This window comes from Lynx rufus, unplaced genomic scaffold (assembly GCF_022079265.1).
Source record: "Lynx rufus isolate CCGP_SWC_20201006 ecotype Redwood Valley unplaced genomic scaffold, mLynRuf1.p SCAF_8, whole genome shotgun sequence".
Classification (NCBI taxonomy): Eukaryota; Metazoa; Chordata; class Mammalia; order Carnivora; family Felidae; genus Lynx; species Lynx rufus.
In genome coordinates, this window is record NW_025814896.1 from 43,257,430 (window position 1) to 43,327,810 (window position 70,381).

Here is a 70,381-nt window from a genome sequence, read left to right on the forward strand (position 1 = left end):
TCTTTCCTCTAGCTCACTTTATTGCAAGAATACAGGATAGAATGCATACAACCTACAAAATATGTGTTAATAGGCTGTTTTTATTTTTTTTTTTAATTTTTTTTTTTAATTTTTTTTTTTCTTTCAACGTTTATTTATTTTTGGGACAGAGAGAGACAGAGCATGAACGGGGGAGGGGCAGAGAGAGAGGGAGACACAGAATCGGAAGCAGGCTCCAGGCTCTGAGCCATCAGCCCAGAGCCCGACGCGGGGCTCGAACTCGCGGACCACGAGATCGTGACCTGAGCTGAAGTCGGACGCTCAACCGACTGAGCCACCCAGGCGCCCCTAGACTGTTTTTATTATTGGTAAGGCTTCCCGTCAACAGTAGGCTCTTAGTAGTTAAGTTTTTAGGGAGCCAAAAGTTAATATGTGGGTTTTGACTGTGCAGGGGGTTGGTGCTCCTAATCCCCCACCTTGTTCAAGGACCAACTGTATTGTGAAACGCAGGAGCGAGGAGAAAAGAGCCAAGGAATTCTCTCTCTGAAATATGCCCCTGAGATTAGGAGGAGATAAAAATTGGAAGATCTCATCTGAACAGATTTGGAAAAAATAAATGTTCAGTGACCTGACGGAGGGCTTCGCACATTTATCACAAGTGTCAGTGGCTCCGTGGTCCCGGGTCTTGCTGGCTTCAGCCAACGCAGGGATCTGATTTCACAGAAAGTGATGCTCACATCTGTTTCAAACCACGCAGCCATTCACAACAACCTCTCTGTGGCTCGTTCAGACTTGGAGCAGGAGCCATGCTGCAGCCAGGAGATTTGGGGAACGTTTAGAATGTTCTGAGTACCTCAGTTCTAGGCCTATAGTCCAGACATGACGTGTGTGGAGCCAGAGAACAGGTTCAGGGGGGTCTCCGAGAGGAAGTGGAGTCAAGGGTGATGAGAGAAAGTTCTCCTAAGGCCTCGGGCCCTGTGCTGGAGCCAGGGGCAGAGGCGGGCTGCCCGGTGAGCCTAACGCGCCGAGGACCAGGCAGCCTGCCCAGAAACGCCAGGGAGATGAGTGCAAGGTCTGCCATGTCTGTTCCTGCCCTTTAAGCAAATACCAGGCTGTTGGAGGCAGAGGAAGAAATAAATACTGACCAAGGCGAGGAGCAGCACAAGGCCAGGTGGCTGAGGCCCCAGAGAGAACATGGCCTAGAGAGGATGCCGTGGAGGGAGCTCTGAGGAATCCCCAGGCCACTGGGCTCCCCTCTTCTCCCCCATAGTGGTCCTTGATGCCTTTCAGCTGATGCTCCAAGACCCTGGGGGACTTTGAATCAGACCTCCGGGTTGGTGGCCATGCCAGGGACTCAGCAGCTTGTGTTTGGCAAAGGTGTAGCCCAAAGGGGCCACCTGGAATCTATCACGAGTGCCAGGGCTGGGAGTCCTGGGTAAACAGCAGTCCTGCTTCAGCAGGGTCCAAAGGGCCTGCTGGCAATCTCAGTGAGTCGGGAGGAGCTTCTCAAAGTGAAGGTGCAGGACTCTCATCAGAGGCCTCTGGGGTGCTAGGAAAACACGCACATTCCTGGGCTACATCCACTTGACATCCACCCCTTGAGGTACTCAGGGATACTCAGCCCAGGAACGTGCATTTTTAGCGCCTTCCTTCGTGATTCTGATGCCCATTTAGCTGTGAGGCCCATTAGACCCATTTGACAGAAAGGTAAGATGAGGCCCAGAGGCGGGGTGCAACTTTCTTTGGCCACACGGGGAAGAAGGGGCAGGCAGGGAGGAGAGCCCCAGCATCCTGGTTTCCACTTCCTCCCTCCACAGCCCCACAGAATGGAGCTACCTTTTTGTCGCCTTGCCTGGGAACGTTTGCCCCTCCCTCCCACCCAAATTGCCCAGATAACCACTCTTGAGTCATGGAAGTCTCAGCCCCTTCCTACAGGAAGGCTTCCCTGACCCCCCAGCCTCCAGTCCAGCCCCTGGGCTTCCCTCTCTCCTGGCGCTGGCCGCACTGGAGTATGACAAGCCACTGACCTTTGGATGCCCTTGCAGCACGGTGCCTGGCACGTGGACACGGATGCAGAGGCAAGGTCATCAGCGATCTCTCTGGAGGGCCCCACGGGAAAATCTGGGGTGAAGAGGTTTACTCGGGGTGGTGGGTGTGTAACCCAAAGGGAAGGCAGCTCATGTATCGGCCAAGCCCGCCTCCCCTCCTCCCTTCCCCCCACCTGGGGGCTCATCTATCTTGAGGGCCACGCTGATGATCAAACTCTTCACAATCAAGTCCAGTCCTGTCTCCCTGTCTCTTTTACACCTGCTTCTGCCTTTTGGTACTGCCCAGAACAACCTCTCCTTTTGTTCACCTGACGGCCCTTAAAGGGTTTGCTCACGGCTCTCACATCATCCATCAGCTACCCCAACCCTCACATCAGTGTATCCCTGGCCCTGCATCCCTACTTCCTCTGCCTCAAATTCCAGACCCCTCCTGTGCCAGCTGCCTGCCCAACCCTGGCCACCTGCAGTTTGTCATACATGGACCCCTCTCCTGCTTCAACCCTCAATGGCTCCCCATTACCAACCTTCACTCTAAGATCCATCTAAATTTGTCCCCCCCCCCAATAGAACTGACAGTTAGTCATTATCCCATAAGCCTGTTCTGAATATTTATAATTTGGTAAATATCTCCAAATTCTCTGACCCTCCTAGAGAGTGGACCCACTCGTGGGCACTCTTTTCTTGGGCAACCCCCCAAAAGCAAGAGCAAGTGGAAGTTCTTGGGAGCTTGCCCAGCTGGGTGGCCGAGAGCACAAGCCAGTTCTAGCCTGCAGGGGGACAAGGGTCACACGGAGCAGAGGTGAGCCATCCCGGTTTGGGCCATTTAAAACCCCCAGCTCCAGCCAACCTGGCAGCTGGCCTCGGACAACCGAGGGAACCAGAACCGCCCAGCAGGGCCCAGCCATTCAAAGTCAACAGTGCTATTTTAAGCACTGGGGTAGTTTGTTATGTAGCAATAGCTAACTGATATGCACACTAGAAATGTCCCTACTTCCTGACCTTTGCCCTTGCTCTTTCCTCAGCCTGGAATCCTCTCCCCCCAAATATCCACGTGTCTGTGTATGTCACTGCCCCCAGGTCTCTGCTCAGTGAGGTCATACGGGCAGGTCTATATAAAATAACAGCTCCGGGGCGCCTAGACGGCTCAGTCGGTTAAGCATCCGACTTCAGCTCAGGTCATGATCTCATGGTTCATGGGTTCGAGCCCCACGTCAGGCTCTGTGCTGACAGCTCGGAGCCTGATTCTGTGTCTCCCTCTCTCTCTGCTCCTCGCCTGCTCACATGCTGTCTCTCTCTCAAAAATAAATAATAAAGATTTAAAAAATTGAAAATTAAATAAAAAATAACAGCTCCACTCCCATTCTCCCTCCCTGACAGATACCTCACTTCTTGATGTATTGGCTTATTTGTTTACTGTCTCTCTCTCTCTCTTTTCTTAATGTTTATTTTCGAGAGAGAGAGAGAGAGAGTGTGTGAGTGGGCAAAGGGGAGAGAGAAAGGGAGACAGAGAATCCAAAGCAGGCTCCAGGCTCTGAGCTGTCAGCACAGAGCCCGATGCGAGACTTGAACTCACAAACGGTGAGATCATGACCTGAGCCCAAGTTGGACACTCAACTGACTGAGCCACCCAGGCGCCCCTGTTTATTGTCTCTCTTGCCCCAACTCTCACAGTAGAGTGTAAGCTCTGTGAGAGGAAGGATACTGTCTATTTTCTCCACTGCTATCACTGGTGCCCAGCATGTAGTAGGGGCTCACCTGCTTCTGGGACAAACAAATGGGTTCATCTCACAGCCTCGTGATTCCTATTTGGCTGGGCATGGGCCACCACCCGGTGGATTTATTCTGGGCATTCCCGCATCTGCCTGCCTTGCTCCGGATCCTTGCTCCCCTGAATCACGGAGGTCCTTGCATTTGAATAATCCCTTTGGAGTGTAAAAAGGGACCTCAGCACTTACCTGCTTGGTCCCTCTTTCCCTCCATCATCTTGCCTGGAGCTCCCTCAGACCTTTAGACCTCTCTCCTCCTCCCTGCCTGCTCTGGGGCCTGGCCTGGCCCTCCTGTGCAGACAGAAGCCTGCCCCTCAGTAAGAAGCCACCCACCACCCCAGCACCTGATTAAATGGACTTCAACGTTGTTTAATGCAAAGTGGACAAAGGAAAAGGAAAAAAACAGGCTAACAGGTCTTGGCGGGGCCTCTCCACTCTGAGCTTGAGAGACTAAGAGGGGAAAGGACGGGGCTCCCCTACAGCCTCCAGGCTGCTCCTACCTGTACCTCAACCTCCCTCACTCCCCCCCCGTGGGCGCCTCAGGGAAAATGCCGGTCATAAGCGCAAGTCTCTGGAGTTTGCTGGTAACATTCGTCTTAGTCTGGGCTCCTTTAAGAGTGGACAGAGAGTGGGGGTTGGGCACCTTGCCTGGGAAGTAGCCCTGGGAAGTCCTGGGAGGGGGTGTGAAGGTGAAACCAAGTCTTGAGTAGGGACAGTGTGGAATCCACCTCCAGTTCATCCCACCGAGGGGTGACGACCCACCAGCTCCTGCCTCTCACCAGGTGAGGGTGGCTCCTGGCCGCTGCAGGCAGGCATGCACTGGGACAGAGAGCCGGGGCCTGAGGTAGGGCAGGCTGCATGTGCAGGAACAGCTGCAGGTGGCCTCGGTGGCCAGGGCCATGGGGAAAACTGATAACCCAGGGTGTATACCAAAGAATGGCTCCCTAGTGGCTCTTTCAGCAGAGAAGGCCGAGGCTTGGCCTGGGGAACTCCTGCGGGGGACCCTCCGCCTTCCAACTGGGTCATGCATCGTCCAAGCCCCCCTGGCCAAGAGACTTGGCCCACAAAGGCACCTGTGCAAAAGCAGAGCAGGGTCCTGGCTGCCGCAGGAGCTGCCTACCCAGCCATAGAAGGTCTCGACTTGTGGCCTCCGCTTATACTCTGGGAACTCTTCTTCAGTAGAGATGGAACTCCTAGAATTAGCCTCCAAGAAAACAGCTCCAAACCCATGGTATAAACAGCACTGACTCCGAGTCTACATGCACAGCCCGCAGTCAGAAGACGGGCAGGGACCAGTCGTGACAACAGCCGCATTTATTAAGCACTTACTTTGTGTCGAGCACTGGGCTTCTAAGGCTTGGCGTGGACTCCCTCCTTTGGTCTCACAGCCCCTCAAACTGGCCTGAATTATCCTCATCACAGATGGAACTGATATTCTTTTTTTTTTTTTTTAATATTTATTTATTTATTTTAAGAGTGAGAGCACAAGCAGGGAGGGGCAGAGAGAGAGGGAAAGACAGAGAATCCCAGCAGGATCTGCACTGTCAGCGCAGGAACCTACACACAGGCTCAAACTCATGAACCATGAGATCATGACCTGGGCCAAAATCAAGAGTCGGTCACTTAACCAACTGAGCCACCCAGGCGCCCCGGGACTGATATTCCAAATGCCCCCTAAGGTACAGGCAGGAGAGCCAAAAACTTCACCAAACAGACCCGCTTCTTGTGCTCAGAGTCAAGATGTCCCACTTCATGAACGTGGAAAGGAGTGAGCTTCAGGAGTTTGCCCACCATCACCACCGCAGGGAAGTGAGGCAGAAACCAACCCATGCCAGGCCTGGATGGTTCCAAAATGTCACAAAATCCTCTCCCGCAGGAGCCAGGGGCTGGTGGGGGAAACAAGACCGAGAGGAAAGGGAGCAAAAGGGGAGTTAGTTAAACCCCAGCACAAAGCAGTCACACTGGAAAGGCTACGACCCGACCCACCCGGAGCCACACATTGGGCACCCAGATGTCCCAGCCCCTCCTCCCCTGGTGGCGAGCCCTGTGGCTCCCTTTACATATTTTGTGAAGTTTCCGAAAAGTGTCTGAAAAAGTACTCCGAGTGACACTGGTGGATGGAGCGGGTTGTTGCCTTCTACTCTAAAACGTTTGCCACCAGATTTTCCCACACACACCCCCACCCCCACCCTCACCCCCAGAGGACAGTCTGCCAGCTGCAGGAAAGTAGCCCCTTTCATTAAGTCAGGGGAGGGCCTCCCACTGGAAACGGAGACCCCAGGTCCTGGGAAACTGCTGAGGAGGTGATACAATTAGAGGGAAGGACGGTAAGCAAATTACAGATGGGGGAGTGGGCGGGACCAGAGAGCTTCTCATTAGCCTGATTAGCTACAGGGAGAGGCCCGGATGGAGGGAGGACAGGCCCTGGGGGAGGTGGTTATCTGCCTCCTGTGGGGCAGAGGTCCCTCCAAAGCCCAGGAGGCCCTAGCCCCAGGCCTCTGCCTTCTGGGCAGACACTGTCCCCTCACTGTAGGGGGAGGACAAAGGGACCCCCAGAGGCACCATCTCTCACCCTACCTCTGGCATCTGGCAGAGCCTCTGAGCCTCATTTTCCTCATCTGTAAAATGGGACTGGCTCACAGACAATAACCAGGATTCACACATGCAAGTGGCTCTAATCCTGCCTGTACTTCAGAACAACCAGGTAAATTTTGTAAACTGCCAACATTTGGGCTGTACCCCGTAACATTGAAATCAGAATCTATGGAGGTGGGCCCAGGCACCAGCATTGTAAAAAATCTTCCACAGGGGCGTCTGGGTGGCTCAGTCGGCTGAGCATCCGACTTCAGCTCAGGTCATGGGCTCGCAGTTCATGAGTTCAAGCCCTACATCGGGCTCCATGCTCACAGCTCGGAGCCTGGAGCCTGTTTCAGATTTTGTGTCTCCCTCTTTCTCTGCCCCTTCCCCGCTCATGCTCTGTCTCTCTCTGTCTCTCAAAAATGAATAAACGTTAAAAAAGAAATTTTTTTTTTTAATCTTCCACGGCGACAGCTTGAGACAAGACCATGCCTGTGAAAGCGGCTACAACTCCTGTGTTCGTGTCACCAACATCAAATTAAACGGCAATTTGAGGGTCATTTTCCCAGACCCTCACCCTCTTAATGGAAAGACTACTTGAGGACAGGGCCCTCACCTGTCATGGGCACCTCTGAACCCCCAGGTCCCAGGACAGTACCTGGCTTGGAGTGTTTGTTGAATGAATACTCTTTTTTAGAGAACATTTGTTTAGAAAGGGGGGGCATGCATGTGCGGGAGAGGGGCAGAAGGAGAGGGAGAAAGAATCTTAAGCAGCTTCCACGCTCAGCACAGAGCCCAATGCAGGCCTTGATCCCACCACCACAAGATGACTTACTGAGCCAATATCAAGAGTTGGCTGCTTAACTGACTGAGCCCCCCCCCCAGGTGCCCCAAATGAATACTCTTAACAAACAGGGAATCTAGGGACGGTGAACAGCATAGCCATACTTGAGGTGCATTTGGAAAGATGGCACCCTGTCATCCACTTAACATTCATTCACTCATCCCACAAATATCTACTTAGTACCCACTGTATGAAAAGGCACTCTTCTCGGCATCTGGGGCACATCAGAAAACCTTAAGGGGGAAGAGCCCAGCCTACCCTCCTTGATCTTACAGTTGAACAGAAATAGATGGAAAATAAGCTCTATGTACACAGCGTCAAGATGAAGAGGCTTGTGAAAAATTTTTATATATGGTAAGGTAAAGTGAATCAGGGATTAAATAAGGCAGTCAGGGAAGGCCTTATTGAAAAGTAAGCTTTGAGCAAAGATTGGAAGCAGGTGAGGGAATGAGCCAAGGGCATATAGGGGGAGAACATTCCAGCACAGGGAGGAGGTGAAGCAAACGGCCTGTGGCAGAAGTTTGCCTGGGGTTCTCTAGAGTGGAATGAGGGAGGGGTCTACGGAGGGGAGGTCAGAGAGGTCAGGGGAGTTTCCGATGCTATTGCTGAGAGCAAAACCCACCACGAATTTCATGCTTGAAACAACCACCATCTCATGCTTCAGGACAAGATTTAGTGGAAATGGCTTGTCTCCGTTACACAATGTCTGGGGCTTCAGCCAGGGAGACCTGACTGTCTTGAGGTGACAAGAATGACTGGATCTGGAATCCTCTAGCATGCTCTGTCCAATGCAATAGCCACCAAGCACATGTGGCTACTCAAATTAAAATTTAAATTAAACAAAACTTAAAAGTTGCTTCCTCAGTTGCCCTAGCCACATTCCAGGTGCCAGACCTAGCCAATAAAAATGCAGGATGTCCAGTAAATTTGGATTCAGGTAAACAATGAAAACTGTTCTTAATGTAAGTGTAACCCAAATAGTGCATGAGACATACTCATACCAAAGAAGTATTTACCGTTTAACTCAAATTCAAATTTAACAGTGTGTTCGTGTTCTCTCTAAACCGTAGCTGACATGTGGCTAATGGCCACTATAGTGGAGAGCACGTACATAGAACACTTCCATCAACACAAAGTTTTATTGGGACTCTGCCAATCTAGAGACTTCTTCCAGAGACTTGTCTGATTCTTGGGCTGGGATGATTGAAAGGATGGGCTTAGCTGGGACCCGTGGTGTCTCCCAAATGAGGCTGGGTTTCTCCCCAGACGGCAGCTGAATTGAGAGATAAAGACACACAGAGAGAGAGGCCCCAAGTGAGCAAGGATCATCGCCTCCTCTGGTCTATACTGGAAAGTTACCTCCACACATCACTTCTGTCCCATTGTATGACTTACAAATGCGTAATTGAAGCCAGCTCAGATTCAACGGAGTGGTGTGGGGAGATTCGATTTCTGTGACAGGGAAGCGGCAAGGTCACATTACAAAAGGATGCATGGAATTGGAAATATTGTCTTGGACAGCTTTGGAAGACACCTCCTCGGGGTGGGGGCAGCAAACATAGTCATTGGAAGGACTTGGGCTTTTATGTTGCATCAAATGGGGAGTCATGGAACGTAGGAAAGGGTCATAATGGGACTTAGGTTTTAAAATAAAATGTTAGGGGTGAAGGTAGGAGTGGGAGCTCATCCAGGACCTGGCTAGGCTGGCAGGCTCTGTGGGACTGTCCCAGCCTCCAGCCCCCACACCCCTCTGCCTTCCCTGCAAGGACACTTGGAGACCACCACATGCCATCTCCATCTCCTGTCTTCCAACTCTGTCTCATCCAGCCAGCTCCCTGTCCCCCACCCTTCCTAGTGGGACAAGCACTTTAACAGCAAAAAAGGGTCAAAAGCACTGCAGACACAAACCAGACCTTAGAAAAACACCCTGTGCAAGCCCTACGGACACAGCAGGCGTTTCCAGTATTTCCCTCGCGACCGCCCAGACTGGGTTTCCTGTCTTCTGGGGCATTTGCTAAGCAGGCCAAGATCAGCTTCACGGAAGGAAGGAAGGAAGGAAGGAATGGGGCTTTATCCATTGCCTATTAGCTCACGCTCCCTGGCTCCGTCTCCTCTGCCCCCGCTGAGGGTCCTTTTCCTGTATTCTTCCTCCCCGCCCTGCCCCTTTTACTGCCCCCAAACACATGCTCAGCCACCTGCCTCCCAGCACGACCGAATTATGGGCTCCTGTGATACAATCAGCAGCTCCAAGGAGCAGAGGCCCTGGGAGCCACAGCTGGAGCCAGCTGGAATCGCCAAGGCTGACTCTGGCTCCAAGTTTCCACACTGAGCAAACTGCTTTGCAGAAACCTCCCTTACTGGCAGGACAGGGCAATGGGGAGTTGCGACTTCCACCAACCATGCCAAGAATTACCATGTGTATCAGGCCGGAATCAGGAATGATTGGTACTAGCCTAACGCCCCCAGCAGCAGTTTCTACTTGCTATTCTGGAATCTTGCCTCATATTAGGTTCATCGGGGGTGTGAAAATTTCCTTCTGTGGCTTTGAGGTGTAGAGAGGCCATGGTAAAGAAAGGACAACTTCCATTCCATCTGCAAAAACTCTATAAAGTGACAGGGGAGATCTGCAACATGGCAGCTAAAAAAATAAGGCCAGTAACAAACAGTTCCTGAAACATAAGCAGCCTTCCACCACGCAATCCCTGCGGCAAAGTTCAATGGGAATCCCACACCCTGGACCGCTCAGACCTCTCCCCTCCGACTGAGGCTAAAAATCCCCATGACTGAGGGTGCACCGATGAATTAATGTAAGGGTTGGAAGGCAACCATCAGAAATAAAAATGGCCGTGGGCTGGGATTATGGGTCTCCTTTTCCTAAGTGTTTTGAGTATTACAGGTCCCACAGTTTAACAAGCTTTAAAGGAGTTTTGTAAAGCATAAAAGTTAAGACCCAGTTAAAATTAAAATCCTCCTAAAATGGCCACATATGTAACTCACAGTCTAAGTAGTGAAGGCTTTGAAGGAAGGCGGGGCTGGAAGCGGGCGGGGGGGGGGGGGGTAGCTGGGGGTGGTGCAGTAGTCAGCTGATGGAAGGGAAAAGACAAGATGCCAAAGAGATGTTCAGGTGAGGGGGGAGGGGACCATGGTGACCATTTCAAAGGGAGAGATACTCTACAGCAGAAACGACCCCAACTCTGGCATCCCTAAATTGTTTTCTGTAAGCTACCCTATACATATGGATAGAAAATATCAGAAGCATATTTAACAAGTTTTTATTAGTTTTTAGTAATCTCTACACCCAACGTGGGGCTCAAACTCCCTGAGATCAAGAGATGCATGCTTTTCTGAGCCACCCAGGCACTCCTCAGGACTGACTTTTATAGGATGCAATAGAGGACCTTTACTTTCCAGTTAATACGTTTGTATTGTTTGGATTCTAAGTATGAATTGCTCTTATAGCTATAAATAGGGATTTAAAACAAAAAGTAAATGCCTTTAAATGGCGACAAACCAAGGCTCCAGTAAGGAATCTTCACTCTGCCCATCCGGGCAAGGGGAGCCACATGTTGAGGGGATGGGGAGGGAAAGGGTCCCCCCTGCCGTCCTTCCAGGCGTGTCTCTTGGCCAGCTCTGAATCCCCCATTACCTCACAGCTGTTTGACACTAGTCCCAGAAGGCGAGTTCCCAGAACAGGAGGAGCAGCCTCAGCCACAGAGTCAGCCTTGGGTCACCAGGGATCAGAGGCCCACATGAATCCTGGAAAGGACGGCTGGCCCGGGAACACACCATCCGGAGAAACTCAAAATCTCTAATCCCATGACTTTTCTCTTCCTGCTACACGATGATCCTTTGAGCAACTCTGCAGGAGCCCCAGGCTTTCCCCCTCCCTTGCATGGGAAGAGGCCCCGAAGAGGGCGTGTGGCTGCCCTAGGAGCCTCTGCCGCCTACAGGCGGAAGGCTGATGGTGCAAGGAACTTCCCAGTGAAAATCCACCCCTCTCAGGGCCGGGTCTGGGCATTATCTCAAATGGACCTCACAACCCCAAAAGATGGGGAAAGCAAATGCAGACAGCTGGACAAACAGGGTTGGGACAAGTGAACATATGGGGAGGGAAGTGACTGAAACTTTACATACCCAGGGTGGCCTTTCCTCTCCAACCTGCATCCCATCTTCTGGTAGGAGGATGCATCACTGAACTGCGGCTGTGTATGCTACAATGCAACATCCCTAGTATCAGTCACCCACTGAAGCTTTACAACAGACATCCCCACAAATCATTCTGAAGTGACCCAAGTTCACCTGCTGGCTTTACAACATTTAGAAATGTTCTAAGCCCCCCTTCACTCTTGAAGTTTCCTCCACAGTTGGTTTCCCACTTGACTTTCCTCCCACATGGAAGCTGCCTTCCCTTTGATTGGGGATCTGCACCCCAATCAGCACAGGCTCTGTAATGTGTGGGACACGCCAGCATCCGGCACTGCCTTGCCTTCATGTTGGGCGAGGATGGGTTGCCTCTCCCACCAGTCCACCTGGTTCTTCAGGAACACCAAGCACGAGATGGCACAAAGGCAGTGATTGCTCTGACAGATGGTAGAGGGAAAGGACTAGAAACACCTCATCTACTCACAACTGCATGGTTTTGTGAACACCATCAGACCCAATTGGGACTCCAAGATTATCCTTGAAACCAAGATAATTCAGATGCACACCTGAAATTGTGCCCAGAACTGTACTTGAAATCACTGGTAAAAAATTTTGAGGGGTACCTAAAGAATTGCTACACTCAGCATGTGGGGCCAGGACTCAAAACCCATGTACTGGCTGCTTATTTACCACCCAGACACCGACCCAAAGTGCAACAAGCTCCTCCCCCCACCCAAGCTTTGAAGCATGGTGGGCTCCTTACACCCGTGTGACCCAGGGCCACTAAGTCACCCACCCAAACCACACATTGTGCTACTCTGAACAGTATGGGAGTGACAGGTAAGTGGGAGACAAATATGCTCAGGAACCCAAATCAGAGTCGTACTACTTTATTCATTTTGTGCACCATGCTTCCCAAATGTGATTGAAGAAGGTACCGTCTGGCCCGTTTAGTAAACTTAGGTACCTGGCTAATTTTAAAGTGGCAGATGGGGAGGTGACACTTCCGATGCCAATGAAAGAAAAATGCTCCCAATGGTGTTCAAATATCAGTGTTCTGCAACCCTCATACCAGTTACAACTAATTAAAGAACAGAGAATAAACATGGTGGGTAAACCTCTCACAGTCTCCAAGTCTCTTCCCAATAGTTAACTACAAAGGTTAAGATGTGAAACTTCACAGGGGAACATGGCAGGCACTACCTTAAGTGCTCGGTCATCACCAAATATAGGATAGACACATCTTTTCTGAGCCGGTCAAAAAATGCAAACCTGAATCAAACCATGAGCAGATCTGAGGACCTTCCAAAAAACTGGCCATTAATAGTCTCAAGAGACATGAATATTAGAACAGAGGCCAGGAAGATGTGGACAGAGACCTTGAAGCCCTCACCACCATCAAGAGCGAGCACCAACTGCAGTTCTGGGGCAACTTGGGCCTTGTTTTCCACAAAAACACTCCATGTGGTAACATGATTATTTTATTATACACTTTATAAAAAGTCCACACACACACACACACACACACACACACACACACACACACACACACACACACACACACCCTATTGTCAGGGAAGGGATTCACATCTTTCTTAATGTAGAATGGCCATCTTCTAAAATAGGCCGTATTATTTGTTTTTTATAACCTTAAGATACTTCTCTCCCCTCAAATATTTACCAAACTACCAAAAAATGAAGCTGCAAATGGTATATAAAGACAAATGAGATCTTGCTCCTGTTACAGTGCAATCACTTAAGGTGACTGAAGAACCATAAGAAGGGAGAAAAAAAAATCACCTTAATTAAGGAATGGAATGTCTGTTACCTGTAACAAGCAGCTGACTTATTTGCTGTAATTGGCACCTACTCCAAATTGTAGGGACATGGGCACATGAAACAGTGAGACAACATGTGCCAGGCAACTGCTTATACTTGTTTCCAGAAGGCACATGTTTCCTGCACTCTTTAAGAACTAAAGACAAATTTCCAGGAGAACCCAGCATTTAGATTCTGCCCACTTTGAGGTATTAAATGCATAAGGAAAGGATCAGTTACGTCCAAGTAGCATGCAATAGAAGTATTTTTAAACCAACATGGTTAAGTGTTAAGATTTTTAGAAATCAAAATATTTATTCACATAATTTTAAACTAAAGTCAAAGGTAATAAATCTTCTGTGGTAATGATTTAAGTGCAAGTGACGCTGGCTTCACATTTGTGTCCTTCATTCAGAGAAAAGGCAGATCAGTTGTTCTTAAACAAGTCAATGCAGCTCTGCAGGAGGGAAACATTGTTCTGGAAGAAAGAAGTCAAGGTAGACCAATGAATCGTTTTACATTCCAGACCTCCTACATATCTGTAAGAAGTAAACTCAAACCCACCAACTTAAAGCTTTTCACAAGAGATTTGAAGCCTGCCAAACCGGGTTGGTCCTATTCTTTATTAAATTACAACCTGCACACCAATTTCATGCTGTCAAGTTCCTCCCCTCTGAGGGTCTGGGACTGCAGCCTGGAGAGGCTCACCACTGAAGGTAGTGGTGGCCATCCAGCACCTCCCCCACCCGAGGTTTGCTCTCAATGCACTCACACCAATTCTGCTTACTGTGACTTAACCTAAATGCTATCTAAGAGTTGTTCTTTGAAGTTGAAGGCCTTGGAAAGACCAGATAAAAAGTTGCTACAAATTTTCATGAGTGAGATTATAAATGATAAATATTCATATAGGACCTAGCACAAATTGCTTTAGAAAAGTTCTCATTTTAAAAGAAATGAGGGGCACCTGGGTGGTTCAGTTGGTTGAACATCCGGCTCCTGATCTCGGCTCAGGTCACAATCTCACAGTTTGGGAGACTGAGCCCTGCATCAGACTCTGGACTGACAGCATGGAGCCTGCTTGGGATTCCCTCCCTCCACCTCCCCTCCACCCATCCCTTACATTCTCTCTCTCAAATAAATAAACTTTAAAAAGGTCTGGAATGTTACAGTTATGATTTATGTATACATGACACTCTAAAACCCCAATTTAAAAGTTCATACACAACAGGACTTGGACTTAAGAAGTAAATGTTACAGTCTAAGAAATTCAAAATATTTGAATTTGTTCAAGGTCTTCCTGCTTAACCAATGACGACTGGCCAGTGACTGCTCCCCCTTCTCCAGTGGCTCTCTGCTGACCCTGTTGTCTTGGGCCTTACAGCATTTCTGGTGCTCAAACTCAACTGTATCCACGAACCACCGAAAAAGCCATGCCCAGAAACTGAGTGAATTGGTCTGTGCACCAAAATGTCTTTAAAAGCTCCTTAAGTAGACTCTAATGTGTATCTAACATTGAGGATCACTGTTCTCCATTTTTTCTGTATTAAATTAAGCTAGACATTAAATATTCAAGGAAGTTTTTCCTTCCTAAACAAAAAAGAAATTAGTATCAGAAGACAAGTATATGCTCTTCTCAAAAGCAGTATTTCATCAATAAGTTATAGAATTTTGGCTTGCAAGCAGAAAAAAATATTCCAACAACTCCCACCTACATTACAGATTAAAACCACACGCAGGGGCGCCTGGGTGGCTCAAGTCAGTTGAACTTCCAACTTCAGCTCAGGTCATGATCTTGCAGTTTATGAGTTCAAGCCCCACATGGGCTCGCTGCTGTCAGGGTGGAGCCTGCCCTTGCCCCGCTCCCCTCTGACCCTCCCCTACTCATGCACGCTCGCTTAAAAATAAATATTAAAAACACACACACAAAGCAAACCCCATCTGCCTGATGACACTGGAACAGTGAACTGGGAAAGAACTTGAACCCTAAAAAGCTTCTGGCTTAATCTGAAGGAAAACACTTACCCTGGCATGCTTTATTTCCAGTTCAGACATTTCAATTAGATTCTTTCTAAATGCTGCCACTCTCTTTCGTTTGAAGTTGATTAGTTCTGCAAGAGAGTTTACCGACAAAAGCTGAACAATTTTCATCTTTAACTTCCAAATATCATTCTTACAATCTTCAAAGCTTTGATACACGCATTTTCTCACATTTTTATTACCTCAGTGATTGGGACACACACCTGACATTCTATAGACAACGTAGTAACGTGCCTGCCACTGCCTTTAAAATGAACACCGCACTCAATCACTGAACATCAAAATCCAGATAATGCCACGGACTACTTAGGAGAATCTCTGAAATGGTCAGTCTTGCCCCAAACCTCTAACTCCCAGTGCTTGTGGAAAGAGGGCCGGGAGAGGTCGTGAGTCATACATACCTGCGCCAATGACTATTTTAAACGATTATTTTTAAACTTTCAAATGACCACTCATGTTCAGACAGCTTCTCTGTGGATGTGATCTGTACAACAGGCCACCTTTACATCTATTCTTTCTATTGCCAAATACTGTTCAGGACTATTGCCCTATTAGAAATCAGGGTAAGCCAAAAGTAAGTACTTCCTCCCTCAGATTCTTTCCATGAGAACCACCACTCCTTTGCTCAAATCTCCCAGATCAAGCTGGTGCTCTAGTCCTCAGGAGCAAACATACCCTCCTGTATCAGGTCTGTGCAGCACTAACCAAAAGAAATACGAAAGCAGCCACATGAAAAAGTAAAAACTTGCAAGAACACTTACAATGATAAGTTAGTAACACTACCTTGGATATAGTAAACAGGTCTTTCTGGATGTCCAGATAAACTCACCTCCCGCCTCTAGGCCTGCACCCAGAACCAGGACTCAACACTAACCTGTCAGACCACCCATGATGCCTGCCCACACTATCACTTGTACCATGCTCATTCAACTAACTCATTAGTTCAGCTATGAAGTTTAGAAAGAACTCGGATCAGAGGTAAACAGGTTAAGATCCATTCATTACAGTATCCTATAGAACACTGTACTTTTAAATACAGTACACCCAGGCTTACACTTTTGAATAAAGAGGATAAAAATCCAACAACACATGGACAAACCTTAGGCAATCAGGACAGGCCTAAATTGGCAAGTTTTGTAGTTTTTCCTTAATCCTCTCTAAAGTTGTCAGAGCTACCAAACTTTGACCTACATAATAATCTAAGATTTCAACTCCATAGTTTTGAAGTTTGTTCTCAAAAACCTAAAATTAGCTAATTAAACAAAGGACAAGAATTTATTTTACTATGGCAGCAAGAAGGTTCCCTCAAAAGAATCCAAAAGATGGCCACATGAGCATATCGGCATGGCTTTTGCAAGATTTCTGTACAGAGAAGCTCTGTCCCTTACAGCTAAGTTATAGTACTGAAAACGTAAGCCAAGACAAAACAAAGGACAAGAACTCTATTGCTTATTGCTAGTATCAGGATGTTTTCAGATATGCCTGGATTTTGGAACCAAAGGTTTGCAGGGAGGGGGAATTCTGAGAAAACAGTCTTAAAATGAGCTAGGGATTTGTCACAGAAAGCCAAGGTCTGGGAGTGAATCAAGTACAGTTACCATTATAATTACATTCAGGAAAACACATTCTTGACTTTTGCTCTAGCATGTTCCATGGCTCCTGAGACCACCCCATCCCTCCGCCCCGTGCCTAATAAGGAAAAGACTACAATTTACACTCCTGTTCTGTGGAAATGGAACACTATCTCCCAATAAAGTTAAGCCATAATCCCCCCTACTCTGGAATGAGATAAGGCAAAAAAGAACCCTGCGGCTGTGGACTGGAACTGTATCGCCACCATGACTCCTGGAGAGAGTTACACACCCCTCCATTTCCTGGCTCTGTCTCCTGAAGGGCCTAGAGAGACACCCCAGGAGAAATGAGCACACTCAACACCCTAATCTTGTCACAATTCTGTAACTAAACAGAACCTACACTTCTGGAAGAAATGGTGATTTCTAGAGCTAGAGAAGATATAGGACATGCCAACTTAAAGGTGCTTCCCCCAAGTCTGGACAAATTGAGCGCCAAAATAATGCACTACAATAATGAATTTAAAAACTATTTTCAAAAATAGAAACTCATGACTAACAATGACAAGAAAGGAAATGTGCAAAAGAAGGGAAGGCTTGTGCTTAATGGATGACGATGATGCCAAAGGCTTGGGAAGAGAACACTAGAACTGGGGAGCAGAGAATCGTCTTTCTGCAACCAGCACAGTAGGAGCTGGCTCAGGCAAGACTCAACACAGTCTAAATTTAGGGAGAAACTATCTGCAGGGTTTTTAAATGGTCTCCTCACACAGTTGATTAGTGACGTGGGTATTAACTATACAGCAAAGAAATTAACACCACAAATGAGGAGAAAACGAACAGAACATGCCCTCAGATGTGACACCCAAAAGACACATTACTCACAGAATATTCTGTTGGAAATGCATAACTAGCAACTATTCGTTGCAGAAATAGACCATCTGAAAATGAAGAACACTGTTTGTAGAGACTATGGTCTCCAAAAAGGCAAATGTCATTTTAAAAAAAGGTGAAGGGGTGGGGGCCTGAGAAGGGTTCCTTCCAAATTAGAGGAGACACAAGAGCAATGGTAACCTAATGGCAACCCCAGACGGGAAGCCATTATTAGGGCCAACAATAAGATGAGAATAGAGAGAGCAGGTTGGAGTGTGTTGTATTAAAGTTTACCAAAGTGGGTAAGTGTACTATAGGGATGTAAGACAAATACTCAACAAAGCTTAGGGATAAAAGGACCATAATACATACAACTTAATCTCAAATGGCTAAAAAAGAAAAGACCACCCCACGTGTTATTTATAAACACAAACGTGGCAGCATGGGTGCATGTGCAAGAGACGAAGCAGAAGGGGCAAACTAGACAGCTAGGTGACTCCAAGTAAAGAATATATGGGTGTTCTTTTTACTTTCTGCGCAACTTTTCTCTGTGAGCTTGAAATTATTTCCAAATAAAAAGCAAAAAGTAAAGAATAGCCCTGCTCCACCTTCTTTTGCAGATTCAGAGAGCTGTTCAAATTTCTGGCAGCATTCTTGCTGGTGTGCCTCAGCCAACTTGACATCTTTGCTTTTCAACCTGGCCTTATCCAATGCTTTGTTTGAGTTCTCATAGTCAGTGAGGGCTTTGGTGCGTCTGTATAAGAGATCCTGAGAAGAAAATTAACAGAAAGGACATGGTAGTTAAACTTATCCTGAAAAATCACCAGAGAACACAACAGGAAGACTAAGTACCTGAACCACTCTAAAAACCAGCCCAAGTACCGTGGATGTCAGTGCACTGCCTGAAATGTCAGATGGCAACAATCTAATCCACTTCTACCTTCCCCTCCCATGTTTTTATGTTTTCTTTAATCTCAAGATTAGGCTGGGAACAGTAATTCTTATGGCATTGTCGAGAGGTTTTGGAATTCTTTATATGGATCGAGAAAAAAAACCCAACAGTGAAAACTAAAGGATTTTCTTTTAGTTGATTCAGTCACGGAAAGCAAGTTCAGAAAATTAACCACCTTCTACTGAAACACAGGCAGGCACTACTGGGTGCATCCAGTAATACTGCTAGAGCACAACTAGGCAGTGAGGCAGGAAGAACCTTCCTCTAACCCTGCCCCACAAGTCCTGCCTTGAGGAGTCTAACCCCAGGCTCTCATTTGAAATAAAGACTATTTGCAACCTATGGCAAAGTACAAGTTACCTCCGTATTTGAAATCTGATAGATATGTGAGATTCAACATACAATTATGTGTTCTTGTGTTCACTCAAAAAATCTGTGTTTATCATCAGCTCTTAAGTCCATTAAAATAGAAAATGAGAGGGGCGCCTGGGTGGCGCAGTCGGTTGAGCGTCCGACTTCAGCCAGGTCACGATCTCGCGGTCCGTGAGTTCGAGCCCCGCGTCGGGCTCTGGGCTGATGGCTCGGAGCCTGGAGCCTGTTTCCGATTCTGTGTCTCCCTCTCTCTCTGCCCCTCGCCCATTCATGCTCTGTCTCTCTCTGTCCCAAAAATAAATAAACGTTGAAAAAAAAAAATTTAAAAAAAAAAAAAAATAGAAAATGAGATACAACCTAATGTAAAAAAAAAAAAAAATTATATATATATATATATATCCAAATAGATGACTCAGGAAACATGCCAAAAGACAAATGAATAAAATAAAATGACTATAAGGGAAATAATGAATTCCTACTTCCTAATGATTATTTTCCCTAATTTTACATTGCCTGATTCAGCAGGAGTAATTTAAATATTTTTGTTTAGTGTTATGCCCAGTGAATCCATGTTTCGTTCCCAATGGTCATTCTGCTTACCACTTAGTCTTGCCTTTTGGTAAGTAATGGTTTATGACTCAGTAACTGCAATTCAATAAACACTCACAAACCCCAAAACCTTTTCTCCTTCAGAAATAGCCCTTTTGGTGTGTGTTCAGTTACACCCATATCCAATATCCTACGATCCCCCAAATTACTATCTGATCAACTCAGCATCACCCCTACTGCTCTTAAGTGATACAAGCCAAAGGATTACTGCTTGGACTCTGGCTGGACATCCCTTTTTCACTCTCCTAAATACAAGCCCAGCCCAAACACTGAACAGACTTGCCTGTACCTTGCTATAGCATGTGTTTCCCCAAACTGCAAATCCCTTGCTATTCCTGAATGAACTCAATTAATGGTAATTCAAATGTCTCTCAGTTTGGCAAGGTGGTCCCGAATTAATCCAATGCAGGAACTCCTGTCTTACTTACCTTCGCAGCCTCTATGTTGAGCATGTAGTATCGGAGAAGTTCCGTCAGCTTTAAATCTTCATCTGAGGAGACTCGACTCTCTACTTTCTATTAAAAAAAAAAGTAAAAGTCACCATCACCTAAGCAGACATCTACAGATTATAAAATATTATGAAGACCAATATAAAAATCCTTACCCTAAGTTTTTCAAATAGCTCAGCAACCTTCAAAAGGTACCTGAAAATATACACATGATTTTGGCAGAAGGTCTTAAAATCATGTATGAAACAGGACCTTATCAATACTCTTAAGACATGAATGAGTAAATGCAGGAGTCCTAGCCTTTAGTGCTTTACAATCAGTTTATCAAAGTAGCACTTTCATCACCAACTGGCGCAATCTAGTAGTGAAGACGGTTACAGAACTGAGCACACACGGACAGTGCCACACTCATGGGTATCGGCCTCTCTTGCCGCCCCTTCAGCCACCTTGCCATGCAGAAACCATGTCCCAAGATAGTCTTTAACCAATGCCAAAGCTGTGTTAACCAAGGGCAGGTTCTAAAGAGCCACCACCATGGGTATCCCAAAGCCATAAATATACTATTTAAAACAAAACAAAAAGCTACTATTTCACCTGGGTTCTGCTATTAGCCTGACTTCCACCTTCGAATCAGAAATGTTATACTTGTTATACCAAGCCCTAGGTGTTAAGTAGAATACAACCTCACACCAGAAATGCTCAGGATGGAGAAACTGTGAAAAGTTCATATAAAAAACCTCAAAAATCTGACTGGGGTCATTGCATTACCCTTAGGACCACCTTAACCAAAACAAATGTTAAGTCCAGGGCATTACCAGACAAAGCACCATTTGCCACAGAACATACAAGCAAACTTCATTCAGAGACAACTCCAAAATTAAAGCAAATCAATTAAAAAATGGAGACAGTTTGACAAAAATAAAGGCTTTGACAACAGCTACCATGTTTGGTATAGAGGTGCCCCAAGTCCCCAACAAACACTTTAAATCTGTCTACATTCATAGGGTAGATAAGATTTGAGTGCTGGAGACGATCATCTACTCTTGATGAGCTGGCACCCAAAAGCAGAAGTGAAATTATTATAGTCATTATTCATTATACCACCCAGGAGTTTTTGACTAACGGAAAGGGAAAATGCTTTTCCAAGAAAAACTTACTTTTTGATGACCGTGGGCTCTTCTAAAGCCAGGCTATGCAGGCAGGCTGCAGTGTGGATATAGTCATCTGCAACATCTGCAGAAATAAGGACAGCTCTTTTTATATGAACAAAGCTGGCACACTGAGCAAAGCTAAGGTGGCTAGTGGGTAAATGGTATTTACTTTTATGAGATCGGGTCATTTTGTCAGCTTTTGCACATGAATCCTTGATCCTATTATAATAGTTAATGAGGAAATTCTTTTCTTGCTCAAAGAAGTCATCTACCTCCTAAAAGAGGAAAAGAAGATATTTAAGAAGCAAAACTCTTAAGAATATGAATGCATTTTGTATCAAAAGAAACATTAAGGACATAAGTTCATCCATAAGAACTTTAACCTCTATGGATCAGGGAAATCCAAACTGACAAAACAGCATTTCATACCCAAGATTGGCAAAACCCAAGTGCTGGCAAGAAATGTCAACAGAGAAAACCACTTTGAAGAGTCATTCAACAATGCCCAGGAAAACTCTGGCACTAAGATCCAGCAATCCTGGTAGAGAAGTGGTTCTTGCCTACACTGTAACCCAGCCACATCTGTGTATATGGGGGGTAAATCTGGTGCATACCAGCCAGGGATGCCAAACATCCAGCAATGTGTGGGTATAGGACAGCCCGACACACCTTAAAACACGGCAAGGATGAAGTCCTAGAGTTACAAATTTTTGACAACGCCCTCCACCCAGCACCTGTACTCTGGGCTCCCTGCTCAAGCCCTCAACAAAAGTGGTAAAAGTCAGACACGAGACGGTAACTCAGTGGATGGTAACCATCAGTGGAAGGAGGTTGAGGAGTCAGAGATTAATTATCACCAGGGTAAATGGGAGACTTGTATGTCAATTTGGTCTTTTAGAACAGCTCTGTCCAACAGAAGTATGTGAACCACATGTGCTATTTAAAAAATCTCTAGTAGCCACATTAAAAAAAAAAAAAAAAAAAGAGGTGAAACTACTTTTAATACTTTATATTCTTTTCTTCTTATGAAATTCTTAAAACCCAACACATAGGTAAAATTAAAAATCTGGTTCTTTAATTATACTAAGTAACTACATGCTAAGTGCTCAAGTGCTGCATGTGGCTGAGACTACCAAAGTGGACACTGTCGTTCTGGAGAATAGCATGAAATACTAATCCTGTAGCTTATTTTCTTTCTAAAAATAATTGAACAACTGCTTTGTTTACAGAAAAGGAGAAAATGGAAGAATTAAGTGTGTGAAGGTTCTTATCTCCTTGAGAGAACAGGGTATTTTAAGAGAATAAGTGAAAATTCAATGAGTAGATAAAAAATAACCAAAATTTGAAAAAACTATTTACATTTCTGTGAAGTTAATACCATTTGTTTCACAAATAGCTCTTCTGAAGAAATAAAAGGTCACCTATTCACACGAAGTCAGAATTTTCTACAACAGCTAAAAGCCACTTACTTTAACTCCAGAAAAAAGGACTTCATCAGCACTTTTCACCACACTTTTGAAAAAGCCACCAAACATCTCTTTGGTATTTTTCCGCCTGACACTTAGCTGGGGGGGAATCCAAAAGAACAGTTTATGGCACACATATTTTTCTAAATCTTTAAAAAACCCTAAATACATTCTAAGTGGTACTGTCTACTAACACAGGCACACACAGAAGATACTTCCATCTTACCACTAGATCTAAAATATCGAACAGCCAAACATAAATAACAAGCAATAATTCTAAAAGCATGACCTAAAGTTATTTTGGGAAGCTACTTAGCACTAAGTCTTGGCCTTTATTTTAATTTTTTTTAAAGTAGGCTCTGCACCCAACCTGGGCCTTGAACTCATGACCCAAAGATCAAGAGTTGTATGCTCTATGACTGAACTAGCCAGGCATGTCTTTGTGGCCTCTAAATCCTTAAATTATTGAAACTCACTGGTTAGAAGATGCTGAAGTGTGATGCTTAGGTGGCTCAGTCAGGCATCTGATTCTTGGTATCAGCTCAATTCATGATCTCACAGTTCACAAGACTGAGCCCTGTGTCAGGTCTGCATTGACAGCACCAGTGCCTGCTTGGGATTCTCTCTCCTTCTCTCTCTTTGCCCTCCACCCCCACCATGGCTTGTCCTCTCTCAAAATAAACTTAAAAAAAAAAAAAAAATGCTGAGGAAATTTTTAAGTCAGGGCTTGCTTCACGCATATTAAGTAATAAAAAACATAACACTGGAAAAAAAGGGCAAAGCATATGACTCCTTCCAACAAACAGGTAGCCAAGGAGAAAAAAATGTGAATCAAAATTCCTCTTAATAATCCCAAAATTAACTGGGGGATAAAAAGTAAAAATCTTTAAGTAGCATCTTTAAAAATGTCTTACACAATGGATCTATGGGGCAGAGGGAAACAGCATCTAAAAAAGGATTCCATTATGCCATTAAAAAATTCAGTACTTTAAAAGTCAATTTTTCAGAAAATATATCAAGCATGTCTTATTTTTATTTTTTTGAAAGCAATCTCTACACCCAACATGGGGCTCAAACTCATGACCCCGAGATCAAGAGTTGCATGTTATATACCAGCTGAGCCTGACAGGGGCCCTTCAAGCGTATTTTTAAAAATATGGTCATGTGTGTTTTCACTAGATCATGGAAATGGAACAAAAATGCCTTACATCCTGATCATATTCCAGGAACACATGGAAGTTGCGATCTTTACTGAGAACAGGGTGAGAGGAGAGCCGCTGCAGAAAGACTTCATGAGAGGACACAGTCTTCTTAAAGACTGCAAGATACTCACTGGAAGAGAAGCACACAAGGAATTCAACTGGCACCACTCGACTCAACGACCAATACTGGTCCTGGTTATCACTGTTCTGCTTCATACCACTAAGTGAAACACCTGAACTGGACCAAAACATTTTGGTATAACTTTATATCTAATTAGGTAATACGGCATTTGCCAATTGGGAATCTATGGAACGAACCCAAAGAAGAGCAAAAGTAAAGTATAACCAGAGTTGAGCAAGTCTACAAAAAGTCCAAACCTACATGCAATCAGTGCTAGTATTTAGCAGCCACAGAACATGGTTTCTGTAAAATAATGAAAACCCTTTAATCCTGTAGCCAAGTACATAGCACTGAAGTCTATCTACTAAGCCTTAGAATTATTAGACGTTATAAAGTGACTTCATCTCAATCTAGGTATTCAAGATCACTCTAAACTTCTCAATGGTAGGACTTCAGTTGGCTGCATTCAGTGCTTTATGCTCAGAACAGCCCATGATAGACACTCAAGCCATGTGCGGGGAATGACTTAGTACCTGGAGGCGTATGAGCACTGGCCCTAGAGAGTAGCGACATGCGTAGGGCAAGGCACAGAAGAGAGCTGTTGAAACGGGCACCACACTGATTATGGAAGGGGGAGGGAGTCAAGAGAGAAGTACAATAATTTCATAAGAAACTTTAATGCAAACCCCCAACCGTGATAGAGAATAAAGAATCCATTTTTGTTTGAAATAAATTATAACCAAGTTAAAATATGCTTCCTGTGAACCTGGACTTCTTTCAAACCATCAATATGATTACTATTCAGAGTGCTGCCTTGAAAGAGCCATCACTGCAATCTAGTTTCAGTTATAACTCCAGTAACCAAACTACAGGGAGTAAGGCTTTGTACATTATCAGCAGCCTGAGAGTCTTTATCTATAAAGACAAAGGTTTACTTCACTATGCCAGACCAGCATTCTGAGTATGGCCTACATAGGGGGAAACAACTGGGTCCATCCAGTGTCAGTGGCCCCCAGAGAATCAAAGTTAAAGTACAAACTGCAAAATGTAGTTCTACAAGACAGCATTGGGCCACTAATTAACTGCCATACTTTGGAAAAGCTGCCAGGTTCTCCTGATTTCTGTACACATCACCACTTTTTTCTCAAAAGACACCGTCCTGTCAAGAAAATCCACTTACGCTTCCAGCTCTTGCTTCATCTTAGCAAATTCTTCTTTGGTCATAGACCCTTCACCCTCTCCCAGTTTCTGCATCTTTTCTCGAGGGCCATCGAAGTCAGGCTTTGTAGGAGCAGGCGGAATCTGTAGGGGAAACAGATTAACTTGAGAGTATTCTTGTCCCGGTGGTGTTCTACTCAGTGCCTATGCACAGAAGGCAGCCATCCCAGTGGGGCTGACAGGTCAATCTCTGTTTTTCTTTTAACCTGATTCCTTTTGGCCATATAAAAAAGAAATCTCCTACCCACACCTGGGCTCTCAGACTGCAAGCATTTGTTCAGGTTACCTATGATGGACGACTGATAGGGTATAATATCAGCCTGCTTCCATTTAAGTTTAAAATGTAAATACTGGGGCGCCTGGGTGGCGCAGTCGGTTAAGCGTCCGACTTCAGCCAGGTCGCGATCTCGCGGTCCGTGAGTTCGAGCCCCGCGTCGGGCTCTGGGCTGATGGCTCGGAGCCTGGAGCCTGTTTCCGATTCTGTGTCTCCCTCTCTCTCTGCCCTTCCCCCGTTCATGCTCTGTCTCTCTCTGTCCCAAAAAAAATAAATAAAAACGTTGAAAAAAAAAAATTAAAAAAAAAAAATGTAAATACTATAATCAGCGCCAAAATGAAGTTGATGAAGCACCATCAAAATTAGTCTCTAGATATTAAAGGAAACAACTCTAATTTTGAGTGAAGAGAATATTCTCAAACACAGGCTTCAATACTACTTTTGTTAACACAAAGACAACGGCTTCCCTCACTCCTTGAGCAGACTACAACACTTTTGAGAAATCTACTGAATGTACGCCATCAGCACTACTGAGGTTTTCCTAGAAATCAATTCTTGATGGCTGAAAGTACCAGAGAAACCCCAAACCCAAAGATAGGGAAGATTCAAATCATGAAACCGTTTAGCCACTTCTCTTATACAGGTCATAAAACTACGCTTCACCTCACAGCTAAAACACCATTCTCATGTTTTTAGCCTTTACCAATAACACCTGCTCTAGTTGGTAGATGAAATCAGTTTTCACAACCCCTTATTAAAAAGTGGGTAAGAGTCTCTTTAAACAAAATGAACAATAAGGTAGAAGAAACGGACTTGTTTGATTTTCTAAAATGCACTTACGATAAGCCCAGCATAGTCTGCAGTTTCAATAAGAGTATCATGTAGCCACACAAAGTCTTCATGTTGCCTTGTAACAGAAAACTCTGGGCTCTGAAACGTGGGCAGCGTTGTCTGTAAAAGAGCAGAGTAAGAACTTAATTGGTAACTACCACTTTTTGATAAAGTGGTTTGGATCTCCTGGGCTGCGCTATGGGAAAATTCTGCGTAATAAAACATCTCAGTGAGACTCAGTAAAGAACAAAAGCAGCAACACGTGACCTTCCCACTAAAATCATAGCTAAGATTCAACATATTCTGTAAGGAATTCTTTTCACAAAACTCCACCTGAGGTCAACTTAGGCAGATATAATCACATAGGTGTCACACTGCCTCCTGAGTGAGGCATGCTAATCAAGCCACCAAGGTATTAAAAGAAAACCACATGGGAGAGGACCCTACATACAGACAGCAGGTCTGTATGCCGGAGGTGGCCTGTATCTAGCATCAAACTGCCTAATTCAAATTGTGCCTCAGCCATTTACTTTCTTTAAACATGTGGCTCAGTTTCCTCATCTGTAAAATAGGGATAATAGGATGCCATCATAAAGTTGTTGTAAAGAGAAAATTAAATCCATAAATAAACTAAATAAATATGAATAAAATAAAGGTAAATAAACCCTTTTCAACAATGCCTGGCATAAGACAAGCATTCAATACATTTTAACTTGTATGGAAGGAGAAAGGAGGCTGAACATGTTCCAGAAAGGATGGATTCTGCAAAATTACAATTACTTTCCATGTTTTTCAGATTAGCATATTGCCTTTGTCAAACTAAAACTCTGGAAATTGTTCTGAATCACAAGAAACAGGAGGGGCAAAGGCCAATAATTTAGTAAATATGGAGAAAGCAAGCACTTCTCATGCATGCTAATTAAAAACAAAGGTGGAAGATGTGCTCTGTTTAGTAGGCAGCTCCACCTGTATCACTTTGGTTCGGCTTCCTCATGGAGCACAGTATATACAATATCAGCAATACCCACAGCCCAAGGGCTCCACCATAGTGGAAAATGCTGAACCAAGAGCATTTATCTGATGCTCACTACAAGCAAGATGAGGGATGTACTCACTCAGCAGTAGTTCTACACTGCCAAAAAAAAAAAAAAAAAAAAAAAAAGCAAAAAAGCAACGATTTCAGTTGAGGAGGTCTCTTCATCACTGTGAATCACAAGGCTGTAACCTAACATTGCTTTGATTACTGAAGTCATTCTGTCACTTACCTTGGTGTGCACTGTAAATTTGACCTTATCTCTCTCACTGAGTGCATCAGGTATGTCAATCTGAAGCGAGGGATCAACATTCAGGTCCACAGATACAGATCTCAGCTGAAATACATTTTTTGGCTATTAGTCTCAATTTCACTGTAGTGTTAAAAAGTATCCTTCTAAAAATGGAAGCTAGTAATTAAAAGGTGTTCTATACAAGATCATTGGGGCGCCTGGGTGGCTCAGTCGGTTGAGCGTCCGACTTCGGCTCAGGTCATGATCTCGAGGTCTGTGGGTTCCAGCCCCACGTCGGGCTCTGTGCTGACAGCTCAGAGCCTGGAGCCTGCTTCAGATTCTGTGTCTCCCTCTCTCTCTGCCCCTACCCCGGTCATGCTCTGTCTCTCTCTGTCTCAAAAATAAATAAACATTAAAAAAAATTAAAAAAAAAAAAAGATCATTTATGACAAAGTCAGCTGAGATATCTCTTAAGTTTATTTGAAATTGCGGGGAAACCTGCAGATAGGTAGGTCCAAAATATTTATGTAATCTGAACAAAGCAACTACATGATTTTAGGTCTATGTGAAAAATACATTTAACCAAACACTTCAACTGTACTAGTAAGAAGTCTTGAACTAGATAGAATGAAAGCTTGAACTTCTCACATAAATGCCCAAACTACAAATAACATTCAAAAGGCATTAACCCGATAGTACACAGAACTGAAAGAAGTTAGAAATTAAGAAAAGAGAAGACACAGAGAACAACAGTAAAGTGGTATGAGATTCCTGAGTAGACAGAAAAATCCAGCTCAAGAGTGAACCAATTTATATTCAGGGATTGTTTCAAAGAGGTGAGAAATCTAGACACAAGAGGTGAATTATAAAATCCCACTGTGGTTACACGAGGGACAAATGTGAAAACACTGCCCTGGAAGCCAAAGTAACTGATTCTGTGAGTTGGTAATTCAGAGGAAAATAATACCCCAAAACACATTTTTGCCAGTTTAAGAATTTGGGGGGAGAAAACTGGAAGAACTTCACTGTTGTGAAAAAGTGGCTAAAATGCTTTCCTACTAAACTTAAAATATAATGAATTTCCTAATTTTTAAAGCAGACAAGCTGATGGTCAATCTGAAGACTTGACACAAACATGGCCTGACAGCGCACCAGCATAAGCAGCTCATCCCTCTTCCACCCAACTAGGAAACTAGTGCTGAAATAACATGTCACAACACTCTAGATTACTGCACCTGGAGAATGCCAAGTGAAGACTGGCATCAAGAGGATGAGAGAACAGGGAATACAAAGGTATGTATGTCCTGGTGGATTCTTTGCCTCAAAATAAAAAGTTCAAGACCAAGGTTTGACTTCTGAAACTAGAAAATCTGGTTCAACCAGGCCTATAGACACCAAAAAATGGATTCACACACACAAAAAAAACGCATGGATTATTTCTTTCTCTTTTCTATCTTAAAAAAGCTGCCAGTACTCGCCCTTTCCCATTAAGCACTGCAACGAAGAAAAATTTTTAATTGCAAAAACCAGTAGCCCTGGAACAGTGGCTCTCCTCTAAGAAATAATTCAAACATCAAATATTAATAAAATCACAGTATACTTTAACAGTCCCTGACATCTCAACCTCAACACTTCTTCAAAATGAATTCTTGATGACTCCTATGAAATATTTGCTTGTTTGGCTTAATTTTCACATGTCCATTTATGAGATCTCTGCAAACAAAGATAAAGCCCCAAGGTCAGGGACACTTCATTTTATCACAACTCTGACATATTTCTGATAAAAGCTTCCTTCCTTCTGTTAACTTACCACTGGGCAAATATGTTGAAAAAGATCTCAAAATACACACTGAATTTGATTGCAGAGAATACTGGCCATCCTATCTTACGTTTGTGTCCGGCAGTTTAGGAGATAAAGTAGGCCAGGTATAAAAGAGTCCAGAAATACTGCTAGAAAGGTAGAGTAGCCCTTGGAACAGGTCTAAGGTGCATTTAAACAACTGCTACGGTGCCTAAGATTCCAGTTCCTGAAGAAGTCACAAATCCTGGTTTCCAGCCATTTTTTTCTTAACATGCCGACAATTCCATTTTAGCTCCCTACAAGCCAAGCAAACTCTATGAGCCTACAAACTGCACACAGACTACGTTGTGAATTAGGATTGAAGGACCCCAGGGGAATGTAATCTAGTAAATGGAATTCATTTAAGCACTATAGTCAAAGCTACAATGGACTTTCCCAACTGCTTTTTGTTCCACAGAACAATTACTTTGGTTTCAGGGTGCCTGGGTGGCTAGGTTGATCAGGCTTCCGACTTCCACTCAGGCCATGATCTCATGGCTATGAGTTCCAGTCACACTCAGACTCTGTGCTGACAGTTCAGAGCCTGGAGCCTGCTTCAGATTCTGTGTCTATGTCTCTCTCTCTCAAAAACAAACATTTTTTTTAAAAGTTACTCTGGTTTCACCTGTCTTCCTATACTCTCAACCACACAGAGGTAAAACTCCAGACTATTATGTTACCGCCTTCCTTTCTTGTCAGCATACAAATTTCATTTTTTGCAGTGAGGACACAGAGAAATAGCAAAAACCCCTAAAGGTTTCAAAAGACTTTCCACCATAGCAGGATATCAAGGACCCAAGCTTCTCCAGCAAGAAATCATTTTTGCCTGGACACACTGCCCCAGGAAGGGATTCAAACAAAAATCCAACCACCTGACATGATAGTCTTAACCATCAAAAACCAAACAAAAACAGCCCAGATAGCACAGTAAGTCTGTATTTGTTCATTAAAGAGTTGTCGAAAAAGGGATACCGGCAAAATTCTAAGCATTCAGGTCATCCATCACCAACTCAAGAGTTCTCATTCACAAGTTAAATCAACTTTCTTGTACTGAAGCATATAACCCTCCAGATACCGAAGATAAATCATCAAGGAGTAAAAAGTTGTGAAATGTTCAAAGCTTTTAAGTCAGCACTGTATCCTGACTCCGGAAGCACAAGTGTGATTAAAAGGTCAGCATTCTTTCTTCTCCTTAGTCAACAAAACTAACTCTCCACAGCTTGATGCCACAGTACGTGCTAAATAAATCACCAGCATGGAGGGTATAAGGAGTGGATGGCATCCCTTCATATACTTTCGCCCATTCACCCACCTCTATCCCAAGTAAGAATTCAGAGTACTATTTAGCACTGCAGGCCAACATGTCAGTCTTTGACTTGGGCCACAGATATCAAAATGCCTAAAATGGCTGTTTAAATCAGCAAGGAGGCAAACTGCAGAACTATCTGAGAGCAGGCATGTAATTTTTCTGTTTCCCGGTTCCCTCAGGTATCTCCTGAGAAGTGAATTTAGAAGGTATCTTCTCTGGGGCACCTGGGTGGCTCAGTCAGTTAAGTGTCCAATCTTAGCTTGGGTCATGATCTCGAGGTCAATGGGATCAAACTCCATGTCAGGCTCTGTGCTGACAGCTAAGAGCCTGGAGCCTGCTTCGGATTTCTGTGTCCCTGAGGTCTCTCTCTCTCTCTCTGCCCCTCCCCCACTTGCATTGTCTCTCTCTCTCTCTCTCAAAAACAAACATTAAAAAGAATTTTTTTTTAAATTAAAAGGTATCTACTCTCAGGACACCCAGTGGCTCAGTCAGTTAAGGTTCCAACTCTTGATTTCAGCTCACATCATGATTGTCATATTACAGTTTGTGAGATTTAGCCCTATATCAGGCTCTGCACTGTGCTTAGGATTCTCTCTCTCTTTTTCTCTGGCCTTCCCCTGCTTGCGTGCTCTCTCAAATAAGCTTAAAAAAAATAAAATAAAAACCTTGCCTAGTCTCAAACAATGGAATTTAAGTTTCTGAATGTAAATTTTGTGGTAAGAGAACCTGAAAAGGAGAAAAACTGATAAAGAATCCCTGTGCATTTCCTCACCTGATCATCACCTTCACAGTTGGGGCACCTGACACTGGTTACAGGACAATTCTGCAGAGCTCTGAGCTGCTAAAAACCACTTTTGGTCCAAATTTCATTTATGACTCACTCTGGTACAAACAGCATCCAGTGCAAAGCTCCTTCTTCAAATGGTTTAATGGCTTACAGATGGCAAAGGGTACCTATGTGACTGGACAACACAGAAGGGTAGATTCTGAAATTCAGAATCCACAGGGAGAATAGAAATACAGAAAATATCAATGTTATGGGGACTACAGACTCCAGTTTAAACTAGCACCATGCAGCCAAAACGACAAGACACAACAAAAAGAAATTATCTCCACAGTAACTGTGCTCTGCTAGAATGGGGACTAGCTGAATAACCATTAAATCTAACTAGCTTTGCAGCAGAGGATGGGCTACATGGGTGATAGGTATTAAGGAGGGCACTTGTGATGAGCACTGGGTGTTACATGTGATAAATCACTAAATTCTACTCCTGAAACCAGTATTAAAAAATTTAAATAAAACCTTGGAAATAAAAATAAATCTTACTTATTCTGTACATAGTAAGGAATTGAATACGCTAGCACATGCGACATCAGTATGTCTTCCCTTCAAACTGTTCCTTTTTCCTAAGGATTTTGCTTTATCCTTCCCACTGCCTACAGAACTAAGACCTGTGTCAGGGAGAGGGCCAATATGACAAGTCATCCATGAATGGTGTCAACAGCATGGAGCCAAAACGGGAGGCAAGAAGCCTGCCTTGTAAATCAGATTTTCATTCTGATCACAAGAACCAAGAAACAGGCTATTTCAGCTAGAAAGGTAAGGATACCTTACATAGCCCAATACTTACTTGTGAGGAAATAAATCCAAAAATGCTCAGCTGCAGACACACTCTAGAGTGTGCATTAGTTCTGCATTAGTTCTGCATTAGTCTGCATTAGTTCTGAAAGCAAGACTCACATGATACTTATGAAACATACTCGGGGCACCTGGGTGGCTCAGTCGGTTAAGCATCCAACTTCAGGTCAGGTCATGATCTCACACTCCATGAGTTCGAGCCCCGTGTCGGGCTCTGTGCTGACAGCTCAGAGCCTGGAGCCTGCTTCAGATTCTATGTCTCCCTCTCTCTCTCTGCCCCTCCCCTGCTCATGCTCTGTCTCTGTCTCAAAAATAAATAAAAACATTAAAAAAATATATTTAAGAAACATACTGTATTATGGTTCCAATTCATTAGGAAGTGCTCTATTAGAGAAATTCTAATGCCATATCCTCCTCCAAAACCCTCTTTATGGTTCAAGTACTGCTATTCCAATTGTTAGTTTTCTTCCATCCTGAAAGGTAACCAAAACCTGTTTATTATCTGCATTCAAGCCCATCTTTTCATCATAGCACTGGTGCATAAAAAACAATTCAATGGACTATAAGCAACGTAGGAGCTCTGCTTTTATAGATCTTTGTCTTCATCTCCTGCCTCCTTCCTCCCTCACACCAATTGGATCTCCCCTTCCTATAATTCAGGCCTGCCAATATTATATCTTAATCCTCAAAGACAATGGGACCAAAGACTTCTGGAAAATCTCAGGCTACCAACATAGATAATAGCTATGGAAGTTAGTTACATGCTCTAAAAACTAGATAAAGGGCTGCAGCAAGTGATCAGATTTCCACCACTCATCTTGGTGAGATGGGACCCAGAGGGCCCCACCCCTGCTGACACCAACCATTCTTACCGGTAGTCTACCAACACACAAGCTGTCCACAGTAGAACACTGCAGACTGCAGGGCATTTAGAGGCTACATAGCTCCGAGTTCCTAGAACAGGAACCGAGGCTTGGAAGAAGGTCAGTGCAGCGCACTCAGCGAATGGATAAACTGAATCATCACTTCACAGAGCTGCAAGCCTATGAACTAGTCAAATCCCAACAAGGAACCAGAAAGAGATTAAGTTGTATTACCTATCAGCTTAAATACCTTCATTTCAAGAAATCCATCTACTGGTGCACCAGGATGGCTCAGTCAGTTAAGTGTGACTCTTGCTTTCGGCTCAGGTCATGATCTCACGGCTTTATGAGCTCAAGCCATAGGTCAGGCTCTGGGCTGACAACTGCAGAGCCTGCTTGGGATTCTGTCTCCCTCTCTCTCTGCCCCACCCCCATTCATTCTCACTCTCTCAAAATAAACAAGCATTAAAAAAAAGAACTTAAAAAAAATCCATCTACTTGCCAGATACCTGGATTATTTTTTCAAAGGAGTTCACAAACAAATGAGTTGAGATCTGTACAGATCTTTTGCTGGGAAGCAAAACACCAATGCTACAGAGGAAGTAGCTCCAACAAATTCATTCAAAGCTCAAATCCTCTGCATCCCCACCAAGACTCCTCCCAGCAGTTCCCTAGTCTACTATGTCCACAGCCCTCCGAAACCTGACATTTTACACATTACTCATGTTGATGAGAGTATTCAGAAACATTTACCACCTTATTCTTATGATCTTACTTTATGATCAACCCAAGATGAAATAGAAATAGGTTTAAGAATAAAAAAATTTACCTTCACCACCAATGCAGATGGTTCAGCAACATGGATAGAACTGTCTGAGGTTAAGCTTGTGTCATCTAAATTTGAGACACAAAAAGCATACAAAGAGGTCGCCTGCTTCATGGTGGGATTTCTTCTGCTTTGTGTCAGAAGTAGGACATGTTTCCCAGATCATTCTGATACAAAGATTTCAATTCTTCACTTTTATAACTCACCAGTTCCCTGGGACCCATCAGCACCAATGTTCAAAGCTTTGTACTGCCCTCCATGGAAAAGCCAAATAAAAGCTTTGCAAGTGGTAACACCTACATTTGTACTTTTCATGATTCACACTGACCGGAATGAAAACTTATGGGTCTGACCCACCAAGAGACATAAATCGTAAACTCTTCAGGCAGAAAACGCATACCACAGGTTAACATAAGCAACTATCTCGAGAAAATTACCCTTCCTCTCCAGACCACACAGTAGTACCTTAAAATATCACAACAAATTTGTTAAAGGAGAAGTGGGAGGGAGTCAAGCCAAAGACCCAACTTCTAAAGCAAAGGTAGTTCAGTCATTCCTTTGTGCCTTCAACTACAACTTACACACTCCCCTCTGTGTACTTATGGCTTGCATTTGGGATATGAAACAGCTGATGATTTCCACATCCCTCTTTTAGGAGAAAGATACTCTTAAGAGTAACTCAATAACCGGAGTACCTGCATGGCTCAGTCGGTTAATCCTCCAGCTCTTGATTTCGGCTCAGGTCATGACCTCACAGTCGTGAGTTTGAGCCCAGTGTTGGGCTCTGCACTGTGTCAGGAGAAGCCTGCCTGGAATGCTCTGTGCCCCTCCCCCATTCATTCTGTCTCTCTCTCAAAAATTAAAAAAAAGTAACTCAATCAATCCCAGCCCAAAATGTCCTGCAAGTGCTGTCATCAGAGCCTCAGGTTTCCACTGTCCAAAGCGGCACTGACCTCCATCATGGTAAACACTTATGTGCCCCTTTGTAACCTTCAATTGTCCAGAAGCTGCTGAAGAAAACCACCTTTAACCATCTTTGGTTCCTCAATATTGGGGAGAAAGTTAATTTCAAAAATGGTCAACAACGCTTATATTTTATATAGCATATTGTGGCCTTAGAATTTATCAGTCCTAGATCTGACAAGATTTGAAATAGGCTTACTAAGTATTTAGCCTCTAACACGACCTAATCCACTCATATCACACCATTTTAGAGAGAAGAATTAACAAGTGATTCTCAGTCAAGGGACATTTGGCAATGTGTAATTTTACTCTCGATACTGGAGAGAAGGGAGTGGTCACCTAGTAGAGGCCAGGGATATTGCTAAACACACATTTACTATGTACATACCACAACAAAAACTTACCAAGACCAAAATGTCCATAGTACTCAGGTTGAGAAATCCCACCTTAAACTAAAGCTCTATATTAGACATAATCTAAGTCTCACCAAACGAAAATTTAACCTCAGAATCTAGAAAATTCTCCCTTGGCCATTTCTTCCCATGGCACAAAAAAAGAAAAAAAAAAGAAAAAAAAAGTGAGATTATGACCTACTAAAGTGGCATTCACAAATGAGGATCCTAAGACACTGTGTGCAAGTTACTGATCCAGAACTAAGGTGTGGGCAGCTCTGATAAGTCATGCTTCCCAAGCTTAGAAAATTAAAAGAAAAATGAAGTCATTTAGTATAAACTCCAGTCCACAAAAATTACTAAGTTTGGACTTGCTATAGTATTGTTAAAAGTTCAAGACTGTTCCTATACTAACACAAATTGTAGGTCATTCTTCCATCCAAGCTGGAGGAGAGTAGCATCCCTACAACTTCCACACCAGTTTAAAGAAAAACTCGCTGCAAACCAGAGCAGTACCTCAAATATTAATGACTGGCTCTGAGGAGACACCATCCACCCAAAGTCCCTATAACCAACTAGTGAAAGACCAAGTTGTAACAGCAGTAGGTGGGGAGGGGTATCACTTAGCTCTTGCAAAGCTTTTGTGTTAAGCTTCAGTCCAGTAGCAATTTAAGAATCATTAAAAAAAAAAAAAAAAAAATCCAAGATCAATGAGGACCCTTAGAAAGATACACACTGAACCTGAGTAGAAACTCAAACATGCTGCCCAGCTATTTTAATGACTTTTTGGCAAAGGGAGGCCTCAGAGAACCTAGAAAGTACAGAATGACTAAAGGCCAGGGTTAACTATCATTGTTGCAGAAAAAAGGTTCTGCATAATCTCCAATTATTTTCCTCTACCCATCACAGAAAACTCCAGACACCAGGGAACTCTGGGGGACAGGGAAGCTCATTACTAGTTTATCATGAAGAGAAGGCCTAATGGTGTTAATCCTTTAGTTGACTTTTTCAGGAACTAAACTTGGGAAAAACCTACTTTCCTGAATTTAAAGACCAAGATATAATCTTTACTATCAGTTGAGGACTAGTTAAAAAAACAAAATTAACCATGTATCTCTTCTCCTAAACTACTTTCGGGGAAAGGAGACAAATCCCAAAACCTTCAGCTAACGGATGTAACTAAACGGAAATATCAGGCTACCAAATACAAACCAATACTCCTTTTAGTTTTGCTGAACAAGCCAAAAAGAGCACTTGCTGTACAAGCATTCAAAACCCTCAAGAATCATTTATGTTCCCTACTTAACTAGTGCCCCATGAACCCTTATCCTCATGTAAATCCCAAAATAATCAGAATATTTAAACTTAGAACATTTTCAGTTTAAAAATGTAAAATATTTCAGGGGCACCTGGATGGCTCAGTCCGTTAAGCGGCGACTTCGGCTCAGGTCATGATCTCACAGCTCATTGAGTTTGAGCCCCACATTGGGCTCTGTGCTGACAACTCAGCCTGGAGCCTGCTTCAGATTGTGTCTCCCTCCCTCTCTGCCCCTCCCCTGCTCATGCTCTCTCTCTCTCTCAAAAATAAACAAACATTAAAAAAAAATTTGTTTTAAATGTAAAAAATTTCAATTGACTAACAAGGCTGTATTATGGCAAGAGGATAGTTTGCCTAAGATTTGACTTCCTGTTTGTTTGGGCTTTTCTTACACTTGTCCCAAACTCCCTTTTGCTCAACAGTGAAAACCACCTAGACTTGATCCACAGCACGGGGCTAAGCATCACAGATAAAAGCAAAATAAAGCTGAGTTTTAGAGTAGCATTTTACTAAGCTTTATTATTTCCCAATTTCTGTAATTAAAAAAAAAAAAATCAGGAAAATTCCGTATAATCCTCGCCTGCACCCACTAAAACCAACAGGCAGGAAACAGCCTTTATAAACTTCCAATTCTGCCGGAGCATCAGCGTGGTGGGAAAATTATTTTAAAAGCCAGCTACAATCTAGTGTGGTAACAGGAAGATAGTTGAAGGAGTTAACTCCTTTTAAAATGCTGTAATAAAACAGATTTTGGAGGAAGAGGTGAGGTATCAGGTGATAGAAATAAAGTCAAATTGCTGTCAAAATTCCTATTCAACACCTAAACTTCTATAGACAAAACTACCGCTGTATTTTACAAAGAATCATGGTCTTAAGTTCCCACTTACCTCTTAGTTAAAAAAAAAAAAAAAAAGAAAGAAAGAAAGATAAGTTTACTTATTTCAAATTTCAAAAAAAAACTACCCCAATCAAGACTCTACTGTCACACACAAAGCTGCATTTCAATAACAGAGCAGTGAGGGGCACCTGGGTGGCTAGGGTCATGATCTCACCTTTGAGTCCCAGACCCCCTAGGGGCTCTCCGCTGTCAGCCTGGAGTCCACCTCAGATCCTCTGCCCCCCGGTCTCAAAAATAAACACTAAAATATGTACACATTAAAAAAAGAAGAAGAAGAAAAAACTAAACACACACGACAACAAGAACTTTGTTGGAAGAATCCAGCTAGCTGTGTTAACTTCGCTACTGACTACATGAAAGTGTCTCCAAACGTGCTGTGGATCAAAGGATGTCTTTGACTTTTAAAAAGTATGTGTAACTCTAAGGTGCCTTCCAGGTCACCTACATTTGAAAGCGCCTTGTATTCTTTTTTTTCGTTTTCGGTCAGAAAAACTTTCCTGGTGATGATTCATCTGCACACAACGTCGCGGCTCGCACCCACCTCTACAAATTGCCAAACTATCTTAAGTGTAAATGCCAGTAATAAGCAGAGACTGGCCTCTAAATCTTTACTTGGCCATAATACCCTGAATTTACTGCAACAGTTACCCTTCAGACCTCAAGATTTAGGGGGCATGGGGACGGTTTACATAAACGCGCAAGATTTTTAAAAGTAAAAAACCAAGTTCACTAAGTATTGGAGAGCGCCTACTAAAAATTACAGAATTCCCGCAGTGACGCATTTGGCGTTTACAAAGTTGTGAGGAACAAGCGTCAGATTGGACTTGACGGAATTTCCCCAGTATCTGGGCCAAAGAGACCTTTCCCAAAGTGAGGGGGGCGGGGGAGAGGGGTCCGTTTGAAGGCAACGGCACCAAATTATGCCATTTGCGGCATGTCAGGTGGATTTCACCTTCACTGTTCAGTCTCTGCTAAGAGTTTTCACAACCTTCCACGCGAGAGCACATTCCCGAGTCTCCAGAAAGAAGCTCCGGGGACTCGCCGCGCGCTCTCGGTACCCGCCACCCGGGCTCGTGCTACCGACACCGATCTCGAGACTCTGGTTGTCGCCTCGGGTCCGCAACGAGCGCCGGCACAGCCCTTAAAGGGGACGAAGCAGAGGGCGCGCGGGGACCGGCGAGTACCCCCGCGTGGAGGGCTTTTCGCGGGGAGACACGGCGGCACGAGCAGTCCCCGGGGGAAAGGGAAAGGAATGTGGGGGTCCGGGAGGTCGGCGGGGCCTCCCGTCCTGGAGCATGAGAGCGAGGAGGGCCTCACCTTGCTGCGATCCTCCTCCTGCTGCAGCAACTCGGGAACCGCGGCCATGGCGACGCGGGACTCGAGCGGGGGCCGCCTGGCTGTGCGAGGAAAGAAGAGACTGGGCCGCCGCCGCCGCCTCGGGGGCGCCTCTCAGGGGCGGCCGCGGCCCCGCCTCCGCCAGCCTCCCTGACCGACGGCGGCAGGAGGCCTCCGGACTCCTCCACCATCCCAGCAGCCCCGGGAAAGGCCAGCGGCGCGCCACGTGCTCCCCCAGAACGGCCTCCCCCGTCCCCGCTGCCGTCCATCTTGGAGCCGGGCAAAAAAGCTACTCGGGGCCTACCCTCGCTCCGGGCCACGCGGAAACCACCGACCGCAGGGCCGCGAGAAGGACGCGGAGAAGCAGACGCTCTCCCAGCAAAGCGCGTGTCAAGAAAGCCCGCTCTCTCGTGCGGGAGAATTTATTACTCAGCCAGAGTCCAAGATGGCGACCATCCGTGACGTAACAAGATATCGTGAGAGCGTAAGGGCGCGATTTGGAGGAGCCCGCGCTAACGCCTGAGAGGAGGGATTCCCCACGGATCGCGGGAGTGTCTATGGCAGTGAAGGAGGGGTTAGCTGTGGGAGTAGGAGCTTCGCAGTGCATGCCGGGACCACCGCCCCTTGGGCGGAGCCAAACTCGAGATCCAAGCGCGGGATCGAGGAAAGTACGGGTCCCGAGTGGTTGTCGGCGCTTTGGAAGTTCAGCGAAGTGTGGTGGCTTCAGAGGTACATACCGGTGGCGTGAGCTGGGCTTCTATTTAAGCCTTCTCTTCCTTAAATTCGATTTCCACACGAGGGGCCGCAGCCGTCCAGTCCCCACCCCGTGGTTCCACACGTAGGGCGGAGGCGGAGGCCGCCTTCTGGGGATCACGTTGGTGGGCCCCGCTGACCACCGCTTACCCGCTCGGACCTGGTGGGACCCTTCAGAAGCTCAGTTTCCACGTCTGTAAAACGGTGTCGCAGTAGTACCCACCTTGAAGCGTGTAAGGGCTTAAATGAGAAGTCTCCGCCCGGAATACCTAGCAGAGAGCCTGGTATGTAGGGATCAGTGGTTAACCGTGACCATGGTGGCCGCTGTAGGACGGGCTGGAGCGTTGCTTTTGTGTGTCTCACACACACCTCCCTTTCTAGGCGTCCCGTTTCTTATGATTGAATATCGGGGACGTCTTGCCCCAAGCTGTAGCATTTCACATTTAACAAGTACTGTCCTTCCTGGCAAAGAGAGTCTTTCTTTGGAAATAGCTTTGTCCAAACACGTCGAAAAAGCTTAATGGAATACAATTTGATATGCCTTATGCTAATGCGGCTTTCATTTTGGCGGTTTAAATATTTAATACGTTTGGTATCTAATGCCACTTTTCTTTTTAGTAGGAGTGCAAAAATAAAAGGCCCTTAACATTACAAGTAGACTAGAGGGAAGTGAAAAAGCATCTAAAGATGAAGGCGTTTCAGACCATCTGCCGGCAGCTCAGAAGTTCAAAGGGGTTTTCTGTAGAACCAACGACCCGTGTGGATTTCTCCACTTCCTCTTATTCCTGTAGCCGGAAGAAAAAAGTGAACCCTTATGAAGAAGTGGACCAAGGAAGGTATTCTGATTTAGTACAGTCTGTCTTGTCATCCAGAGGCCTTGCTCAGACTCCAGAATCATTGTTCGAGGAGGATAATTTACTGTATGGACCTGTGAGTAAGTGTAAGCCCCCAAAGCAAGATGAGGCGGCAAAAGTTCCAGGAAACTGGTGTCCTCTCTTCAATCCAGAGAAAAGCATGAAACCAAATGCAACAAGTACTCCTACAATTCCTTTGAGAATCCCTTTGCAAAGAAACACGATTCCAAGTGTGACCAAGGTCCTTCAACAGACCATGACATCAGAACAGATTTTCTACTTGGAGAGGTGGAAACAGCGGATGATTCTGGAATTGGGAGAAGATGGCTTTGCAGAATATTCTTCAAGTAATTTTCTCAATCCTGATTCTGTATGGTTACTATGTTTTCTAGAAAATAGAGCACTGGATCAAAAGAATGAGGGTATTTTTTGACCTGAATTAGTGAGGCGCTACTTTAAAATGATAATTAGCATTAAATAGCACTCTATATTAGCTCAATCATGACAGCCCTGTGAGGCATAGATACTAGTATTCCCATTTCACAGATGAAACTGAAGCACAGGGATCAAGTATTTGACCAAATTATGTAGAAAATTATTTTGTTTTATAAGCTACAAACTTGAGTATTGGAGTTGCCTGTTTTCTCTAATTAAGGAATCAGTCACCTGATAACAATTCTACTTTGCTAGGCATGCTATTCAGAATCTAGGAAATACCCCCTTGCTCTACTTTTCCTCTTTGACATGTAAGTTTAAAGACTGGCAATAAGCTGGAACACATAATTTGTTGTTTAGATCTCGGCAAATTGAGATAATAGATGCTCTTGATTGGTAATTGAAAATAAGTAAACTTGGGGCGCCTGGGTGGCGCAGTCGGTTAAGCGTCCGACTTCAGCCAGGTCACGATCTCGCGGTCCGTGAGTTCGAGCCCCGCGTCGGGCTCTGGGCTGATGGCTCAGAGCCTGGAGCCTGTTTCCGACTCTGTGTCTCCCTCTCTCTCTGCCCCTCCCCCGTTCATGCTCTGTCTCTCTCTGTCCCAAAAATAAATAAACGTTGAAAAAAAAAAATTAAAAAAAAAAAAGAAAATAAGTAAACTTTACCATTCAACTCCTAACTTATTAACTTCTTAGACAAGTGAGGAGAATAGTTTCCTTAAAAACAGGTTCCATTCAAAAGCAAGGTGAGACGAAAGACCATTGGCACAGGTGAACTCTCTGGTCCCCATCAAGATTATATAGTTGTTTTTTTTGTTAGAGCTATGTTTTACATCGATCATTCCTTAGCCCATGCTTCCCAGAGCAGTTATGTGTACCCCTAGTAGGTGGTACAGAGCACTTCCATTTTTAATTTTAGGAGTAATGCACTTGTTTTTAGGCACCTTAGAAAAAACTGTGTGTGGGTATCACATTAAACATGTGGTCACATCTGTTAAGTATTTATATAGGTTGTACCTGCATATGGCAAAAATGGTCAAGGTCCTAATCTCTTAGAACATTCCTCAGCTGTGTGGGGCCAAGAATCTATGCAAGGGCCACCTGCCTTTAGATAATAAGTAACATCTAAAGTATTCTCTTGTTTTCTAAACAAGCAACATAAAAACATCTTTTAATGGCATCTTAAGTTTTTTATTTGTACCACAAGAATTTAGAATTGACGTTGTTTCCACATGGGAAGTTGTTTTTCATTTTCCTTAAATCTGGAATGTCATAGCTGTGGGAATCCTGGAATTACTGAATCAGAAAAGTAAACGCAGAAACCTGCTAGGACTTGTGGGAACCTAGAACTTGTAGCCCTTGGCAGAGTAAAAAAGTGCTCTGGGGCCTCCTTGATAAAGGAAAGGAATTTCTGTTGGGAATGTGAACGAGCTCCACCATCCCAAAGCAGAGAGAAAACTATGGTGGTTTTACATATAATCAACTTTGTTGATCTAGATTATTACTCGGATATGTTTCTCAGTTAACTCAGGATCAGTTTTAAGAAACAGAATCAGGGCATTTGGGTGGCTCAGTTAGTTAAGCATCCGACTTCAGCTCAGGTCATGATCTTGCGGTTTGTGGGTTCAGGCCCTGTGCTGACAGCTCAGAGCTGGAGCCTGCTTCAGGTTCTATGTCTCCCTCTCTCTCTGCCCCTCCCCCGCTTGCACTCTGTCTCTCAAAAAAATAAACAACAACAACAAAAGGGGGGGATTGCTTTTTTTTTGTTTTCTCAAGGGGGCAATCACATGAAGATTAGTGTCCTGATCCTCTCAACCAATAAAAAAGAAAGGAAGAAAAGAAAGAAAAAGAGCATATCCTAACCCGCTAAATTGATTAATGCGTCAGGAGAGGCAGTTTTTAAGTAGTGTATTGATAAATTCCTTTCCACCTGGTCTTCCCAAAGGCTAGAGCATAGAGAAGTGCCCAGAGCTGGCATTCTGTCAAACATTTGGTCAGTTTCTCAAGCATCAATTTACCTTTTGAAGATTGCCAAGGATAACAAAGTTTGACTTTGATTTATATGTGTTGATCATAGTGGAAAAGATGGGTTTCTTCATTTTTTTTTTGCTACAGTGAGTTTTTAATCCTGCCGGTTCTATCAGTCAGAATCTTGGAGACTCATGGATTTTTTTTCTTTCATTCCTTTAATTTACTGAATGATTACTCTGACTTGATGCTTTCTGCAGTAAATGTATGCCTTTTAAATTTTACTTTGACAAATTCAATCATATTTAATGTTCTGAGCCTTACAATCTTTTTTCTTTTTAAAAAATTTTTAATTTTATTTAAATCCAAGTTAACATATAGTGTATAATAATGATTTCAGATACTACACTTGATCTTAGCCAGAAGGCCAAGAAGCGATTATAATAATGATTTCAGGAGTAGAATTTAGTGATTCATCGCTTAGGTATAACACCAAGTGCTCATCTCAACAAGTGTGCTGCTCAATGCCCATCACCCATTTAGCCCAACACCCCTCCAGCAACCCTCAGTTTGTTCTCTATTTAAGAGTCTCAGGGCACCTGGGTGGCTCAGTTGGTTAAGTGTCCAACTCCTGATTTCAGCTCAGGTCATATCTCATGGTTGGTGAGATCGAGCACCAACTTGGGCTCTGAGCTGCAGGTGCAGAGCCTGCTTGGGATTCTCTTTCTGCCCCTGCTCTTCTCGTGCTCATTTGCTCTCTCTCCTTCTCAAAATAAATTAAAAAAAAAAAAAAAGTCTGTTATGGTTTGCCTTTCTCTTTTCTCTTATTTTTCTTTCCTTTTCCCTATGTTTATCTGTTCTGTTTCTTAAGTTCCATGTATAAGTGAAATTACATATTAATTTTCTCTGGCTGACTTCTGAGCCTTATAATCTAAGGGATATAATCTAGCTTCTGATGTTCGTTGCCTCTTCTATGTGAAGAACCCAGCCAGGGGTTAAGTCTGCAGTGGAGAATGAGTTTATTTGCTTGGCAGTTGATAAAGTAGGATTTTTTTCTTCCTGTTTTTAACATGTTTGTGTTTTTCATTAAGCTAATGTATAGATGAATACTCTTACCTAGGTTTTAATTCCATCTGTCTTAAATTTCTTGTAGGCCTTTCATATGCTAGTAAGTCCAATTGAGCCAAGTACATTTGGAGTGTAATAACTCAGTTTCTCAGTTGAATTTCATTTAACTCTCCAAGTAATTCCCCAGAAGTGATTCCATTTTTTTTGTCAGTGGTAAAACTGACCTTTCAAAATCCTGGTAAAACAATAGTTGACAAATGTAATATGGTTTTGCTATTACCTTAGTGGATGAGATTGTTTTCCTCATTTTCTATGGGTGTCTCCAAGCATGTATATTTCTTACTCTGTTCCTGTGCGCATCTAAATGATGGTCCCTGATTTTGCCTTCTTCACTGTGCTGTATAACAGACTGGAATTGAACATGCACTCTGGTGCCAAGCTGCTAGTCCACCTTTTTGCTTTGGGGCAAATGAACAGCACTATGTAGGCTTCATTCATTAACTGGGAGTAATGATTCTTCTCTTGCTGGGCTGTTGTGTTTGAAAGTTAAATAATATTTTGAAAGTGCCAAGGCCACTGCTTAGCACAATGCCTTTTCTTTGTCTCCTTCCCTTATCAAGAGTCAAGTGAATACATAGAACTTCTTGGGTTTGTTAAATATGTTTGGTTTTCTTTTCTTGAAAGTGTATGAGGATATGCAGATATCAAGTCATTATGTTGTATGCCTGAAATGAATATAACGTATGGCAACTATAGGTCAAATTTTTTTAAGCATATGAGGAAAAAAATTCAGGAAAAAATTAGGCTCTTCTTGCCCTAAAAAAAAAATGCAGAAGAGTGTTACATATTTCTTCTCCTCACCCCCAAGTTCCAAAACATCCAATTTGTTGTTTTTAATTTGTATATGCCTTGATTTTCATTCCTTGCCATTCATTAAGCCTTAGTAAAAGGATTCCCCCACCTGTATTCATTAAGTGTTGATTGTAAAAAGAATTGTGAACAGAAGCAAAGTTCCTTAAATTTCCAATAATTACTTATCACAACCAGTTAAGTTACACTAATGGATACTTAAATTCACAGTACCCTAAACTAGGTGTGGTCCTATTGCCCCCAGATCTTCAATTGTAGCTTTGGCCTAATCCTAGAAATTCTTTATTTTAATGAATTTTATTGTTCAAGCTATTTCAGTCCCTTTGGTTTTCAAAGTGCGATTCTCAGGTTTCACAAGAGGCTGAAATGTGTGTTTTAGGGATTGTCACTTTAAAGGTACTTTATGTAATTTCTAATTTTACTGTTCACAAGGTTTAAGGCATTTATCTTTTAGTACTAGCTTTGTTCTTACTTGTTTTTCTTTTTCCCCTGATTTTCTTTTCAGACATATTTTTACAAGGGAAACGGTTCCATAAAGCCTTGGAAAGCATACTTTCACCCCAAGGAGACTTGAAAGAGAGAGATGAGAATCTTGAATCTGGATATGTCGAAAGTGTCCAGCATATTCTGAAAGATGTCAGTGGAGTGCGAGCTCTTGAAAGTGCTGTTCAACATGAGACCTTAAAGTATGTAGGTCTGCTGGACTGTGTGGCTGAGTATCAGTAAGTATTAGATTTTTTTTTTTTTTCCATCGAAGTGTGGAGATAAATTAACACAGGGTGGAACTGATGATGCCTATCAAATACTGTTTCTTCCTCTGAATTCCTGCTCCAAGGTGTAGTCTTGTGAAGTCAAAACCTATATGATACGTAAAAGAACTGGGGGCAGGGGGCGCCTGGGTGGCTAAGTCAGTTGAATATCCAACTCTTGATTTCAGCTCAGGTCATGATTTCAGGGTCATGAGATCAAGTCCTGTGTTAGGCTCCATGCTTTGCACAGAGCCTGCTTGAGATTCTCTCCCTCTGTCTCTCTCTCTCTAATAAAATTAAAAATTAAAAAAAAAAAAAAAAAGAATTGGGTATGGGGTAGGAAGTAAGGACAGATATAGGAGGAAGAGCCTCCTAATTCTTGTAAATCTGTGTTCCAAAATCAAAGTATTTGCTGGAGAAAAGGTATAAGTTTTCAATATCCAGCATGTTCCGCCTCCCCTAAGCCCAAGCAAACTACCAGCTGCAACATCCAATTTGATTCCTGCATTGTTTCCCCATTCCCCTAAAAATAGCACCTTTATCTATTGGCCCTGAAAATTAACTCTTTTCCTGGCTTCCAGGCAGTGTTTGACATAGATAGGAACTCTGAGCTTCCTAAAGCTTCCTGTGGTTTTTAAATTGCTGCTCTGTTACTGTTTTTCCCACTTATTCCATATTCCAACGGGAGATATAACCTGCAGATATCCCTATTCCAAAAAAAGGATGCAATACACAAGGATAGGGAAAAACCTGTGAGTATAACTCTTGGAATTCTAGTTAAAATTTGAATTAACGGGGTGCCTGGGTAGCGCAGTCGGTTAAGCGTCCGACTTCAGCCAGGTCACGATCTCGCGGTCCGTGAGTTCGAGCCCCGCGTCAGGCTCTGGGCTGATGGCTCAGAGCCTGGAGCCTGTTTCCGATTCTGTGTCTCCCTCTCTCTCTGCTCCTCCCCCGTTCATGCTCTGTCTCTCTCTGTCCCAAAAATAAATAAAAAAAAAACGTTGAAAAAAAAAATTAAAAAAAAAAAATTTGAATTAAAAAAAAATTGACAGAGCATTCATTAAGTCTGGAAACTGTTTAGGCAACCAAACAGTTTTGTGCCATAGCTGCTTTGTATCTGTGAGGAGGCCTATGTGCCTAGAAATTTAATAAGCTATTTTTAGCTGCCCTTTAGATTAACCAAGGCCGCCGTTTGATCAGTTCTACCCAAGGCCTATAAGAAGTTCATGACGCCAAACGCTTAACCGCGCTGTACACAGTGCTGACGTTTGTTTTCTGCTCTTTAAGTGAAAAGCATCAACGTTAAGAATATGAACATTGAATGTTTCAGAAAATTAAGTTTTCAGAAATTTTAAAAACACTTTTTAATAGGTAATATATGCATTTGGTTAATCCAAGCTATTAAAAGTAAATCTCCCATCCCCACTTTTTCTTTTAAAAAAGGTCTTTAGGGGCGCCTGGGTGGCGCAGTCGGTTAAGCGTCCGACTTCAGCCAGGTCACGATCTCACGGTCCGTGAGTTCGAGCCCCGCGTCGGGCTCTGGGCTGATGGCTCAGAGCCTGGAACCTGCTTCCGATTCTGTGTCTCCCTCTCTCTCTGCCCCTCCCCCGTTCATGCTCTGTCTCTCTCTGTCCCAAAAATAAATAAACGTTGAAAAAAAAAAAGGTCTTTAATGTGGTAAAGTATATATAACATAACATTTACCATAAAATTCACCATTTTTAAGTATACAGTTGAGTATTATTACATACATTCATAATGTACAACCATCAATACCACCCATCTCCAGGACATTTCATCTTATAAAACTGAAATCCTGGGCCCGTTAAAGTAATCATTGTAATCTCCTCTATTTCCAGCCTCTGGCAACCACCATTCTACTTTCAGTCTCTATGAATTTGATTGACTACTGTTAAGTACCTTATGTAGGTAGAATCAAAGTATTTGTCTTTTTGTGACTGACTTATCTTTATCCTTTGATGCACAATTTTTAAAAAACTTTCCTGTATTTTTTCTTTTGTTGCCTGTGCCTTTGGTGTCACATCCATTAAATCATTGCCAAATCCAGTGTCATTAAACTTGGGCCTTGTGTTTTCTTCTAAGGGTTTTATGTAGTTTTAAGTCTTACCTTTAGTTCATGGATCCATTTTGAGTTAATTTTTGTATATGGGGTTAGGTAGGAGTCCAACTTCATTCTTTTGCATGTGGATAGCCACACTCTTCAGGGCCATTTGTTGAAAAGACTGCCGTTTCCGCATTGAATAAACTTGATACCATTGTCCAAAATCATGTGACTATGTGTGGTGAGGGTTTATTTCTGGGCTGTCTATTCATTTCTATTGGTATATATATCTGTCTTTATACCAGCACCACACTATTTTAGTTATTATAGCTTTGTAGTAAGTTTTGAAATCAAGTATGGGTCCTCCAGTTTTCTTTTTCAAGGTTGTTTTGGCTGTTCAGAGTCCCTTGAGATTCCATATGGATTTTAGGATGGGTTTTTCTATTTGTGCAAAAATTGTTGTTGAGATTTTTATAGAGATTATATTAAATTTGTGTATCACGTTGGGTAGTATGAACATCTGAACAATATCAAATCTTCTAATCCATGAACATGGTGTATGTTACCATTTATGCCTTTAATTTCTTTCAGCAATGATTTGTAGTTTTCATTGTAGAAGTCTTTAGTCTCCTGGGTTAATTCTCAAGTATTTTATACATTTTGATGTTATTATAAATGGAATTGTTTTGTAATTTTCTTTCCAGATTGTTCATTGTTTATGTATAGAAATGCTCCTGACTTTTCATTGTTGGCTTTGTATCTGCTACTTTGCTGAATTTATTTATATAGTCCTACCAGTTTTTGTGTCAATTCTTCATAGAGTTTTTTTGTTTAAGCTTATTTTTATTTATTTTGAGAGAGAGAGAGAGAGAGAGTGCATGCATGAGCAGGGGAGGGGCAGAGAGAGAGAGAGAGAGAGTGAGAATCCCAAGCAGGCCTCACCCTCAGTGCGGAGCCTGACATGGGGCTCCATCCCACAGCTGCAAGATCACATCCTGAGCCAAAATCAAGAAGCGGATGCGTAGCCAACTTAGCCATCCAGGCGCTCCTAGAATTTTTAAATTTTTTTTTTTTCAACGTTTATTTATTTTTGGGACAGAGAGAGACAGAGCATGAACGGGGGAGGGGCAGAGAGAGAAGGAGACACAGAATCGGAAACAGGCTCCAGGCTCTGAGCCATCAGCCCAGAGCCTGACGCGGGGCTGGAACTCACAGACCGCGAGATCGTGACCTGGCTGAAGTCGGACGCTTAACCGACTGCGCCACCCAGGCGCCCCTAGAATTTTTAATATAAAAGATCATGTCAACTGCAAACAGAGATAATTTTACTTCCTTTCCAGTTTGGATGCTTTTTTTTTTTTTTTTTTTAAGATTTTTAAGGTTGATTTATTTTGAGAGAGACGTGGCACGAGTGGGGGAGGGGCAGGGACAGAGGGAGACACAGAATCCGAAGCAGGCTCTAGGCTCCAGGCTCCAAGCTGTCAGCACAGAGTCCGACATGGGGCTCGAACCCACGAGCCGTGAGATCATGACCTGAGCCGAAGTCGGACGCTCAGCTGACTGAGCCACCCAGGCGCCCCATCAGTTTGGATGCTTTTTATTTCTTTGTCTTGCCTACTTGCTTTGGCTTGAATATCCAGATGCTGTTAAATAGAAATGGTGAATGTAGACAGCCGTGCCTTGTTCCTGATCTTAGAGGAAAACTTTCCAGTCTTTTACCATTGAGTATGATGTTTACTGTGGGTTTTTCATATATAGCCTTTACTATGTTGAGGTAGTTTTTTTCTATCCCTAGCTTGTTGAGTATTTTTTTCATTAAAGGATATTTAATTTTGTCAAATGCTTTTTCTTCATCAATTAAGGTAATTATGTAGTTTTCCTCATTCTGTTAAGGTATATTACGCTGGTTAATTTTCATTGTGTTTTTTTTGTTTTTTTGTTTTTTTTTTATTTATTTTTGGGACAGAGAGAGACAGAGCATGAACAGGGGAGGGGCAGAGAGAGAGGGAGACACAGAATCGGAAACAGGCTCCAGGCTCTGAGCCATCAGCCCAGAGCCTGACGCGGGGCTCAAACTCCGGGACCGCGAGATCCTGACCTGGCTGAAGTCGGACGCTTAACCGACTGCACCACCCAGGCACCCCAATTTTCATTGTGTTGAATCATTTTTGCATTCCAGGAATAAAGCCCACTTTGTCATTGTGTATAATCCTTTTAGTATGTTGCTGAATTTGGTTTACTAGTATTTTGTTGAGGATTTTTGCATCAGTGTTCGTAAGGATTATTTTTTTTGTAATATTTATTTATTTTTGAGAGAGAGGGTGGGGGAAGGGCAGAGACTGGGGAGACCAAGGATCCAAAGCTACAACAGAGAGCCTGGTGTGGGGCTTGAACTCACAAACCGAACCACGAGATCATGACCTGAGCCAAAGTCAGATGCTTAACCAACTGAGCCACCCAGGCACCCCTCATAAGGATTATTGTTCTGCAGTCAGTGTCTTTGTCTGGCTTTGGTATCACAGTAATGCTGGATTCATAAAGTATGAGTCAAGAAGAGTTCCCTACTTTTCAATTTTTGGGGAAAATTGTTGGTATTGGTATTAGTTATGTAAATGTTTGGTGGAATTCACCCATAAAGTCATCAGGTCTAGAGCTTTTATTTGCTAGTAGATTTTTGATTACTGATGAAATCTCCTTACTAATTATAGAGCTATTCAGATACTCTGTTTCTTCATGACTTAGTCCTAGTACGTTTTATGTTTCTAGGAATTTATTTATTTCATCTCGTTCATCCAACTTGTTTGCATATGATTTTTCATAGTACTCTTCTCCTTTTTATTTCTGAAGTAGTAGTAATGTCCCCAATTTCATTTCTGATTTATGGAATTTGAGTCTTTCTTTTTTTCTAATCCATCTAGCTAAAAGTTTGTCAATTTTGTTCATCTTTTCAAAAAACCAATGTTTAGTTTCAGTGATTTTTTTTTCTATTGTTTTTCCATTCTGTATTTCAATTATCTTAAATCTCTTATTTCCTTCTATAAGCTTTGGGTGTACATTTTCGTTTTTTGGTTCCTTAAGTTGTAAGGTTAAGATATTGATTTAATTCTCCTATTTTTTAATGTATTTATTGCTATGTACTTCTTCTGTAATACTGTTACAGTATTAAAAGAATGGTGTTCTTTAAGTTTTGGTATGCTGTATTTTCATTTTTATTCATTTCTAAGTATCTTCTAATTTCCCCTGTGATTTTTTTTTCTTTGGCTGATTGTGTTAATTTCCACAAATTTGTGACTTTTTTTCAAGTTTTACTTCTGTTATTGATTTCTAACTTCATCTTGTGATTAGAGAAGATACTTTGTATGGCATCTTTTTAAATATATTGAGACTTATTCTTTATGGCCTAACATATGGTTTGTCCTGGAAAATTCCTGTGTGTGCTTGAAAAGATACATATTCAGTTGTTGGGGAGCAAGTGCTATATATCTGTTAATCTAGTTGGTTTATTGTGTTGTTTTAAGTCCTTTATTTCCTTACTCACCTTCTGTCTGGTTCTACCCATTATTGAAAATAGATATTGAAGTCTCCAACTATTATTATAGAACTGTTTTGGGGGCACCTGGCTAGCTCAGTCAGAAGAGCATGCGACTCTTGATCTCAGAGTCAGAGTTCAAGCCCCATGTTGGGTATAGAGATTTTTTAAATAAATAAAACTTAAAAAAGAAAGAAAGAAAGAAATGTATTTCTCCCTTCAACTTTTTTCAGTTTTTCCTTCATATATTTTGTTAGTCTGTTACTAGATGCATAAATGTTTATAAGTGTTATATCTTGATGTATTGAACCTTTTATTAAAGACTGTTTTGTCTGGTTTTAGAGCCACCTTTGCTCTTTTTCAGTTATTATGTGCATGGAATATCTTTTTCTGTCTTTTCACAGTCAGCCTATTTGTATCTTTGGTTATACTGTGAATCTCTTGTAGACAACATATAGTGGAATCATATGTTTTATCCATTCTGCCAAATGTAAATGGGGCACCTGGGTGGCTCAGGCAGTTAAGCATCTGACTCTTGATTTTCGGCTCAGGTCATGATCTCACAGTTCATGAGATCGAGCCCTGCGTCTAGCTATGTGCTGATAGCATGGAACCTACTTGGGATTCTCTCCAAAAATAAATAGATAAACATTAAAAAAAAAAATAGTTACAAGGAGGAACTTCTTTTATTTTGTTATTTATTTTTTACATGCATTATAGCTTTTTGGTCTCATTTCCTGTATGCTACAGTCTTCTTTTATGTTTTATTTCCTTTTTTGTAATGAAACATTTCAAATCCTTTCTCATTTCCTTTTGTGTATATTCTATAGCTATCTTCTTTTTGATTACCATGGGGATTACATTTAACATCCCAGTTATAGTGCTTTGATTTGAATTTATACCAATTTAACTTCAGTGGCATACACAGACTATGCTCCTTTGACAGCTCTGTCCCTAACCCTTTCAGTTGTTGATATCACAAAATTGTCTTTATATATGTGCGGTTGGCGGGTTAAGGTTAAGAGTTAGAGAGGGAGTCAACATACCATCAAAAGTACCTTGGAACATGTCTAACTCGGGGTCCAGTAGAAGTGGCAAGAATTTGCCTAGTGGATCCAATACAATATGTAGTATTGGGATTTACAGGTGTAAGGAAAATGTAACCATGGAGCAGCCGAGACAAAAGAAAATGGCCGACTTGGAGCATGAATGAGAACTAGCTCCAATGGAGCCTGAAGTGGGGGAGAGACTTAAGTAAAAGGAGCTCATGTTTCAGCAGCAATAGCTGATAGTTCAGCTGGAGTTGGAAATGCAAGAAAATGAACAGGAGAACTGTAGAGAGCTCAAGAACAATTAGAGAAGGAGATGAGAATGTGTGTAGAAAATAAGAGTGAAGATGTTTCACATTCAGAGGATAGATACAGCAGCCAACCCGGAAAACACAAGTTGAAATTAATGATCTGTATGGGGCACCTCACTTGAGCAGAGTGGAAGAACATGATGAGCCAATGCTATCTGATGTTTCATTAAATGTGGATCAAGATTTGTATGATCAACCAACCTGAGAAGAATAAATTTGTCTGCTTGCTTCAAGTTTTTTGTTTTAACTGTAGAAAACAAAGTGGAGTTACAAACCATTGTTACAATAATACTTGCTTTTATAATTGCCCGTGTATTTACCTTTATTGAAGTTTTTGAGCATCTTTAAGACCAAAAAGGTCTTTGGCTAGATCTGCTATCACATCTTTTTCAGGGGCAATTTATGTTGATTTCTTTTTTTCCTCTTTGGGCCATAACTTTCCTGTTTCTTTGTATGCTTTGTGACTTTTTTTATTGAAAACTGGGCATTTGAATCTAGTATGTAATTCTGGAAATCAGGTTCTCCCTCTACCCCTGGGTTTGCCAGATTTTGTTCATTGTTTTTATTGGGGGTGGTGTTGTTGTAGGTTCTTTCCTAAGGATCAGTCTGAGGTATGAACTTAAGGTCTTCTCAGGTCTTTTCTGAGCCTGTGCCTCTCCCTGGACATGCACAGTTACTGTCACTTTTTAATTTTCCGCATATATGCAGTTGCTTTTGGATGTTGTAGTCTTTAGCATCTAATTCCCAAAAAGGAAAAAAAGAAAAATGAAGGGGTGGAAAAAAATGTGCGTTGGCCCTTTAAATCCCCAGGAAGTCAGGCAGGTGGAAGGAGAGGGGCTTGCAGCAGTGGGTGGAGTTGCAATAACAATAGCTACCCTCCTCTTGTCTACACCTCTGTGAACAGAAACTGCAGTCGGTGTTGATAACACGGAGAAGGGGTCCTTTGTGTCCCCTCCCATTCCCACGAGCCTTGTACACCCTGCTCCAGGATCATGTGCACAGCTGCCTGCCTCATGAGGAGGAGGGGGATGGGTAGCTGCTAAGAGCTGAAATTGACCAAAATTAACCACAGTTTACCATCCAAACCTTCAGTAGCCTCTGGATTTCCAATAATTGGATCAGACAGATTCTGCCGTTGTAATTGTTGTCAAGGTGGGCCTACAGATTTCTGGTGCGTCCTACTCTTCCATCCTCCTAGAATCCTCTACCCCCATCCTGGTTTTAACCTTTGGTTAAAAGTTCTTGTGATCCTGAGATATTTTTATGACTGCATGCACTATCATTGGTCCCCACCCCCACTTACTAACAGTGCCAAACCCTGCTTTTCTCATTCTGAAAACATTCTAGAGATCCTTATTAGAGTTTATATGATCTGCAACATCCTTTTCTCTTTTAATAATTTTCCACCACTCAGAATTAGCAGTTGTTAACACTTCGTCACATCTGCTTCCAATTTTTTTTAAATATAACATAAAATAAGCTTGCATCACCTATAACCCTCTTATCTCCTCTCATAGACCCCTGGCCAAGGACAATCACTGTGATAAATTTGCTACTGTGTCCTTCTAGGCTACTTCCTATATTATTTAACACACCCACAACACTGTATAATGCATGCACAGGTACATTGCCAGTCTACTCTGCATACAAACACCACTGTGTATTGTTACATACATGTCTGTAATAGTCACAATACAGAGAAGCTTCTGGATATGTCTTATCACAAAGCTGGTAAGATACGAGGGTCGAGAGCCAGGCTGGCTGGGTTTCATTTCTGGCTTTTCATCTTAACGTTAGGCTAGTTACTTAGGCTCTCTGTACTTCAATTTGTTCATCTGTAAAATAAGACAGGCGCTGGGTGGCTCAGTTGGTTTAGCGTCCAACTCTTGATCTCAGTTCAGGTCTTGATCTCAGGGTTGTGTGTTCAAGACCGGTGTTGGGCTCCACACCCAGCCTGGAGCCTACTTAAGAAAAAAATAAAATAAGACAAAAGATAGGATCTACCTCATAGAGTTGTTATAGAGACTAAATGAGACATTCTCTGTATAGTACTTAAAATGAATACTATCTACTCAGTAACTGTTAGCATGATTATTTTGATCTTGTTCTCTGTTTTCAACTTATTTGGTATTCCTTTTTACTAATGAACCACATCCATTTCCTTTTGGGGAAATTCAGGTAATTTCTAGTTTTTCACAATCACGAACTGCAGCAGTGAGCGTGTCTCCTTGTATACTGTTGTGAGAGTTTCTCTAGGCAGACGCACAGGTTCATTTGCTGGTTTGTTCTGGTGGATGATATATACAGTTAGTCTGAAGTAGGCCTGGATATGAATACTTAAATTTTCCAGGCATTTGTCACTTTTATGACATTTTCCCAGGCATTTATCCCCAGGGTATCAAACCATTCTCTCCAGCAGGTACCTAAAAAGGAAATTGCTATGTTAAAGGGTATGTGCATTGTAAGTTTTCCCAGATGAAGGTGTGCTTATTTCTGCACAGTTTTAATGACACAGTGTTAGATATAATTTATTAACATTGTATCTCATAATTTCAGTCTGCATTTCACTTAGGTTAGACTGAACATCTTTTCATTTGTTATGAACTGTCTTTGTTCAGTTTTAATTTGGAGTTATACTACTAAAAATCTTTTCCACATTATTAAGTTCTGCAAGTTATAGTATGAAGTATGTTTTGCAAGAGACAGTGGTCCATATCAGAAATCTTTATTTTAGGGTATTTTGATTTGCTCCAGGTTGAGAACTGAGGTTCTGGGGTTACTGGGGCCCTCTCTTCATTTGCATAGATTATAATTGTTTTGTAATATTACAAAGTTTGACAGAAATAGTAAAACTACCTCTAGACCTGCACTAAGAGAATACCCACTAGCTACATACGGCCTTTAAATACTTAGTGTGGCCAATCTCAGCTGAGGTATGCTGTAAATGGGCAAAGTAGGTTTCAGTGACTTAGTACAAAAAAGAAGGTATGGTATCCCATTAATAATTTTTTTTGTATTACATAATGAAATGATCAAATTTGGGGTATGTTGGGTTAAATAAAACATTAAAATTTCACCTGTTTCCTTTTTTCTTTTTTGATGTAACTACTAGAAAATTTGAAATAACACATAGCTTGCATTTTATATCATTTAGACAGTGCTACTCTAGGCTGACTTATAAATACATTGCATAGGTTGTAACTCTAGAGCTATGGTCACAGGTACGTAACATGCATACTTTGTACAACATCTCCGTTTGGACCGCTGGTTTTGAAATTGAAGTTATGAAGGGCCCCTGGGTGGCTCAGACGGTTAAGTAGCTGACTCTTGGTTTTGGCTCAGGTTATGATCTCACAGTTTGTGAGTTCGAGCCCCACATTGGGCTCTGTGCTGATAGTGTAGAGCCTGCTTGGGATTCTATCTCTATCCCCCCCCCCCGACTCGTGCACACTCTCTTTCTCAGAATAAATAAAATTTTTTAAAACTTGAAATCATGAAAGATTGAACAAGTAGTCACCAGTTGTCAGTCTACTGTCCCTGTGATCCTTCTGATCTCTGCGTTTGGCAAGTATAAAATCCTACCAGGAGAGGGGTAATGGGGAGAATGCACTGGTTATTTGACTTTCTTTAGAAACTGGCAGGAATTTTTTCCCCCCAATATCCCTACTAGGAAGACCCCCTGCCCTGTGTGTAAACTTTCAGGGCAGGGACCAGGTCTTCTTATCTGTATCTCTGCTTATAGTTGGTGCCTATTAAATGCTAACAGATTTTAGCCTCAGCTTTGGTTTCTGAGCAAGAGGATTTCTGAAGCACTATGCTTCATCCTTTATGATGGGGACTTTGCTACTGATCTGTTGTGCTTCATCAACTGAGATAGTGATAGAGACATAGTTTCAATTCCCCTGTCAACTGTTAAAGAAAAGGAAGCCATGAGGGTCCAAAGGAATTTCGAGAAAGTTTAGAAACTAGAACTGTGGAAAAGTCCCCTAGCACTTCCACATGGGCCTGCCCCTGTCATTGTCAGCCGGGTACTTCAGGAAGCACTTCCCATCACACCCCTGGCAGGCCTGTCACTGAGCTGAGTATAGGGCTCATCGGAAAGAGAACATCACACTTCTCTAATCCTCAGAAGTAGAGATCAGGGCAGCTGTCTTTTTGAAAAGTGGAGAAAGGGGTGCCTGGGTGGCTCAGTCAGTTAAGCGTCCGACTCTTGATCTTGACTCACTCAGGTCATGATCTCACGGTTCCTGAGTTCAAGCCCTGCCTCAGGCTCTGTGCTGACAGCGCGGAGCCTGCTTGGGAGCCTCTCACTCTCTGCCTCTGCCTCTGCCTCTCTCTTTCAAAATAAGTAAACATTAAAGAAAAAAAAAAATTTTTTTTTAAAGAGAAGTGGGGAGAGGTCATTGAGTGATAATAAACTATACCTGAGAAAAGGCTTAACCTATTAGGGTTTCTCAGTTTGGACGGTTACCTACTAAGACTTCCTTTGGTTTCTCTTTAGGGGCAAGCTGTGTGTGATTGATTGGAAGACATCGGAGAAACCAAAACCTTATATCCGAAATACGTTTGACAACCCGCTGCAGGTTGTGGCCTATGTTGGTGCCATAAATAATGATGCCAACTACAGCTTTCAGGTCAGGACACTGCACCTCTGCTTATGTAAAGCCTTGGTCAATGCTTATGTATGGCCATTTAACTCCTTATGATTTTTATTCTGTTTGTGTCCCCCTGTTTACTCCATTCCTTGTCCTTTTACCACCTTAAGAAGCACTTCCCTCTGTTCCTGAGCTTTCTGTCATTGCTAATAGTGCTTTAGTGTTCACAGTCCATTCTTGGATATCTTATTTGTCATCTTTGTGTTCTTATGTATCCTGATACAATCTTTCATCAACCCATCTTCGAAACCGTTAGAAGATATTATTGTAGATTGTTTTGTTCTGAGTTTGCCCTGAAGCAAGACGGAAATGAACATCAACTCTGGCCCTACCGTATAAATACTGGAACTGCCCTGTGTTTCTTCCTAGGTTCAGTGTGGCTTAATTGTGGTTGCCTACAAGGATGGATCCCCTGCTCACCCCCATTTCATGGACACTGAGCTCTGTTCCCAGTACTGGGCCAAGTGGCTTCTTCGACTAGAAGAATACACGAAGAAGGAAAAGAACCAGAATATTCAGAAACCAGATTAGAGGACAGGACACTGTTTGGGAACATTGAGTAGTTCCTCACAGTTTGGGAAGATATATTGTTGTTTACTGTAGAGATGTGACAGGATCTAAGAGCTTCATTACACAAGTGGAAGTATTTGTTGAAATGTAGTACAGCCAAAAAGATTGAAAAGCCAGAAGAGTTTAGATTTTAAAGGTTGGACTTGAGCATATAAAAAAAAAGCACAAGGAAGTAAGGTCTGTCACTTATCTGGAAAAGGGCAAGCAGGACTCACACAGCATTGGTGTCCCTTGGACTCCCCCAGCAAACTTTCTGTTATCCCAAGGAGGATGCCCAGTCTTTGAATTGAGATTGGAGAGGGTGAGGCTTGGTGTGCAAGAAGTTCCCTCAGGGTACCCTGGGAGGGAAGGGGCCACACGCCCCCAGGCTATGTGTGGGGTGGGGGGAACTTGCATCGGCCAACTCCTACTGCCAGTGCAGCCTCCTAAAACTGGTTTTATATATTGAAGTTTTCTTTTTTTTTTTTTTTTTTAATTTATTTTTAAGACAGAGACAGAGCATGAGCAGGGAAGGGGCAGAGAGAGGGAGACACAGAATCTGAAGCAGGTTCCAGGCTCTGAGCTGTCAGCACAGAGCCTGACACAGGGCTCAAACCCACGAACCATGAGATCATGACCTGAGCCAAAGTCAGACGCTCAACTGACTGAGCCACCCAGGCGCCCCTGAAGTTTTCTATATATTTCATTTGGGGAAAAAAAGCTTCCTTTTAACTTTTTTGGAAAATAAATATGTGAGTCCTTAGCCTCAAATAAGCATTGCTCTCTGGGAAGATGGAGCATCATTGCCAGTCCCCCCTAGCATACACTAAATAACTCCCACAGGTATCCAGACCCCAGTCTGAGATGCGTAACTATAGATATTTTAGTAGCTTTATCCTGGTTTGAGTCAGTGAACCATGTGCACAGAGAAAAAGTATCATTTGTGAGATTTTTCAGCTAGGGAGAACAATAATCTAATTTTTCTGTGTTTGATAAGTAATAAAAATTATTAGTTGTCACTGGGATCAGGAAACTTGAATAAATGGCCAGTGTAGCTTTGGGGGAAGGTTCCCTGTTTTATGGGATGGGTTAGCATTTGAGTGACAGCTGTGGTCTTAAAATAATAGGGTGCCAAAATCACTTTTTTCTTAGCTGTTAATTGTAAGAAATAAAATACAAAATGTAAGTAAAGCAATGAAGCTTTTGTTTCTGTTTCTTTGTATTTAGATTTGTGTGTTTCTAGAGTAATTTCATAAACCTGGAAATTGTTTAGATTTGGTTTTAGAAGTTCAGAAATCACAATTTTTTCTTAGGTTTAATTATTTATTTTGAGAGAGCACGAAACGGGTAGAGAGAGGAGAGAGGGAATCCCAAGCAGGCTCCGCACTGTCAGCGCAGAGCCAGGGCCCGAACTCACAAACTGCAAGATCATGACCTGAGCCGAAGTCAAGGGTTGGACGCTTAACTGACTGAGTCACCCGGGCGCACCCAGAATTCACATGTTTGCTACTGGCTCAGTAGCTTTGGTATGTGTTCTCTGTAAGTGCACACAAGAAGGAGGTGCTGTCCACCATGGTCACCTGGCAAGGAAAGTAAGGTTCAGGTAGGAGAGAGGAGGGTTGAGGGAGACCTTTCACTGACTCGTATATACACCTCTGCATTCTTTCCAAGCAGCAGATATTCATGTAGCCTGTCATTTCCAAAATGAAAAATCAAGTGAGATAATTAAAAGTTGTAACAGATTTTGCCACACTGTGAGACCAGGGCCCAGCAAGACTTCATTTTAATACAGTTCTCTTGAGTTACTATAAATGCACCTTGGACCTGTCACTTTGCATGAAGAATCTCCCGAGCTAATGGCACGAAGAGTTCCATGAAAGACTCAGAGTCTGACCAGGCAGACGGTTCTATGAGAACAATGAAGGTTGATCCCTGGGCAGGCTTCCCTGAAAGACCCAGGGACACACCAGTTCCTCACTACAATCCTAATATTCCTCAGATGTCACTACAAGAAGTCGCAGTCCTCTTGAGAGGGAAATGTCAATGAAAAGTTGTTTTCCCCACTAACACATAGGAGGAGAAAGCCAAATCTGCGTTTCTTAACTAGATAATTTTTCAAGAATTACCATCTATGGGGGCACCTGGGTGGCTCAATCGGTTATACACCCAACTCTTGATTTTGGCTCAGGTCATGATTTCACCGTTTGTGACTTTGAGTCCAGCATTAGGCTCCGCACTTAACAGAGTGGAGCCTTGCTTGGGATTCTCCCCCCCTCTCTCTGCCCCTCCACTACCCACGCATGCTCTCTCTCTCTCTCAAAATAAATAAACTTAAAAAAAAAAATTACTATGTATGTTACTGAACTGTGGATACCACGTGTTCCCCTAAGTGATATGGCATATTAAACTCCAGTGAAATGAAACAAGATTTGTGATGAGGGATTCTCTGATTGAGGATGCTTAAAATATTTTTTAAAAGGAGGTATAAATTGCTTTTGTGAGGAGGCTTCCTTACAGTACAGGACACAGTATTACAGTCTTCGGCTTTGAGACAATCCATTAGGTTCAAAGCTACCCACATAGCCTTCTCCTCCGTAATTTACATTCTTAGTGCACTCAGCTGCTGACAAAAAGTCCATGCTGGCACTAAAAACCAATTTTCAAATCTTTCTAAAATTATGCCTTCTGCCCTCCCCGTCCCCACCCCCAGACCTAGCCTCTTGCTCGGAGCCATTATCCCTGTTTAATCTGAGAGCATTAACCTCTATAAACCTATTATAGTTCTAGGAAAACTTGTCAACATATGACCTGTGGTTTCATATGTGTTGACTCTGGTAAATACAGGAAGAGGGTTAGTTGTAAGTCATTGTGTTTCTTTTTTTTTTTTTTTTTTTTTAATTTTTTTTAATGTTTATTTAGTTTTGAGAGAGAGAGACAGAGACAGAGCATGAGCAGGGAAGGGGAAGAGAGAGGGAGACACAGAATCCGAAGCAGGCTGCAGGCTCTGAGCCGTCAGCACAGAGCCCGATGCGGGGTTTGAACTCACAGACCGTGAGATCATGACCTGAGCTGAATTTGGACACTCAACCGACTGAGCCACCCAGGCACCCCAGTCATTGTGTTTCTAGGTAACCAGTTTGCCTACTGGCTTTAAATGGAGTTGGAGGGAGGTAATTTGTTGGAATCACTGTGTCTTTCCACCTGAGCAATTAAACATTTGATTATAACCTGCCCTCCGCCCCCCTCTCCCCCCCCCCCACAAGAAACAGTGAAGCAAGGGAATAGTTTGAACTTTAAAAGAAACACTTCAGGGGCGCCTGGGTGGCTCAGTTGGTGGAGCGCCCGACTCTTGGTTTCGGCTCAGGTGGTGATCTCATGGTTCCGGAGATGGGACCCATGAGGGGCTTTGCACTGACCGCAAGGAGCTTGCTTGGGATTCATTCTCTCTCTCTCTCTCTCTCTCTTCTCTCTCTCCCTCGCTGCCCCTCCCCCACTTGCATGCACACACACTCTCAAAATAAACTTAAAGAAAAAAAATTTTTTTAAATAAAAGAAACACTTAAGTTGTTTGGAGCTGGTGCTCTAAAGAGAACCGCTGTCTTAATCACTAAGTACAAGTTAGAACTGACTCTCCCTGTCTCCCTCTTCCCTCCCCTCTTTCCAGCCTCAGAGTCCTGCACCTTAAGCAAAAACCATATGCTGCTGCCGCTGGAAGTCTCACCTTCGGAACCTCTTAAGTGATTTCTACTCTAGAAGGGAGCTTGAGAAAAGCTCTCTGGGGAGATGTCCCTGATGGAGGAAAAGGTTTGTGTGGTGGCTTGACAACAGCAGTTATCAGGCTTGAGGATTGCATTTGTAAAGATCCAGTCATAAAAAATGATATTCTGGATCAGGCTAGGCTTTGAGCTTTTGCCTCTTTGCTCAAGAGACAGGTAGGTTAGAGAGAAAATAACAGAGCATTACAGATGACTTTAAAAGCCCTTGTCTTTTTGTTCCCCAAATCCCATTTAACCTTGCCCCTGAAACACCATCGTAAATTTGGTACATACCTTTCCGGTGTGTCCTTTTATAGTTTTACTCCCCTTGTTGGTCTCAATGAATAATACACAGTTTTGCTTCCTCGTTTTGATTTTTGCTTACTTTATCTCAGCATTTGATTTTGAGATGCGTACCCGGTTGACCGCTTCTAGGTCTAGTGCATGGCTTTAACGGCTCTGCAGCATTCCCTCGTGCTTTATTGTCTCGCTAACGCACTGTTTAGGCTAACAGACACTGCTGCATGTGTGTGGTGTGTGTTTCCGGGTGCACACGAGGCACGTGCAGTGTAGTGGAAGCAGGGCGAAGGTTGGGGCTCTGCCGCTTAATAGCTCTGTAACCTCGATCAAGGGGCTTGACCTTTGTGTGCCTGGATTCCTCCTTGGTAAGTTGGGGGGGGGGGGGCGGGCGGGGACGGGAGGGTTGTAAGGAGCAAATGAGGTAAGCACTTAGGGCAGGGCCTGGCACATAGTGGGGACAAAGTAAACGTTAGCCGTCATCGTCATAATCAATTGATCAAATCTCCGCGTGTCGTGGCTGGGTCACATAATGTGCGCAGCATGAACATTACTGCCAGATTGCTCCAAAATAGTGCTATCAACTCACTCTTCCACCGGTGCTTTCTGAAATTCCCTGCTGTCCCACACATTCACTAACCCAAGAGTTTTAGGACTTTTTTGTGCCAACATGATGGGGTGAGAATAGTTACTTTTTATTTGGAACAGCGTTATTGTTTGAATAAAATTTGCTTTAAAGCGGGGTTGCCATCTAGTGGTGGGAAAAGCAGACTGCAGTTATGTGGCACAAGCCAAATACCGGTGAACCTACCTGTATCTTGGGGTTAATTTAGGCATTTGCATCACTACCACAGGTCTAGTTGGAATTGAGGCAACTGTGTGAGGGTTCTTCTGTTATTTTTCCCCACTTTTAAGCAGCTCGTGATTTTTCTCCTCATCTTCTCTGGCACAGCAACATGGAGACCTGTCTGTGCAACCCTGTGCGCGCGGCCTCACAGCCCAATGAATCTGGGTCACTGGCTCAGAAAAGAGGAGTGAGATAAATTAGGAACGAGGCTATTTACAAACTGGCAGGAGACTGTGGCTCCCAGCAGGGCGGGCTTTCCTTGAGCGATCCTAACCTCCCCCCTGGGCAAGTGGTCAAGTAAGCGCCTGCATCAGCCTTCTTCCCTCAAACCACCACAGAGGGGTGACCAGGGTCCCAATTATCGCCCTTCCAAATCAGGCACTTGGACCGTCTGCTGTGAAGACTTTTAAAATCATAGCCTACAAAGATTTAAGAGTGTGTGACAATGTTAGTGGTTAATCATCAAAGGCATAGGTACATTTTTAAAGATCTGTACAAAAATGTTCCATGAAAGATAAAGGTATAAATAAAGCAATGTTACTGAAAGGTTATATAACCTTAGGCATTTAATCAAGTACTGTTACTAAATTAATGGGATATTAAAAGAAAAAGTCTCAACAAGCAGCATAGGTCAGCTGTGATTAAAAACAGCCACTCAGGCTGATCTAGACTGTCCCTTAGCAGCAGGCTCGTGTCCATTTCCTTAAAAAAAAAAAATTTTTTTTTTTTAATGTTTGTTCATTTTTGAGAGACAGAGAGAAAGAGAGTGCAAGCAGAGGCGGGGCGGAGAGAGACAGAATCCGAAGCAGGCTCCAGGCTCTGAGCTGTCAGCACAGAGTCCAACGCCGGGCTCAAACTCACAAATGGCCAGATCATGACCTGAGCCGAAGTCGGACGCTTAACTAACTGAGCCACCCAGGTGCTCCCAGCTCACGCCCATTTCTAAGCTGTTATTTTGCGAATGCCTTTGCCTCAAATAACTTCCCTTCCTCCCTTTGTTCAGCCAGATCTTAATTTTCTAAGTGTTCGGGTCTAAACCCAATCCTCCCTCAAGTCTTCCTAACTCCGCAAGAAAGAAGATGCCGTGGTGTCGAAAGCAGGGGCCTCAGCATCAGGCAGACACCGAATCCGGCCTGCTGCCTGTTTCTGTACAGTCTGTGAGCTGAGGACTGTTTTCACATTTGAAATGTTTGACGGGTGCCTGGGTAGCTCAGTCAGTTAAGCGTCTGACTTCGGCTCGGGTCACGATCTCACGGGTTTTGAGTTCGAGCCCCGTTGGGCTCTGTGCTGACAGCTCAGAGCCTGGAGCCTGCTTCGAATTCTGTGTCTCCCTCTCCCTCTGCCTCTCCTCCACTTGTGGTCAGTCTGTCTCTCTCTCAAAAATAAATAAAATGTAAAAAAAAAAAAAATTGTTGAAATGTTTGAAAAAAGTCACAAGCAGACTATTTAGTGACACAAGAAAATTATAAAAATTCTAAATTCATTGTCTAAAAATAAAGTGTTATTGGAACACAGCGACACCCACTTGTTTTTATATTGTTTGTGGCTGCAGAGTTAAGTATTTGCAACAAAGGCTGTAGGACCTGCAAAGTGTGAGGTATTTGTTATCTGGGCTTTTACAGAAAATGTTGGCCGTCCCCTGGTCTGGATGAGAGAGAGCTGATGGTGGCTTGGGCAAGAGAGGTGGCAGGAAATGCCGGGCAAGAGCCAGATCCGAGATATACTTTGGGAGCCTTGCCTGGCCATTTGGATGAGCAGGGTGAGGACAAAGTATAAATGAAGGGTAGCTCCTGGGTTCAGGGCTTGAGCAGGTGGGTGTCGTTTGCTAGAACGGGAAAGACGAGAGAGAGAACAAACCAGGTGAAATCCTAGCTCTTCCCCTTGCCGACAGCATCATTAGCTCACTTTGCAGTTACAAATCACCCCGAAATTAGTGGCTTCAAACTTATTTCTCCTGAGTCCGAGGACAAGCTTGGCACTTCCGGTCTGGGGACCGAGCTGAGGTCGATCTAGGGTAGCTCAACATCAGCCAGGGCCATGGAGATGCCTGGCCCTGCACCTCCCATCCTCCAGTGGGCTAGCCTGGGCTCGCTCAGAAGGCAGTGCTGGAAGGGGTTCCCAGGAGCTGCAAAAGAACAAGCCCCAGTGCACTGTGCTTTTCAAGCCTGTCTGGGTCATATTCACTGAAGCCCCAGTTCTCAGGAGGCGGGGGGCCGTTAATTCCACTCATCACTTCTTGACGAGAAAAGCCAGAAAGTCACACTGCAAAGGGGTGTGGACCCAGGGAAGGGAAGAACTGGGGGCATGTTTACAATCTACCGTGCTGATGGTGTGACTCAGGCAAGTTACCCAAAGTCTTTGGGCCTTGGTTTTCTCATCTGTAAATAGGCAAGACAACGACTTCATAAAGTTTTTATAAGGATTAGAAATAACAAATGTAGGGGTGCCTGGGTGGCTCGGTGGGCTAAGTGTTTGACTTGATTTCAGCTCAGGTCATGATCTCATGGTCGTGAGATCCAGCCCTGCCTCTGGCTCTGCTGCGGAGCCTGCTTGGGATTCTCTGTCTCTGCCCCTCCCCCACTTACCCACGCTGGCACACGCACTGCTCTCTCTCCCGCTGTCTCAAAAATAATTTTTAAAAATAACAAATGTAAAGTTGTCGGCATATAACAGATATTCAATAGTAACTGTTTTATTTTTTTTTTTAATTTTTTTTTCAACGTTTATTTATTTTTGGGACAGAGAGAGACAGAGCATGAACGGGGGAGGGGCAGAGAGAGAGGGAGACACAATCGGAAACAGGCTCCAGGCTCTGAGCCATCAGCCCAGAGCCTGACTCGGGGCTCGAACTCCCGGACCGCGAGATCGTGACCTGGCTGAAGTCGGACGCTTAACCGACTGCGCCACCCAGGCGCCCCTAGTAACTGTTTTATTATGATAACGAATAATGATCAAGTTTAATAATCTCTACTAGGGACTAGTATTTCCTAAACTTCACTCTTGTGCCAGGATTTTGGCCATGTTTGAGGATCACTGAGGTTCTTATTTAGGCCAGATCCGAGGCCCGCTACCTCTTTGTTAGAAGAGGGTCTTCAAGAAAAAGTTGCCAAAGAAAACCTGACGTTTTCTTCTCCATATAACCAGCAGGATAGAAGACTTTGACCACGTGCTAACACTTTCACCAGTGTTCTCTCCACAGTAGCACATAAAATGTGCAGTACAGAAACTGTCTGAAGTCATTTAGGAAACACGAGGCCAGACCAGAGGCAGGAGGAGAGAATCGCTTCCCACCCTCATGAAGGCCCAGGAGACCTCTGAAGGGTAGGAAGAGGAGGGAGAGAAAAGGGACGTTTGGGGGACCCTGGGTTCCTCAACTGAAGAACGTAGTTAGGATCATCATACCTGCCTCACTGAGTTGCTGTAAGAACTAATCAAGGGCCTGTAAATCACAGTGCATCTCAGTCTATAAAGTAGTATATAAATGGGGCAGATTATGAGAATATTCCCCGAGGCTAGGCATAAAGAAGTGCACAAAGAGGCGGGCCATAGAGGAAGGGAGAGGTCGCTCACTAGCCACTGGGACAGCTTACAAGATGTTGGCACGCTCCCCTCCCACGCGGTCTTCAAATCCCAGCCAGTTGTAGGACATGAGTTGGGGAGACAGGGCCAGTGGCCTCTCCAACCACCTTCCAGCTCCAGGACCCTCTGATTTGTCACCAGGGCCATCAGCCAGCTCTCCCTCCTAGCCTGGCACCTCAGGTGTTACTGAACATGTGGGACTGAGAGGCCTCCGCCCGCTCCTGCGCCGTGTAGCTTTCTGTGCTGAACGCCCAGGAAGAGTTTGCTAGTGAGGAATCCCATGTGTCCAGCATCACAGAAGGCAGCCGCCATGTGAGTGCAGTTCTACACGTATGTAACCCTGCATTCATATCTGCTCTCAAGCCCCCACTCATCTTCCCTGCTCTGCAAAGGTTCCCGGTACCCTCAGCGGTGATCTGCGTCTCGCGGCATTTGACGCAGGCCTCTGCGCCCCTGTTCACCTCGTCTACTTTCTAACCATCTCCCCTACTAGGCTACGAGCAAGGATCTGGTTTAATATGCCCTCTGCTCCACGCCTGGGTGGCTCAGTTGGCTAAGCATCCAACTCTTGACTGCGGGGCTCAGGTCATGATCACATGGTTTGTGAGTTTCAGCCTCGCATGGGGCTCCGCGCAGACAGTGCAGAGTCTGCTTGGGATTCTCTCTCTCTCTCTCTCAAAATCCATAAATAAAAACTTAAAAAAAAAAGTCCTCTGCCCCAGTGCTAGCACAGCACCCGACTGGGGCAGATGACAGACAGGGCTGGTTGGCGGAGCGAACCCTGTCTCGCCCCACCCGTACACCCTCGGCACTTAACTGTTCCACATGACGGTGCGGTGGACTGAATGTTTGTGTCACTCCAAATTCACACGTGGAAGCCTTAATCCCAGTGTGATGGTATCTGGAGGCCGGGTCTCCGGGAGGTGATTAGGTCACGAGGGTGGAGACCTATGAGTGGAATTATTAGTGCCCTTCTAGGAAGAAGCCAGAGAGCCAGCTTGCCGTCTTCCCACCATGTGAGAATATGAGATCGATGGCAGTCCGCAACCAGGACGCGGGCGTTCACTAGAACCTGGCCATGCCGACACGCTGATCTTGGACTTCCAGCCCCCAGAACTGTGAGGAATGAATTTCCATAGTTTATAAGCCACCCAGTCTATGGTGCGTTGTTAGAGCAGCCTGAACTAAGCCAGATGTCTCCTAGGAAGCTGAGAGCTGCCTGAAGGTTCTGTCCAGCGGCAGGGCAGGCTGAGGTTCCATGGAAGAAGTCCCCTGCAGCCACCCTCAGCCAACAGGAGAAACACAGGAGTTGGTGGATGAACAGCCCCGCCTCCTCACACCACAGGTGGGACAGCCCCGTCGAGGTCACTTGCTCACTGACACACCCCGTGTTGCCTTTCTTCTCTCCCCTATCTCACCTCCTCGCCACCCTGTCACATTCCCTGGGGCCAAATAACTACTGTCTCGGGGTCTGCTTCTGGGACAGTTGGTGAGTTGGTTGATTGGATGTAGCTAAGGATGCTTAGCAGCAAAGAAAGAAATGGAAGCCAGCTTGCCCGCTGTCCCTTAGCACATGCTGCTGCTTCCGCAGTGTCTAGACTACGTTGGAGCACGTGCACAGCCAACAGCTCTGGCACAGGAAAAAGCACTTCTCAGCTGTCCCCACCATCCTGCTATTTGTCATCCCATCCATCTGCTGTCCCCACGAAACGCTCACCCACGTCAGCTAAAATGGTGCACTGGGCTTGGAATCAGTTGGGAAAATGTCAGGCCGGTGGAAGAGAGGGGGGAACCGAAATAGCAACTGTGCGGACCATGGGGAACACACAGATCTGCCCCTTCACCTGGAAGGCACTCCTGGGGAGTTGTCACGGAGAAGGGGGTGCAGGTGGGCCCTGGGAATCAGGAGGAGCGGGGGAAGGGCCCTACGTTCTTCCTCCTGGCACCCGGGTGCTCTTTGCCCCTTCCTAAGCCTGGCTTAGTGTCAGCTACTGCTTCCTGCCCCCTCTTCGGGGACACAGGGCGCTCCCCAAACACAGAACTGGATCTGCTTAAAGTTGCTGTTTATTTGTAAACGTTCGGCTTACTTTTCCAATCAGCATTCCATGTAGAAGACGTGTAGGTTTCAGGCCCAAGGTCAGTGGCAGGAGGTACCGCATGGAACAGTGTGTGCCTTTATGAGCTGGGGATTGGCTGTTTTCTTCTCAGAAGAAAAGGGTCCTTCTAAAACCAAGGCTATTTTGATCGTAGAAGAGTGGCTATTTATTATATCCATTCAACACGTTCATTCATTGTTATTCATTCATTCAAGAGTTACTCATACACTTGAGTGCCTGTTACGAGCTGGGCACTGTCCTGAGCTCCGGGAAGGAAGCAGTGAGCAGAACAAAGACGATTCCCCCACCTTATGGAGATTACAGTCCGGTGGGAGAGATGGCGATAAACAAACGCATGTATGTATCAGTGTCCAGAAACTTGAAATGCGGTGAAGCAAAAGCAGAAGAGAGGAAACAGAAGGGTGCTACAGCTTGAGTGGTCAGGGAGTGTCCCAGGATCTACAGCTGGGTGACAAAGCACCTCAAGATGACTGTTGTTTTAACAACCATCATTTTATGATCTCCTGAGATTCTGTGGACTGACTGGGCCCGGCTGGGGGTTCTGCTGTTCCCCACAAGTTTTTGCTGGGGCTGCAGTCGGCTGAGGCCTCACTGAGCAGAAATATCCAAGACGCCTCACTCATGTGTCTGGCGTCTTGGCCGGGACAGCAAGAAGGCTGGGCTCTGCTGGAATGTCGGGACAGGTGGCCCCTTTCCCTGTCCAGGTGGCCTGTCCAGATGGCCCTTGCACATGGCCTCTCCAGCAGAGTGGCCAGACTTCTTCCATGGCAGCCCAGGGCTCCCCAAATTCAAAACGAGAAGCTGCCAGGCCATCTTATGGCTCAGGCCCAGAGTTGGCACAGCCTCACTCCTGACATTCTGTTGGTTCAAGTGGGTCACAGGGCCAGCATATACTCAGTGTGTGCATGCAAGGGACTGCACAGGGCAGTGGGCCCTGGGAGGCAGGGCTCACTGGGGGCCAACCACCCAGAAGGCCTCACTGATTGTGTGACATCTGAGCAGAGACCGGCATCAAGTGGAGGAGTGATATGGCGCGATCCGAGGGCATGCAAAGGCCCTGAGACAGGAGTGTGCTTGGGGTGTGTGAGGAGAGCACAGTCCGCTGCGGCAGGAGCTGAGCAGTGAGCCATGAGGTCAAGGGGCAGCCGGGCGTCAGACCGCCTCAGCGATGCAGGCCATAGAAAAGGATTTGGGAGTTATCTCTAGTGTGACGGGAGGCCCGGGATGTGCCGAGGTACACGGTGCTCACCTGGTAACGCTGCCAGGTCCCAACTGCGGGTCAAGACTCCCTCTTCTCACTCCAACCTCCCAGGGTCACCCTATTTAAACTGCACCCTCCACCCCTCGCTGTCTCCCTGCGCCTCCTCTGATGATTTCTCCACGCACTCAGCACCGAGTCCATACGTGCTATTTACTAATTTATCTTTTCCCTCTAGACTGTAAACTCGAAACAGGCCGGGATTTGGGGCTGTTCTGTCTGCAGGCCCCCGTAATGTTTGTTGTATGAATGATAAATCAGGCGTGTCTAGCTCACAGGTCCGGTGGGGAGGGTGTGCCCAGTAAATACTGAACTATTGAATTAATTTGGCAACAAAACAACTTTTATAATCCCACTATGCTTATCTAGAAGTTACCTTCCAGTAAGCAATTAGCCGGGGAAAACGAAGAAGAAAGGAAGAAATCCTTCATAGCAGCCTCAATAGTGACTAAAGGTCACAGGACAGCCCCTCATTTTATGATTCTAGTGTGCTCGATAAGCCGGTTATCGAGCAATTGTGGCCTGGAAAGACCTGGATTAAGGGGGGGGGGGGCTAAGATAGGACAAGAAGGAAAGCGATACCTGCCAGCAAGGGGAGGCAGAAAACTCCAAGTGAACAGGAAGGTACAGAGCAGAGCAGTCCCCAACGTAGACCTATGGGCCATGGATGCCATGCCTACAAATGGTATGACGGCAGGCCACATGTATGAGGATGACTAAGTCACTTT

The 70,381-nt window shown here is 44.0% G+C and overlaps 2 protein-coding genes, 1 non-coding gene and 2 pseudogenes across 5 annotated transcripts; 2 read left to right on the forward strand and 3 right to left on the reverse strand.

The window, feature by feature from the left end:
• Positions 1 to 13,464: 13,464 nt before the first annotated feature.
• Positions 13,465 to 39,332, reverse strand: SNX5 (sorting nexin 5). Of its 2 annotated transcripts, XM_047068479.1 has the most exons (14): positions 39,254 to 39,332; positions 38,932 to 39,011; positions 27,567 to 27,671; positions 26,311 to 26,421; positions 25,159 to 25,280; positions 23,864 to 23,987; positions 22,659 to 22,754; positions 21,359 to 21,464; positions 21,196 to 21,271; positions 20,194 to 20,233; positions 20,018 to 20,104; positions 18,265 to 18,424; positions 15,198 to 15,283; positions 13,465 to 13,653 (listed from the first exon to the last, which is right to left on the reverse strand). In XM_047068479.1, exons 2-14 carry the CDS (start codon positions 38,977 to 38,979, stop codon positions 13,603 to 13,605), a joined length of 1,212 nt encoding a protein of 403 aa, XP_046924435.1. In that variant the 5' UTR covers positions 38,980 to 39,011; positions 39,254 to 39,332; the 3' UTR covers positions 13,465 to 13,602. The 2 variants fall into 2 exon arrangements, with proteins under 2 accessions (XP_046924435.1, XP_046924436.1); XM_047068480.1 differs by lacking the exons at positions 27,567 to 27,671; positions 39,254 to 39,332 and having other exon boundaries at positions 38,932 to 39,240.
• Positions 33,149 to 33,385, reverse strand: LOC124504488 (small nucleolar RNA SNORD17). The gene has a single exon (XR_006960461.1). It is a non-coding gene; the product is annotated as a small nucleolar RNA SNORD17 (small nucleolar RNA).
• A 33-nt stretch (positions 39,333 to 39,365) lies between the features above and the next one.
• On the forward strand, positions 39,366 to 58,280 carry MGME1 (mitochondrial genome maintenance exonuclease 1). 2 transcript variants are annotated; one of them, XM_047068482.1, is made up of 5 exons: positions 39,366 to 39,678; positions 40,321 to 40,903; positions 45,402 to 45,618; positions 57,098 to 57,230; positions 57,621 to 58,280. In XM_047068482.1, exons 2-5 carry the CDS (start codon positions 40,390 to 40,392, stop codon positions 57,780 to 57,782), a joined length of 1,026 nt encoding a protein of 341 aa, XP_046924438.1. In that variant the 5' UTR covers positions 39,366 to 39,678; positions 40,321 to 40,389; the 3' UTR covers positions 57,783 to 58,280. The 2 variants fall into 2 exon arrangements, with proteins under 2 accessions (XP_046924438.1, XP_046924437.1); XM_047068481.1 differs by having other exon boundaries at positions 40,324 to 40,903.
• On the reverse strand, positions 43,300 to 43,397 carry LOC124504503 (uncharacterized; annotated as a pseudogene).
• LOC124503190 (DPY30 domain-containing protein 1-like) lies at positions 47,942 to 52,931 on the forward strand (annotated as a pseudogene).
• Positions 58,281 to 70,381: the final 12,101 nt, after the last annotated feature.

Excerpts from the sequence above, each read along its gene's own strand:
- SNX5 (XM_047068479.1), bottom strand. The coding sequence starts at position 38,979 with ATGGCCGCGGTTCCCGAGTTGCTGCAGCAGGAGGAGGATCGCAGCAAG. Across the intron at positions 20,234-21,195 it reads GAGCCCACGGTCATCAAAAA|GTACCTTTTGAAGGTTGCTG; the intron begins GTAAGTTTTTCT and ends GTATATTTTCAG. Across the intron at positions 15,284-18,264 it reads CTCTGAATCTGCAAAAGAAG|AACTAATCAACTTCAAACGA; the intron begins GTGGAGCAGGGC and ends ACTCTCTTGCAG.
- MGME1 (XM_047068482.1), top strand. The coding sequence starts at position 40,390 with ATGAAGGCGTTTCAGACCATCTGCCGGCAGCTCAGAAGTTCAAAGGGG. Across the intron at positions 45,619-57,097 it reads GACTGTGTGGCTGAGTATCA|GGGCAAGCTGTGTGTGATTG; the intron begins GTAAGTATTAGA and ends GTTTCTCTTTAG. Across the intron at positions 57,231-57,620 it reads ATGCCAACTACAGCTTTCAG|GTTCAGTGTGGCTTAATTGT; the intron begins GTCAGGACACTG and ends GTTTCTTCCTAG.